This window comes from Sapajus apella, unplaced genomic scaffold, assembly GCF_009761245.1.
Source record: "Sapajus apella isolate SASKATOON/1434 unplaced genomic scaffold, GSC_monkey_1.0 scaffold12, whole genome shotgun sequence".
Taxonomy (NCBI): Eukaryota; Metazoa; Chordata; class Mammalia; order Primates; family Cebidae; genus Sapajus; species Sapajus apella.
This window is the reverse complement of record NW_022436952.1, coordinates 8,493,520-8,561,167: the sequence shown is the minus strand read 5'-3', so window position 1 is coordinate 8,561,167 and position 67,648 is coordinate 8,493,520. Positions and strand designations below refer to the sequence as shown.

At 49.8% G+C, this 67,648-nt stretch overlaps 5 protein-coding genes across 9 annotated transcripts; 2 read left to right on the top strand and 3 right to left on the bottom strand.

Moving 5' to 3' along the window:
* Positions 1-12,098: 12,098 nt before the first annotated feature.
* LRRC59 (leucine rich repeat containing 59) lies at positions 12,099-28,432 on the top strand. The gene is made up of 7 exons (XM_032279985.1): positions 12,099-12,460; positions 14,367-14,426; positions 16,480-16,638; positions 16,876-16,980; positions 21,785-21,857; positions 24,660-24,833; positions 26,397-28,432. The coding sequence occupies exons 1-7, from the start codon at positions 12,356-12,358 to the stop codon at positions 26,642-26,644; spliced, it is 924 nt and encodes a 307-aa protein (XP_032135876.1). The 5' UTR covers positions 12,099-12,355; the 3' UTR covers positions 26,645-28,432.
* EME1 (essential meiotic structure-specific endonuclease 1) lies at positions 28,221-35,847 on the bottom strand. Of its 2 annotated transcripts, none has more exons than XM_032279983.1 (9): positions 35,723-35,847; positions 33,049-33,847; positions 32,839-32,966; positions 30,935-31,021; positions 30,721-30,842; positions 30,406-30,565; positions 30,061-30,176; positions 29,137-29,326; positions 28,221-28,875 (listed from the first exon to the last, which is right to left on the bottom strand). In XM_032279983.1, the coding sequence occupies exons 2-9, from the start codon at positions 33,821-33,823 to the stop codon at positions 28,699-28,701; spliced, it is 1,755 nt and encodes a 584-aa protein (XP_032135874.1). In that variant the 5' UTR covers positions 33,824-33,847; positions 35,723-35,847; the 3' UTR covers positions 28,221-28,698. The 2 variants fall into 2 exon arrangements, with proteins under 2 accessions (XP_032135874.1, XP_032135873.1); XM_032279982.1 differs by having other exon boundaries at positions 30,406-30,523.
* MRPL27 (mitochondrial ribosomal protein L27) lies at positions 35,221-41,110 on the top strand. 3 transcript variants are annotated; one of them, XM_032279987.1, is made up of 4 exons: positions 35,789-35,869; positions 38,395-38,526; positions 38,882-38,949; positions 40,676-41,108. In XM_032279987.1, the coding sequence occupies exons 1-4, from the start codon at positions 35,830-35,832 to the stop codon at positions 40,880-40,882; spliced, it is 447 nt and encodes a 148-aa protein (XP_032135878.1). In that variant the 5' UTR covers positions 35,789-35,829; the 3' UTR covers positions 40,883-41,108. The 3 variants fall into 3 exon arrangements, with proteins under 3 accessions (XP_032135880.1, XP_032135878.1, XP_032135879.1); XM_032279988.1 differs by having other exon boundaries at positions 35,800-35,882; positions 40,676-41,110; XM_032279989.1 differs by lacking the exons at positions 38,882-38,949; positions 40,676-41,108 and having other exon boundaries at positions 35,221-35,882; positions 38,395-38,483.
* A 522-nt stretch (positions 41,111-41,632) lies between these two features.
* On the bottom strand, positions 41,633-45,883 carry LOC116552982. The gene is made up of 5 exons (XM_032279986.1): positions 44,627-45,883; positions 43,921-44,033; positions 43,101-43,187; positions 42,659-42,829; positions 41,633-42,325 (listed from the first exon to the last, which is right to left on the bottom strand). The coding sequence occupies exons 1-5, from the start codon at positions 45,021-45,023 to the stop codon at positions 42,206-42,208; spliced, it is 888 nt and encodes a 295-aa protein (XP_032135877.1). The 5' UTR covers positions 45,024-45,883; the 3' UTR covers positions 41,633-42,205.
* A 1,927-nt stretch (positions 45,884-47,810) lies between these two features.
* XYLT2 (xylosyltransferase 2) lies at positions 47,811-62,589 on the bottom strand. Of its 2 annotated transcripts, none has more exons than XM_032279980.1 (11): positions 62,345-62,589; positions 54,460-54,952; positions 54,030-54,205; positions 53,556-53,758; positions 53,074-53,154; positions 52,659-52,875; positions 52,395-52,571; positions 51,882-52,144; positions 51,394-51,589; positions 50,389-50,722; positions 47,811-48,969 (listed from the first exon to the last, which is right to left on the bottom strand). In XM_032279980.1, the coding sequence occupies exons 1-11, from the start codon at positions 62,477-62,479 to the stop codon at positions 48,647-48,649; spliced, it is 2,598 nt and encodes an 865-aa protein (XP_032135871.1). In that variant the 5' UTR covers positions 62,480-62,589; the 3' UTR covers positions 47,811-48,646. The 2 variants fall into 2 exon arrangements, with proteins under 2 accessions (XP_032135871.1, XP_032135872.1); XM_032279981.1 differs by having other exon boundaries at positions 50,449-50,722; positions 62,345-62,541.
* Positions 62,590-67,648: the final 5,059 nt, after the last annotated feature.

The following is a 67,648-nucleotide window of genomic DNA, read 5'->3' as shown; positions in this document are numbered from 1 at the left end:
GGGGAGTATAAAATAAAAATAAAGGAGTATATCATTATGTATAAAAATAATAATAAAACTATACCAGCAGGACTTGGGGAGGAGGGATGGGCGATAATCCCTACTTATCAAACAGAAAATCTAGAAATGGCAAAATAAATATGTTATTTAGAGGCAAGTAGCAGAAGATAAAACAAAAATAGTTACATTAGTTCAAATGATTCTCTTTTGACTTAAATGGATATTTCACCATATATATGCCATATATATATATATATATGTATGTGTATATATATATATATGTGTGTGTGTGTGTATATATATATATATATGTATGTATATTCCCCAAAGAAATATACCTCCAAAGAGGATACACAGATAAGCAATTGCTCAGCATCACCAGAAATTAGGGAAATGCAGATCAAAACCATCCTCACACCCATTAGGATGGCTATTAATTAAAAACAATAACAGGCCAGGCACGGTGCCTCACGCCTATAATCCCAGCACTTTGGGAGGCCAAGGTGGGCACATCACCTGAGGTTGGGAGTTCAAGACCAGCCTGACCAACAAAGAGAGACCTCGTCTTTACTAAAAATACAAAATTAGCCGGGCATAGTGGCCCATACCTGTAATCCCAGCTACTCAGGAGAATCACTTGAACCTAGGAGATCGAGACTGCAGTGCACCCAGATCACGCCATTGCACTCCCGCCTGGGCGACAAGAGCAAAGCTCCATCTCAGAACAGCAACAACAGGCCGGGTGGAGGTGCTCATGCTTGTAATCTCGGCACTTTTGGAGGCCAAGGGGGGCAGATCACTTGAGTCCAGGATTTTAAGACAGGCCTGGGTAATGAAGTGAGAAACTGTCTTTACAAAAAAACAAAAAAACAAAAATTATCCGAGCGTGGTGGTGTGTGGCTGAGGTGGAAGGATCGCTTGACTCTGAGAGGCCGAGGCTGCTTTGAGCTGAGGTCACACCACGGCACGCCTGCCTGGGTGACGCAGCAAGACCCTGTCTCAAAAAAAAAAAAAAAAAAGGCCGGGCAAAAAAGCCCAGAAAATAACAAGTATTAGTGAGGATGTGGAGAGATTGAACGTGTGTGCATTGGTGTGGGAATGTGAAATGAGGCCACCACAATGGAAGACCGTAAATTAAAAATGAGTTATATGATCCAGCAATTCTACTTCTGGGCATATACCCGAAATAATTCAAAGTAAGGACTCCAACAAACACGTGTGTACCAGTGTTCACAACAGAATTACTCCCAACAGCCAAAAGGCAGACACAACCCAAACATTCATCAAGGAGTGAATGGATAAACAACTGTGGTATATTCATACAATGGAATACTATTCAGCCTTCAAAAAAGGAAGGAAATTCTGATACACGCTACAATCCACACGAACCTTCAACACATTGTGCTAAGTGAAATCAGCCAAACACAAAAGAATCAATACTGTAGGATTCCATTCATGTAAGACACTTAGAGTAGTCAAATTCATAGAGACAAAGTGGATGGGTGGTTGCCAGGGGTTGGGGTGTGGTGGGGGACTGGGGAGTTATTGTTTGTTTAATGAGTATAGTTTCAGTTTAGGAAAATTAAAGGGTTTTGGGGATGGATGGTGGTGATGGCTATATAACAATATAAACGTACTGAATACCACTGAGCTGTACTCCTAAAAATGGCTAAAATTATACATTTTATTTATGTCTATTTCCCCACAGCTTTTAAAAAAGCTTCTCTTCGGGGCATGGCAGTGGGAGGAAGAGTGAGGACACAGAACAGGCTTTTGTTAAAAAAAAAAAAAAAAAAAAAAGCTGTTTTCTTATTTTCTTTTCTAAGATAGTGTATGTGATTTCTCTTAATAAAATGTTTTATTAGCATGCCTGAGAGAGGCTTCCTGATTAGCACTATCAATCATTACAGGAACAAATATGTTTGATGAGGTGTTCACTGTAAACAAATGAATGCCAAGGGCTTGGAGTCAGCTTCAGTGTCAGATCTGGAAAGATTCCAACCGTAGTGATTTTCCTGCCAATGAACTTGAGCAAATCTCTTTTCTCTGGTGTAATTTTTTATAGCTCGCTGTTGTAATTGAGTGTCTCCAAGTAACAGGTGAAAAATGGCCCTTTTAAAGAATTTCCTTCACTGTGTGTTTGAGAACTGAGCTGTCTAATAAGAAATACAAGCCGGGCGCGGTGGCTCACGCCTGTAATCCCAGCACTTTGGGAGGCCGAGGCGGGTGGATCACGAGGTCAAGAGATCGAGACCATCCTGGTCAACATGGTGAAACCCGGTCTCTACTAAAAATACAAAAAAATTAGCTGGGCATGGTGGCACGTGCCTGTAATCCCAGCTACTCAGGAGGCTGAGGCAGGAGAATTGCCTGAACCCAGGAGGCGGAGGTTGCGGTGAGCCGAGATCGCGCCATTGCACTCCAGCCTGGGGAAAAAGAAAAAAACCCCGTCCAAAAAAAAAAAAAAAAAAAAAAAGAAATACAGTCATCATGAAGGAGAGATGGAAAAAAAAGAGAGACCACAGACAGCCACAGAAAAAAGAGGGGCGAGGAAGATAAGGAAGGAAGTTTCAATTTTCAAAGAGATTGATATGACTTGGAACACAATGCGTATATTCTGCTAGTCAAGCCAATTAGACTCTGTAGCCAATACCAAAAAAAAAAAAAAAAAAAAATGCGGGGCTAAGGGTGATGGCTTACACCTGTAATCCCAGCACTCTCAAAGGCTGAGGTGGGCAGATCACAAGGTCAGGGGTTCAAGACCAGTCTGACCAACATGGTGAAACCCCATCTCTACTAAAAATACAAAAATTAGCTGGGCGTGGTTGCACGTGCCTGTTATCTTAGCTACTCGGGAGGCTGAGGCAGGAGAATTGCTTGAACCCCCAGAGGTAGAGGTTGCAGTGAGCTGAGATCGCGCCATTGCACTCTAGCCTGGGTGACAGGGCGAGACTCAGTCTCAAAAAATTGTTCTAAAAATGGATGTTTCTCATTCTCAAACTGAAAGTAAAAATAAGGAGCTTGCTCTGAACTACTGTGTAGAGTCAAGTTATCTTTTTGTTTGTTTGTTTTCTTAGAGACAGAGTCTCGCCCTCACCTGGGATGGAGCTGGAGTGGTGCAGTAAGGCAATCATAGCTCACTGCAGCCTTGAATTCCTGGGCTCAAGTGATCCTCCCACCTCAGCCTCCTGAGCAGCTGGGATTACAGGTGCATACCACCATGCTGTGCTATTTTTTCTTTTTTTGTAGAGATGAGGATCTCACTGTGTTGCCCAGGCTGATTTTGAACTCCTGGGCCCAAGTGATCCTCCTGCTTCAGCCTTTCAAAGAGCTAGGATTCACAAGCAGGAGCCACCACACCAGCTGAGTAAAATTATCTTGATCGCACAGGCAGATGTATTTTCAAATGATCAGTATTTTCTTGCTGATATCCCCAAATTGAAAACCTAAATAAGCCATAATCCCGGCAACTGCCAAAAACTTGTGAAAGTCTTGCTTTTTGTAAGAGGATACGATAAAAATATTTCTTTTTTTTTTTATCTTTAGAAAAAAATCTCATTTTTTTATTGCATTTTAGGTTTGGGGGTACATGTGAAGAACATGCAAGATTGTTGCATAGGTACACACGTGGCAGTGTGATTTGCTGCCTTCCTCCCCATCACCTATATCTGGCATTTCTCCCTATGCTATCTCTCCCCAGCTCCCCACCCCCTGCTGCCCCTCCCCTATTTCCCCCCAACAGACTCCAGTGCTCTCATTGTTCAACACCCGCCTATGAGTGAGAACATGAGGTGTTTGATTTTCTGCTCTTGTGTCAGTTTGCTGAGAATGATGGTTTCCAGGTTCATCCATGTCCCTACAAAGGACACGAACTCATCGTTTTTTATGGCTGCATAATATTCCATGGTGTATATGTGCCACATTTTCCTTGTCCAGTCTATCATTGATGGGCATTTGGGTTGGTTCCAGGTCTTTGCTATTGTAAACAGTGCTGCAATGAATGTTTGTGTGCATGTGTCCTTATAGTAGAACAATTTATAATCCTTTGGATATATGGATTAAAGACTTAAACATAAGACCTAACACCATAAAAATATTTCTTTGATGGTGTAATATTTTATTTTTCATGGGTCAAAGTCAAGAACTAAAGTCAACTGTGAAGTCTTGGATAAATACCCAGTGTTAAACCAAATCTAATTTAACTTCCTTTATTTATTCAATGTTTCAACATTCATTCATTGAGTGACTACCGGTTGACAAGCATGATACGAATGAGACATGGCGTCTGCCCTCAATGAGCTCACTGTCCCAGGGAAAACACCAACCCTGAGACTGACAGTGGCCTGCAGTGCGGCCAGTGTTGTGTGAGGGAGGCTGGGGGAGAGGCACCTACCCGAGGTGTGTTACAGAAGGTCTCTTGGAGGTTTGCACCCAGACCTGAGAAAGAAGCAATGTGTCAGTTTCCTAGGAGGCCGGAAGTCTGAAGTGAGTCTTATAGGATTAAAATTAATCTCAGTGGGTTAATTTGGCTGGGTGCTGTGGCTCACACCTGTAGTCCCAACACTTTGCGAGGCTGAGGCAGGTGGATCAGCAGAGGTCAGCAGTTCGAGACCAGCCTGATCAACATGGTGATGCCCCGTCACTATTAAAAATACAAAAATTAGTCAGGCATATTGGTGCACACCTGTAATCTCAGCTACTCGGGAAGCTAAGGCACAAGAATTGCTTGAAGCAGGGAGGCAGAGGTTGCAGTGAGTGGCGATCACATCACTGTACTCCAGCCTGGGCGACGAAGTGAGACTCTGTCTCAAAAAAAATTAAACAAACAAATAAAATAAAGGTGTTGGCAGGGCTGGTTCCTTCGAGAGGCCCCAGAGAAGAATCCACTCCTTGTCTCTTCCAGCGGCTGGTGGCTGCAGTTGTTCTTTAGCTTATGGCCACATCACTCTAATCTCTGCCTCTGTGCTCGCATTGCCTCCTCCTTTATTGGATCTCCCTCTGCCTTCCTTGTTTTATGTTTTTTGGAACAGGTAGTGCCTTCCCTCATGGTCTTAAGATGGCAGTTCCAGGCACCACATCCAGGCACAACCAGCAAAGACGCTTGTCAGCCTTTGATGAGCTAGGAAAGCCTTTCTCTGGAAATCCCCAGCAGACTCCCCTCGGGCTCCACTGCTATCACTACTACCCATGCCAACAACTAATGCAAACTGGGACATAGTGCTGTGGGCCATGGTGTGGCCAAAAACACCACAGGGCATCAGCAGGACAGCTCACTTTTGGTCAGCGTGATCAGGTAAGACTTCTTAGAGGAGGTGGCATTTGGACTGGACCTTGAAGGATGAAAAGGAGGGTGACCATGGAAAGGGAGGAGAGGGCATGCCAAGCCAAATGGAATGAACAGAGGAGAGAAGGTGGGAATAAAGAAGAGATGAGTTGAACAGTCTTACAGAAATGATTTTTTGAGTGCCTTTTATGGACTAAGAACTCATTTAATCCTTATGAAAAAATAGCTTCTAGCCAGGCATGGTGGTGCATGTCTGTAGTCCCGGCTACTCAGGAGGCCGAAGTGGGAGAATCCCTCAAGCACAGGAGTTTGAAGTTACAGTAAGCTGGCTGGGTGCCATGGCTCAGGCCTATAATCCCAGCATTTTGGGAGGCTGACGTGAGCAGATCACATGAGTCCAAGAGTTCAAGACCAGCATGGTTGCTATGGTGAAATTCCATCTCTGTTTAAAAAAAAAAAAAGTTACAGTGACCTGATCACGCCACCACTGCACTTTAGCCTGGGCAGCTGAGCGAATCCGTGTTTCAAAACATGCAAAGAAACAAAAATAACAGGCTATGCTCAGTGGCTCACATCTGTAATCTCAGCACTTTGGAAGATCACTTCAGGTCAGGAGTTTGAGACCAGCCATGCCACATGGTGAAACCTCATCTCTACCAAAAATACAAAAATTTGCTGGGCATGGTGGCATGCATCTGTAATCCCAGCTACTCAGTAAGCTGAGGCAGGAGAATCGCTTGAACTTGGGTGACAGAGGTTGCAGTGAGCTGAGCCTGGGTGACAGAGTGAGACTCCGTCTCTAAAAAAAAATTTTTAAATAAGCAAAGAAACAAAATAGCTTCTTCTATAGGTGGAGATTTATGACTGAGGAATCCAGGATTGCAGAGATTAGGTAATGTGTCCAAAGTTGGTAGAACCAGATTTGATCTCAGTTCCATCTCAACATATGATGATTTTATTTATTCATTCATTCATTTCTTATTTATTTGAAATTAACTTTTCTAAATTGTAATTTATTAGAAAAGTAATAAGCTCATTTTAGCAAATCTTCAAGGCGAACAAGGTTCAAAATGTGGATATTCATCTACACATTTTCCTAGGCCCATACAAACATGTTTATCTCTTTTATGTATTATATATTAATATATCATACTGTTAATATCATATATATATATATAATTTTTATTTTGTCTTTTAAGAGAGGAAGCCTTGCTATGCTGCCCAGGCTGAACTTGAACTCCTGGCTCAAACCATTCTCCTCCTCAGCTTCTCAAGTAGCTGGGACTACAGGCGTAAGCCATTAAGTCTGGCTATTCTTTTTTTTTTTTTTTTTTTTTTTTGAAGCGTATTTCTCCTCTTATTGCCCAGGCTGGAGTGCAATGGCACAATCCGGCTCACTGCAACCTCTGCCTCCCAGGTTCAAGTGATTCTCCTGCCTGAGCCTCCTGAGTAGCTGGGATTACAGGCATGTACCACCAAGCTTGGCTATTTTTTTGTATTTTTTAGTAGAGATGGGGTTTCACCATGTTGGTCAGGCTGGTTTTGAATTCCTGACCTCAGGTGATCCACCTGCCTCGGCCTCCCAAAGTGCTGGGATTACAGGCGTAAGCCACCTCGCTCAGCCTTAAATCTAGCTATTTTTATTTAAAAAAAAAAGATCATGCTGGACAATTAATGGAATCAGAATAAAGTCTATAGATTAAACAGTAGTATTAATCAGTGTGAATTTGTTGATTTTTACAATTGTCCTGTGGTTATGTATTTCCTTGTACTTAGGAAAAATCCACTGATATATTTAGAGATAAAAGGGCATCATATCTGCAGCATACTCAAACAGTTTAGAAAGTGTGTGTGTGTGTGTGTGTGTGTGTGTGTGTGTGTGTGTGTGTGTAGACAGAGAGAGAGAGAGAGAAGGATAAAGCAACTGTAGTAAAATGGTAAAATGGGAGATCTGGGTAAAGAGTGCACAGACATTCTTTTGTTTTCTTTTTATAATAGAGATGGGTCTTGCCATGTTGCCCAGGTTGATCTCAAGCTCCCGGCCTCAAGTAATTCTCCTGCCTTGGCCTCCCATAGTGCTGGAATTACAGGCATGAGCCAGTAATTCCAGCTTCATGGCAATTCTTGCACATTTATTTTGCCATATGAACTTGACTTTTCCCTCTATGTGCCTTCTTTTGTTAAAAATATTTATTTAAAAAGTACTATTATTGTCATATCCCTCTATATGCATTTTAAGATAATATTAGGCCAGGTGCAGTGGCCTGCCTATAATTCCACCGCTTTTGCTAGGTGGCAGTGAAAGGATCTCTTGAGCCCAGGAGTTCAAGACCAGCCTGGGCAACACAGGGAGACCCTGTCTCCACATAAAATTAAAAAATAGCCGAGTACACTGGCCCGTGCCTGTAGGCCCGGCTACTAGGGAGGCTGAGGTGGAAAGGATCACTTGAGCACTGGGAGGCTGAGACTCCAATGAGCTGTGATCACACCACTGCATTCCAGCTGAGAAACAGAACAAGACCCTATCTCAAACAAACAGACAAAAAGATAATATTTACTTAGTTCTAAAAACAAAAACAAAACAAAAATCTTGGGATTTCTGACTGCAATTGGCTTCAATTCGAGGGTTACCTTGGGAAGAGCTTACTTACAGGAACATGGTGTATCTCTCTACATGTGGAAGTATTTAAGGCGAATTTATGGCCAGGTGTGGTGGCTCATGTCTGTAATCCCAGCACTTTGGAAGGCTGAGGTGGGCAGATCACCTATGGCCAGGAGTTCAAGACCAGCCTGATCAACATGGCAAAACTCCATCTCTACTAAAAATACAAAAATTAGTGCATACCTGTGATCCCAACTACTCAGGAGGCTGAGGTGGGAGAATCACTTGAACCCGGGAGGTGGAGGCCTCAGTGAGCCGAGATCATGCCACTGCACTCCAGCCTGGAGACAGAGAGAGGCTCTGTCTCGAAAAAAGCAAATTTACGTTAGTAAGTAAATTGTATAAACACAGATCAATATTAAAATATACTTTCGGGGTTCACATCCTCAAGCCATGAGACTGCCTTTTCTTGTTGAGATGGAGTCATGTTCCTTTGCCCAAGCTGTATGGAGTATGGGTGGTGTGATCTCGGCTCACTGCGGCCTCCTGGGTTCAAGCAATTCTTCTGCCTCAGCTTCCCGTATAAAGTAGCTGGCACTACAGGTGCATGCCACTATACCCAGCTAATTTATGTTTTGTTTTTTAATAGCGATAGGGTTTGCCATGTTGGCTGGGCTGATCTTGAACTCCTGACCTCAGGTGATCTGCCTGCCTTGACCTCCCAAAGTGCTGGGATTACAGACATAAGCCACCATGCCTGGCCTGCCTTTTTTTTTGAGATGGAGTTTCGCTCCTGTTGCCCAGGCTGGAGTGTAATGGCCTGCTCTCGGCTCACTGCAATGTCTGCCTCCCAGGTTCAAGCGATTCTGCCTCAGCCTCTAGAGTAGCTGGGATTACAGGCACCCACCACCATGCCCTGCTAATTTTTTGTATTTTTAGTAGAGATGGAGTTTCATCATGATGGCCCGGCTGGTCTTGAACTCCTGACCTCAGGTGGTCCACCCACCTCAGCTTCCCAAAGAGCTGGGATTACAAGCGAGAGCCACCGTGCCCGGCCGCCTTTTTCTTTTCTTTTAAACTCACCTCCCACCATGAGGACAAACCGTGAAGGAACTCAGCTGCCCTCAGGTTGATTCCTGCCGCATGGTGCTGTTGGCTCTTTCTCACCTGTCTCTCCGTGGATCTTTGACGTACTACTTCATATTATTATGCTCATTTTTTCAATGTTTAAACATTTATTTATTTAGAGTGATGGGGTGCAGTGCACTCACTATGTTGCCCAGGTTGGCCTCACACTCCTAGGCTCAGAGGATCCTCACGCCTCAGCCTCCCAAGTAGCTGGGATTACAGGCAGAGGCTGCTGCATCCGGCTATTATGCCCATTTTGCAGGAGAAACCGAAGCTGGGAGTGTGACATGCTTGCCAAGAGTGCCCCAGAGTTAGCAGTGGTTGCACTGGCCTGACGCCCAAGAGTTTTCAGGCAGCTGATGACTCCTGTCCTGGTCTTGATCTTGGGCTTCTCAGTGGCTGCTGGTACTTGTGTTCTGTTTGGCAGCTCCCCAAACTTCAGACATCCAAGCACAAAGTGGCATTTGGTTTGAGGGGCTTCAGCCCCAAAACCTCCCCATAGGACCAGCCGGTTGTTTCCAAGAAAAAGGCTGCCAACAGATGACAGGCTTCACTTTCTCACAAGGCTGTGGGCCTCTAGCCTTAGAGAGTTCAATCTTCCCCAGAGTCAATACCTGTGGTGGGTTCCTCACTCTGCCTCTCTGCTTCCCTGGGCTGCGTCTCTCCCTGTCTGGATCTGACCAATCCTTCAAAGCCCAACCTAAATGCCACCTTCTCCATGGAGCCTTTTCTCTCTTCCATATAGGGTCCTTCTCCCCAGCATGCTGGGTTTGCACCCACTTTTCTTGGAATGCATTCACTTTTCTGCTGTGATTGTCATTAAATAGTTGACCGTTTTGATTTTTTTTTTTCGTTTTTTTGAGACGGAGTTTTGTTCTTGTTGCCCAGGCTGGAGTGCAATGGCACGATCTCAGCTCACCGCCACCCCCGCCTCCTGGGTTCAAGCGATTCTCCTGCCTCAGCCTCCCAAGTAGCTGGGATTACAGGCATGTGCCACCATGCCTGGCTAATTTTTTTTTTGTGTGTGTGTTTTTAGTAGAGATGGGGTTTCTCCATGTCGGTCAAGCTGGTCCTGAACTCCCAGCCTCAGGTGATCCACCTGCCTCGGCCTCCCAAAGTGCTGGGATTACAGGCGTGAGCCACTGTGCCCAGCTGATAGTTGACCTTTTTGAACCTCAATCACTTCACCTGTAAAACTGATATAATGTCTGCCTTAGAAGTCTGTTGTGAAGGCCGAGTTAAAGCACAGTCTGAGGCATGAAGAATGTTCTTGCACCCGTCAGCCTGATGTTATCACATCACACACACAGCGCTACACATTCATGAACAGATTTCCTCTCTCTGTGTTCAGGCACTTGTCCTTTTACCTTGTATAATAATTATTTGCATGGACTGTAGGCTCCTTTGTGGTAGGAAAAATAGGGTGTAGTGAAAAGAAAAAGGACTTGGAATTAAAAAGTCTGCCCCTCAACCAATGGTGTGAACAAGTGACTTCTCTCTGAGCTTTGGTTTCTTCCTTCCTAACAGAGGGAGTACAATAAAATGTGCCTCACTGTGTCCTCATGTGCATTATCAAAATAAGATAATGGATGCTCAAGGATTTAGAGACTGCCAAATGCTAATCTATGTCTTATCCAATTGTCCTTGCCTGTTTCCCAGAAGCCCAGCACAGCATCTTGCTGGGGACGGGTTGGGGCGTGCGCAGCAAGGATTTGTTAAATGATTAGTGGGCCATTGCATTTACTTCATTTGGTCTTCATAGTTTCCCTCTGAGACAAGGTTTTTTAGTTTTAATTTTTTTTTTTTTTGTAGAGTTGGGGTCTTGCTGTGTTGCCCAGACTGGTTTTGAACTCCTGGCCTCAAATAATCTTCCCGTGTTGGCCTCCCAAGTATTGAGATTACAGGTGTGTGCTATCCTGCCCTGCCCCTCTGAGGTAAGCTTTAATGTCCCCATTTCAAAATGGGCAAACTGAGGTTTGAAGTGGGTAAAGTGCTTCATTTATTCATTTATTCAACAGGTATCTGAATCAGCAGCTACCCTGCATCGATAGGCAGACTCTGGGCATACCAAGATGATTAAGACAATAATCGCTGTCTTCACAGTCCAGAATGAAGGACAGACACATAAAGATAAGTATACTACAAGGTGGATTACGAATTGTAGATAATATTTATTGGGTACTTACTAAGTGCCAGTGAGTGCTGTAAGCTCCTGGTGTGTTTAACAGTCCTCCCCAACCTCTGTTAGCTACATTTCTCGTAGGTTGATTCATAGATAAGACTGAAGCCGGGTGAATGTCTACGGTTTTATAAGTGGCAAGTGGCAGATCCAGGATGAATACCCAGTTGATGGGTATTAGTGCCAGAGGTCCCACTTGGCCATCAGGTTCTACCCAAGGTAGCACGTGGGGCCCTAAGAGGGAGGGCCCTAACTCAGTCTGGCATTCACAGTGTTGCCTGAAGAACTGAAGAATCAGCTAGGCAGGGAAGGTGAGTGGGGGAAGGCAGGGCCATCGCAGGGGAGGGCCAGACGTGGGAGCCGCCTCCCGGAAATCTACACAGCATCCAGGCCACACAGGGCCTGGAGCGTGTGAGGAAGCTGCGGAAGCAGGCAGGACCCAGCCTCAAAAGGAAAGTGGTTCGGATTCCAGAGGCAGCTGGAAGTTTGAAGGGTTTTACGCAGAGGAGAGACTTGGCCAGATTTTTAGAAAGACCGCTGGGGAGCTGGGTGAAAGCGGATGGAAGGACAGAGACAAGCGCTGAGGCAGTGAGTGGGGAGGATCCCGATGACGGTAATTCGGAGGTTAAGTAAAGGGCAGGGAGCAATTTTGGAGGACACCTAGTTTCTGCTCCTAATCAGGGGTGCTGGGGTGATCTGATGAGGTCAGTTTTGGATGCCAACTCAAACCTAGTCCGTGCCCTTTTGCCTCTGGCGCTGCCAGTGATGACGCCCGCGGGTCACCGGGGAACTGAGCACGCAGCCTCCAACCCCACCCCTCCGGCGGCGGCGACGTGCAGTGCACCACCCTGGACACCAGGGGACGTTCCCGCACAGGCTCGGGGCGCTCTGGCCCAGCCCATCTCAGTGGTCGCGGAAGGTGACGTGGACACGGAAGTGGTCGTCGTCGCGGCACCGGTGAGAGCCAGGCGCGGGGCTCGGAGTGCGGTCGGCGGGCGGACAGGTGGAGGTGGTCTCCCGGAGGCGGTCCCGCACCGGCGGCGACGGAGGGCTCAGGCGTTGTCGTTTGGGTGGGGGCCGGCTGAACTGACAAGCGGCATTTCAGCTCCTTTCCCCTGCCAATCGGAACCCCGGAGCCGGGGCCCGCTCAGCCAGCATCACCATGACCAAGGCTGGTAGCAAGGGCGGGAACCTCCGCGACAAGCTGGACGGTAACGAACTGGACCTGAGCCTCAGCGACCTGAATGAAGTCCCGGTGAAGGAACTGGTTAGTATCGTCCCGCGAGGCCTAGGCGCCCACCTTCGCCAAGCGCTGGCCCCTCCGTGGGCCGCCCACTTTCCCAAGCATCAGTTTCCTCTTCTTTAAAAAGAAGCGGGGTGGTGGGACTAAGTCCCCTGGGAGGCCGTGTCCAGCCCAAGGTTCTTCCCAGGATGTACACGTGTCACTTTGGCGCAGTTCCAGAGGATAGGGAAGATCTGCTTCTCTGGCCCTAGGCTTTTTACAGGCCAAGAAGCGAATCTGTCACCTTTTGGGGGCTTTCACAGCGCCCAACTCATGCCCGACCCAGAGTAGGAGCCCACGGAGCAGTTACTGGATAGATTCAAGAATGAATGAGTGACTCGTTCGGAGAGAGTAGGCCTCCTGGTAGACATGGGTGTGGCCCAGAACCTGGCTTTTCTAGGAAGCTGGCAGTTCCAGCTGGCTGCCCAATCCCTGAGGCTGCCTACCTCGAAGAAAGTGAACTCTCCCTGCTTGGCTGGTAAAGTCTCATCCCAATTCCGCTGAAACTGGTGGGAGTCCCCATCGCTCCCCTCCCACATCCTTCTCCTGTAAACTGAGGCTTAAGGCCCCAGGGAGATTAGGCATCTAGTTTTGTCAACGTGGAGCTAGTTCCCACATCCCTGCTTTTCCTACTCCCGCCAACGCCCTGCTAGCCTCTCTTTGGGTGACCCACACTTTGCTTTTTGCCGTTGATAAATTACATTTGCCTTGGGCGCTGGGCCCAGTCTTTCTTCCACTGTGGACTGGTATTATGGTGGTTAGAACCGGGTTCCCAGCCCCCCCCCATCTCCATTGCTTAATAGCTAAGTGCCCTTGGCAAGCGAGTTAGCCTTTATACCTAGATCTCCTCATTTATACAATGGTAATAATAGTTTCTATCTCATGCTTATTGTGAGATTAAATACCATTGTAATGAAAAATGCTCGGAAGGTAGCAAATACTGATACTTGTAGCTGTTATTGTGTTGTTTTTCCCACTGTAGTATTCAAAACTTTTGTAGGTGGTCACACTTGACTCTTAGGACTTTGTGACAGAAAGTGCAGGTTGCCAGAGGACCCTTAATTGAATATTTGCCTCCTTTTCTGCCCCAGGAAGATGCCCATCCTTATTTCACCCAGCCCTAGGCCTGCTCTCTGAAACCATTTACTCCAGGCATCTGAACAGTGCAGCATTAACCTCAGGGAGAAAGTTTTGCTGAGCCTGTCAAGCCTGGACACCATGGGAAAATAAAGATGGGCTGTGAGGGCCTTGTTTTTTTTAACTTCGTTATTCACTCCGCTACTTACTTGATCAGTCAGGATTCAGGGAACATTATGGGTATTGAGTACCTGCTCTTAGGAAGGCCCTGAACTGGGGAATATGGAAATTGAGAAGCTTTATTAGACACATTCCGTGCCCTGAAACCTGATAAGAGGGACACAGGGTAATATTTATTTTTAAAATGCTAGGAATAATGTCTAAGAATCTAAATTTTGCTTTTCTTTTTTTTTTCTTTTTTAACTATGTTTGATTTCGCTGTGAAGGATTCTAGAGACAGGGTCTCAGTGTGTTGCCCAAGCTGGCCTCAAACTCCTGGGCTCAAATGATCCTTCTGTCTCAGCTTTCTGAGTAGCTGAGACTATGAAACTACAGGTGTGAGTCCCTGTGCCTCGCCTGAGGTTTCCTTTCTTGGATGTTCTACAGCTACATCCCTTCTCTTTGTATTCTTCCTTAGATCAGAGTTGACTGGCTCATTTTTCCTCTTATTCCCAGCCATGTTATTCTTTACTGCAGTTTTAAAAAGGCCTTTCCTAATTGTGGGAACTTTCTCTGGAAAATGCTTCATTAACAGATGTCACTGAATCGTTCCAGGTGTTGGTCTGACAGGTTTTTCTCATTCTCTTTTTCCTAGGCTGCCCTTCCAAAGGCCACCATCCTGGATCTGTCTTGTAATAAACTGACGACTCTACCGGTAAGATTGGCAAGCAGCCATGACTCCTTCTGGTATCTTGGATGCATCTCCTTCCTGTTTTGGGGGTGGACGGGGGTTGTGAGGGTGTCATCAGGCATAATTTCAGGATAGGCCTGCAGGTAGGCTATAGCTAAATCTGAGTGTGTAGGGGAAGCACAGTGAAGTGGGGTGGTTAGTCTCAGTGGGAACAGAATTGAGGTGGAGGCCTCACTCTTCAGAACAGTGGTAAAGTCAGGCCACAGAAAACTAAAGTCAACAGGATGCTGAGTAACTTACTGGGCTCATCTTTTTTCTACATTATTGTATTCCTCCAAATAATAGTTTACCTCCCTACTGCACAGAGGGTGCTAGAGGCTGTTCTGTAACTTGCTCTGCATTCCAGGGAGAAAGCTGTGGACAGCCTCCTTGTGCTTCTTTTGATGGGGAGCAAGAGAGAATGTGATCTTATGGGACTACCTTATCATTATTCTCCCAGAGGACTTGAATTACTCGAGATTTGCTTAGTCTGGCTAGCACATTCAATCGATGAGCAAATCCTTTTGATTCTTCTTGCACAGTGTCTGCTAGTTCTCTTTCTGCTTCACCTGTAGACAGTGGATTCATTCAGCCCCTCAGCCTCTCCTCTGTAGCACTGCTCCTGCACGGTCAGGCCTCAGTGTGTCGTCGTTGCCTCTTCCACCCATCACTCTGGCCGTGCCACTCCTTGCTGTACTTCAGGGTAACTTTCTATTTGGCCCTAGCTCTGGCTCAGCGATCAAGTTCAGAAGTTGGCAATGCCTTCATTGGATCATTAGTCCATTCACCTCTCAGTATTGTGCTAGGCCTTGCTCATTGTCTATAGTATCTTTCCACAGCTCATCAAAAACTGTTTCTAACAATCAAAAAACGTCTGAGATCCCACTTCTTCCAGTGGAAGATCCCCATACTTCCAGGAAGTATTTTATGTTGAATGAAAGAATATATTGGGAGCTCTGCTTCATGTCTATAACCTCAGCAACTCCGGGTGCTGAGGTGGGAGAATCACTTAGCCCAGGAGTTCGAGACCAGCTTGGGCAACATAGCAAAACCCCACCTCTAAAAAAATAAAAGCAGGGTGGCAGTTCCTTGCAGCCCCACTCCTTCTGTACACTTTGCTAGATGGTCATTCAGCCAAGTGCACTTTGCAATCTGAGTTTGTTCTGTTCTCTGTACTGACCACTTGGCATTTCACCCTGCATTGCAGATCCGCTGGCATTTCCAAGTCCCTAGAAAGCATGAATAGTGCCTCATTAGCTGAAGCTGTACCGTCAGTTTCAGATGAGTGCTTCCCAAAGGTTTAATATCAGGCGGATGTTTTGACCTGTGCTGAGAAAGAGCCAGGACATGGGTAGGATGGGCCCCAGCCAGTTCAGTTAGTCACAGAATGTCCATTGAGCACCTATGTTAAGTACTATGCTAGGCGCTGCAAGTAACAAGAATCAGACTGAGTACTCCAGGAGTGCCTAATCTTTTTAAGAAAATGGACAGGCATGCTGTTTGGACAGATCTTTTGAAAGGTGAGCATAGGGTGCTGTGGAAGGACAGAAGGGGTCCCACACCACTCCAGGAGCAGTATGGAGGGTGGGCTGGAGCAAGAACTGAGGATGAAGGGATAGGATGAAGGAATAGTGTTTTGTGCCTACTTTGTGCTAAACCTTTTTCCATACTCTTCTTGGCAATTATCACCAGGAGTGGCGGGTGTTCTCTCCTAGTTTTATTTGAGGAAGAACAGCTACTAACAGTAGAATCTGGATCTTTTCAGGGATACCTCTGACTTGAAGGCTTCCAGACTGTTAGGCCAAAGTGTGTGAGCCCAAGGCTTAGATGAGGGTGTCCAATGCTATGGCTTCCCTGGGCTACATGGGAAGAAGAAGCATTGTCTTGGGTCCCACATAAAATACACTGATGAGCTGAAAAAAGAAAAAAAACATAATGTTTTAAGAAAGGTTACAAATTTGTGTTGGGCCACATTCAAAGCTGTCATGGCCCACGTGTTGGACAAGCTTAGCTTAGATGTTCTCTCTTTGGATCCTAGTCGGATTTCTGTGGCCTCACACACCTGGTGAAGCTAGACCTGAGTAAGAACAAGCTGCAGCAGCTGCCAGCAGACTTCGGCCGCCTGGTCAACCTCCAGCACCTGGATCTCCTCAACAACAGGCTGGTCACCTTGCCTGTCAGCTTTGCTCGGCTCAAGGTAACAGTTCATGAACCAGTGTTTCATGGCCAGGTGTGGCAGAGAACTCAGGGACTCTGGTGCACGGCCCTGAGAAAGGCCGGCAGAAATACCCCCTTGTTGGTCCTGCCTCAGATGGCTCTTCCTATAGGTGGAACACAGAGGGGCATTCTTCCTGCTCATTTTGTTCCACCCTGAGGGACTGTGTGTGTGAACTTGGGCTTAACGAGCCTCTTTGTCCATTGCCCATCTCTCTAGAACCTGAAGTGGCTGGACTTGAAGGATAACCCCCTGGATCCTGTCCTGGCCAAGGTGGCAGGTGACTGCCTGGATGAGAAGCAGTGTAAGCAGTGTGCAAACAAGGTGAGCACAAAGCTCGTGGGGGCTCCTCACGCTCTCCCCTGGGACTTCTCTGCCTGTTTTTCCCTCCTAGGGCACCTGGAGCTTTGTGTAGAGTTAAGCACTCAGGTCCCAGTGAAATATGTCCACTATGATTCTGTCAAGCAGAGACCTTGTTTCTGCGTTTACTTTAATTTTTTGTTTTTTATTTGTTTTGAGAGAGAGTTGTTCTGTTGCCCTGTTGGAGTGCAGTGGCACAATCTCAGCTCACTGCAGTCTCTGTCTCCTGGGTTCAAGCAGTTCTCCTGCTTCAGCCTCCCGAGTAACTGGGATTACAGACGCCTGCTACCATGTCCAGCTAATTTTTGTGTTTTTTAGTAGAGACGGGATTTCGCCATGTTGGCCAGGCTGGTCTTGAACTCCCAACCTCAAATGATCCGTCCACCTTGGCCTTCCAAAGTGCTGAGATTACAGGCATGAGCCACGCCCAGCCTGCATTTACTTTACAAGTAGCAGAACAAGATTGCCTTCTGTTTTACTGTAGTACTTCCTCTCTCAAGAAGCCAGGACCTTGCATGATGCAACATGACACTGTGTGGACAGTTGTTTTGTTTGTTTAATTTTTTTTACCACATCATTGTACTCAGGACAGTTGTTTTAACAGTACCAGAGGGTTAGGGGCTGTGGCCTTTCTGAGGCACAGTCACAGGAATGTTGATCATAAAAGTGCTAATAAAGGTGTTACAGCTGGAAGTTTCTATTTGTAAGCAGACACATTCTGGGCAGACCTGGTGTTGGGTTCCAGTTGAGTCATCTGACATAGGGGTGAGGAGCTGAAGGCAGCATGCAAGGCAGCCATTGTCTGTGGCCACTAACCTTGAAGGTGCCAGACCCTGCCTATTAAAAACACCATTATACCCATTTCTTAATAACTCCAGCTATAGACATTTTTTCCCTCCAGCTTTGGAACAGATTGCTGCTGCTTCGGCTGTGCACCAGATGAATGACTTGGCTATATTTAAGGTGCATATTGAACAAAAAACACTTAACTTTAAATACTAGAATTAATGTAAGTTACATGTGTGAATGATGAGTCTCTACTGTTTCAAGTAGAGAGTAAGATGCTTCTTATCATTAGCTCAGGGCTTCTTATATAATCTCATCATCTGTATTATCTCTTGCTACAAGAAATCAAGCAGAAAGTTAACACAACCAAGTAGCTAAGGCAAGAGTTTTCCCTTAGATGAGAACAGTGTAAGTGAGCAATGAAATCCCCTTTTGAAAGCTGGGTGCTGGCTGGGCACAGTGGCTCACGCCTATAATCCCAACACTGGGAGGCCAAGGAGGGCCGATCACGAGGTCAGGAGTTCGAGACTAGCCTGGCCACCATGGTGAAACCCCGTCTCTACTACAAATACGAGAATTAGCTGGGCATGCTGGTGGGTGCCTGTAATCATAGCTACTTGGGAGGCTGAGGCAGAATCGCTTGAACCCAGGAGGTGCAGGTTGTGGTCAGCCGAGACTGCACTGTTGCACTCCAGCCTAAGTGACAGAGCAAGACTCCATCTCAAAAAAAAAAAAAAAAAGAAAGAAAGGAAGAAAGCTGGATGTTGTAGGAGTGATGTCCGCCCTGAAGGCCAACAGTAGCTACCATTGAGGACTCTTCCCTTGTCCTGGATGCTTTCCATGCACTATCTCACAATCCTCAGAGCCCCAAGGAGTTGGCATTACTTTCATTTCTCTGACACAAGAAACCCTCAGTATATACACACCTTTCATCCATCCATCCATCCATTCATCCATGCATTCAGTAGATAATATGTGGAACCATAGGAAATTGATGATATTCTACAGTTTTTGACATACAAAAATCATTTTTATCGAGCACAAAGGCCTTCTGTATTTGCATATGTCGTTCACACAAAGCTCCAGGCTATGCAGTGGATGTGCTAACTAAAGCCATGGTCCCTGGCACTGCTGTCCTAGAGCTGCAGCACACCTTTAGGCTTTGTAGGGAAATGGCCTGGGTCAGTCAGAATCAGGTCACTTGTCTGCAGGAATTAGTTTAGGTCTTATCAGCACTGACCAGGTATGACTTAAACCCTGGTGGGTCTATGGGTTAGTCTTAATCAGCTTGGTACATAATAAAGCACCTTTTAAAAATGATTTGTTCAATGTATTCATTGAGTGCTTACTGTATGCTGTGAGCTCAGATTAGCTAGACAAAAATTTACCCTCCAGGAGCTCACAGACTCTAGACTAGGAGACTGTGTCCCATTTCTGCATTGCTTGTATTTTCAGATAATTAACTTTTCTTTTCTTTTGAGATGTGGTCTTGCTCTTGTCATCCAAGCTGGAGAGCATGGCGCCATCTCAGTTCACTGCAACCTCCACCTCCTGGGTTCAAGCAATTCTCCCACTTCAGCTTTCCGAGTAGCTGGGATTGCAGGGGCGTGCCACCAGGCCTGGCTAATTTTTGCACTTTTAGTAGAGACAGGGTTTCACCATGTTGGTCAGGCTGGTCGCAAACTCCTGACCTCAGGTGATCCACCCACCTTAATCCTCTTCCTCAGCCAACACCCTAGATTCTCACTTTTCACACTCTCCTTGCATCATGGCAACAGGACCCTTGACTTCCCTACTTCCTGAGTGCCCTGAGCGCTAACACTTGTTCCAGACCTGATTTCTTTCTTATTTTTTTTCTTTGAGACAGAATCTTACTCTATTGTTCAAGAGATTCTCCTTCCTCAGCCTCCTGAGTAGCTGGGATTATAGGTGCATACCACCATGCCCAGCTAATTTTTGTATTTTTTTTTTTTTTTTGAGAGGGAGTTTCGCTCTTTTTACCCAGGCTGGAGTGCAATGGCGCGATCTCGGCTCACCGCAACCTCCGCCTCCTGGGTTCAGGCAATTCTCCTGCCTCAGCCTCCTGAGTAGCTGGGATTACAGGCACGCGCCACCATGCCCAGCTAATGTTTTGTATTTTTAATAGAGACGGGGTTTCACCATGCTGACCAGGATGGTCTCGATCTCTTGACCTCGTGATTCACCCGCCTCGGCCTCCCAAAGTGCTGGGATTACAGGCTTGAGCCACCGCGCCCGGCCTGTATTTTTTTTTAGTAAAGATGGGGTTTCACCATATTGGCCAGGCTAGTCTCGAACTAGTGATCCGCCCCCCTTGGCCTCCCAAAGTGCTGGGATTACAGGCATGAGCTACTGCGCCTGGCCCAAACCAGGCTCTTGAAAGATCCTTTAGCTGGTTTGCTCCTTAACACTTCTTATGATGGGTGTGTGCTTGTCTGGGGGTATGCGTGTCTGGAGTTTCCTAGCATATTCAGATGTAATTATTAAGTGCAGTAGTGAAACAAGGCCCTTTTGCTAATAGTCTAGGTTTTCTTCTTTTTTCTTACTGTGTGGTAAAGAAAATAAGCAGCAGTACTTATTGAGCACATACAGTGCCAGGGATTATACAAGGCAGCCAATACAAGTTACGTGATTTATTCTCCACAGCACTTGCTAGAAGTATATCTTATCTCTGTTTTCCAGAGCAGAAAATCGGCTCAGAAAGGTTAAGTCACTTGCCAAGGTTATACAATAAAGGGTAGTCAGGATTGCGTTGGACCCCAAGCTTATACTCTGTCCCCTACAGCCAAAGAATCCCAGCTTCAAAAAAAGATAAAAAAGGTCCTTAACCTCTTCCACCCACCATAGCGAGAATCTTTGTGGCTGTATGGTCAGAGGTCATCCGTGAACAAGTTGATGCAGATCTGGGGACCTCAGAGTGCTGAGTACAAGTGTGCTGTGTGTAGGCCTCTCTCTCTTGGACCTTTCCTCTGCATGCAGTGAGAGTGCGTGGAACAAGCTCTGCCCTAGGAATGCAGGGGACTGTGCTCAGGTCTTAGTTGTGCTGCTTTTTGGCCGTGTGCGGTGGACAAATCACCATATGAGTCTTGGTTTTCTTCCTTTTCAAATGGGAATTCAATCAGCCATTCATCATATATGTGTTGAATGCCTGCGATTAGCTAAACTCTGTGCTAGCCATGCTCCTGTGGGTTACCTACCAACCAGACAGCCTTTCCTGCCATTAAGGAATCTGCCATCTTATGACCAAGACAGATAGGTAGCAAGTGGTTACAGTGTCCTGTGTTGAATTCCAAAGGAGTAGGTGGAGGGGGATTTGGTGGGGGCAGTCAGGAAAGCATGTTGGGGGAAATGCTGACCCCACGTTGTTGCTGAGGATCCTGTGGAATCATGCGTGTGAGACTGAGTGTAAGTGGCAGAACTTCTTACAGATCCGAGCTGGCGTTGTGTTTCCCGTTTTTCTGACAGTTAATGACCTGGGCTCATATCACTCTTCTGCGACTAAGGTGGGCACAGCAATTTTAGGATACAAAGGTAGAATTAACTCCAGTAGTTTGGTGGTGGTGGTGGTTTTGAGACAGGGTCTCATTCTTCACCCAGGCTGGAGTGCCGTGACGTGACCACAGCTCACTGCAGCCTTGATCTTCTGGGTTCAAGTGATCCTCCCTCCTCAGCCTCCTAAGTAGCTCAGGCTACAGGCATGTGCCACTGTGCCTGGCAAATTTTTTATATTTTTCTGTAGAGATGGGATTTCATTACATTGCCCAGGCTGGTCTTGAATTCCTGAGCTCAAGCAGTCCTCCCACCTTAGCCTCCCAAAGTGCTGGAGTAACAGGCATGAGCCACCACGTCCAGCCTAACGACATTGCTGCCATGATAATCTGGGAGCTTGAAAATGGTCTATTTTTTGAGACTTCCCTATGCAAATGTGACTGAAAAGTACTACTTTCCTCCTTTCCCTTTGCAGGTGTTACAGCACATGAAGGCTGTGCAGGCGGATCAGGAGCGGGAGAGGCAGCGGCGGCTAGAAGTAGAACGTGGTAAGTGGCTGTCCCTCTTGTAGTTACCTTCCAGGTCCTCATCCCTGCCAGTGGATTCTCATGCTTCTGGAGCTGGAATCCAGTAGAAGAGTCATGAAGAACAGTTGCTGGGCGGTGGGGGGACAGCATTGTGGTAGATGGTATCGTCTTTATATGATGAATCTCTCTCCAGTCCTGGCTTCTCTGCTGAGCTTTAGGGCCAGTCAGCTGCGCATATTTCATCTCTGCTTGGAGGGCTGATAGGCATTCCGGTGAAACGTGGCTAAAGCAGATTCCTGATTGCGCTTCAGTCCCTCCCAGTGTTGCCTGTAGTAGGAGATCACTTTTCCTGTAGTTACTCAAGCCAGAAGTAGGAAAAGATGTTAAGACTCCATTTTTTTTCTGTGATTCCCATATCCAGTCTGTCAGCAAGTCCCATATGGGACTGTTTCTCCACCTCCAGTGCCATCTCTAACCAGCCACCATTCTGGGACCACCACAGCACCTTCCAAAATGTCTCCATGACGGTGCCGTCTCCTTCAACTCATTGTCTTCACAACAGTCTGGGAGACCTTTTTAAAACATAAATAATTATGCTGCTACTTTCTTAAAACAAGTGGCATCCCACTGAACTTAGAATAAAATCATACTCACTGACAAGGCCAGTAAACCCACCCTGGCCCTAGCTTGTTTGCCTGCTCTCCGCCAGCCTTGTTTCACACACGAGTGAGTCGTGCCGTCAACTTCAGTTTGAGTACACCAGCTGCAGTCTCAGGGGCTTTGCTGGGTTTCATTGTCCCTTAGTCCCTACCTGCTGGCCTCATAACCCCACGTCTGCTCAAGCGTTGCCTTAGGTTAACTGTAATGCTTTTAGACCACCGGACGAGAGTAACCGTCCTGCTGTCACTCTCATACCCTCTGCTAGTTACTTTCTTTCTTTTTTTTAGTTATTGTTTGAGATGGAGTCTCACTCTGTCGCCCCAGCTGGAGTGCGGTGGTGCAGTCTCAGGTCACTGCAACCTCTACCTCCTGCGTTTAAGCCATTGTCCTGCCTCAGCCTCCTGAGTAGCTGGGACGGCAGGTGCCCCTCTGCTAGTTTCTTTATGGCACAGATCACTGTCATCTTTACATTCACTTGTTTATTGTGTGTCTCCTCTAGAAAGTAAATGAGAGAGACACTGGAACGTGGCCTGTTTTCTCCACTGCTGCATCTCAAACACTTAGAATAACCCCTGCACATAGTAGGTGCTCTGTTGACTGGCTGGCTGATTTCTGAGCCCCTCACTGGAGGACTACTGTGGTTCAAGAAGGGATGTGTACAGTACTGATTACAGGCAGTCCCTGAGGTCATGATGCCCAGATCCCTTATGTGGCATGGCCACTGTGGCAAGACATGGCTGTGTTTCCTCTGACCCCTGCTGCCTTCACCTCCCAGTGGCCCATCTTCCCTAGAGGCTGGGTGGTGTGTGTTCTTGGCATTCCTGGTGCCCAGCTGGAACTTGGAGCTTGTTTCTACATGGAGAAGCAGTGGAAAGCTACAGTCTTACAGTACTGCTATTCAGCAACATTATGGCTGAGATAGGCTATTAAACCCTAAAAGGACATTTAACCATCATTTGTGGCATTCTGGCTTTAGAAAAATATACTTCAGACTTCCAAATAGCTAATTTGGAAATGCATTTTTAGAACCCAATAATTTGGAGGTTGTAATTTGGAAGTTTGTAAACATGCTTGAACTGCTGAGTAAATCTGAATGTGTACCTGTGTTCAGTTCTTAGATTCATGAGTTCAAGTCTAGAGGCTACTCTGACAAACTGTTAGGCTTATTTGTTTTTTAAGAATAGTCAAGTGCAGGCTGGTCCGAGTGCAGTGGTGTTTACAACTAATTGATCACAACCAGTTAGAGATTTCCTTCTTCCTTCTCCACTCCTACTCCTTCAGTTGACTAGCCTTAAAAAAACACAGCAAAACAAACCAGTCTGTGCAATAGTAAGAAAGTAGACTCACTTTTTTAGAACAACGTTGCCATTGTTACTTTTTTTTTTCTTTTCTATTTTTTGAGGCAGTCTCACTCTGTCACCCAGGCTGGAGTGCAATGGCACAATTACCATTCATTGCAACTTCCACCTCCTGAGTTCAGTCAGTCCTCCCACCTCAGCCTCCCAGGTAGCTGGGACTATAGGCATGTTCCAGCACATCTGGCTAATTGTTTCATTTTTTGTAGAGACAGTCTTGCTATGTTGCCCAGGCTAGTCTGGAACTCCTGACCTCAAGTGATACTCCCAACTTCACCTCCCAAAGTGTTAGGGTTATAGGCATGAGCTACTGCTTCTGACCTCATTGTTTCTAACCCTAAACTGGAGTGTTCATTTTCTCTTCTCATTGTCCCCCCATGCCACATTTATTTCTGAAGCTTGGGAAGATAGGAGACCTATAGAAAACTGCCATGTTTTTTCTCTTCATAGCTGAGTTCTAGAAGGCTATCAGTTGCTATCTGAGTTCTGAGTTGGTACCTAATTCTAGAGGAGCACCACTTATCCTCTATGCCTTGCTTAGGTCCTCCTTGTTATTTTACCCTAATTTCTCTGCTGCTTGAGGATAGGAACCTCGTAATCAGAATCCATTCAGCAAACCCTGAGAGCAGCTTCTTTTAGGGAGGGCTACTTCCAGGAGCAGAAGGATGGCTGTTTCCTTTGAATATTTCTTATGTGATCCATGGCACCAGGGTAAAGGTGGCAGAATCTATACTTTTAATCACTTGGGAAAGCAAACTGCTGGAGTGTTTGTGGGAGAGAAGTCAAGTGTTGGTGTGTTTTGTTGCAGAGGCAGAGAAGAAGCGTGAGGCCAAGCAGCGAGCTAAGGAAGCCCAGGAGCGGGAACTGCGGAAGCGGGAGAAGGCAGAAGAGAAGGAGCGCCGGAGAAAGGAGTACGACGCCCTCAAAGCAGCCAAGCGGGAGCAGGAGAAGAAACCTAAGAAGGAAGCGAATCAGGCCCCAAGTAAGTTTGCTGCCTGTCGTAAGGTTCCAGCAGGGGTGCAGTGGAAACGCTCATGTTTCCCGGCATAGACGACTGAGTGAGCAGCCCTGCACACCTTAGTGAGATAAATTACACTAAAGCCTGGGAGTGGATGGGAGGGTTTGGTTACAGGGAATGGGGGACTCTCCTATAGGGAGCTAGTGTCCAGCTGGTTTGTTTCCCTAGCGCCCACATACTTCTGTTCTGGTTAGATGTGTCTTGCAGCATTCCTGGAATAGAGTCTTACTTTTTGTAGAGGTGAGGTTCTAAAACCATTGAGATATGCAAAGATCAGAAATGGTCAAGTTTACTCTTAAAAGGCCCTCACAGCCAGGTTCCGTGGCTCAGGCCTTTAATCCCAGTGTTTTGGGAGGCTAAGGTGGGAAGAGGTCACTTGCACCCAAGACCAGCCTGGGCAACATAGAGAGACCCTGTCTCTACATAAGTTTTTTAAAAATTAGCCAAGTGTAGTGGCACACAGCTGTGGTTCCAGTTACTTGGGAGGCTGAAGCAGGAGGATCATTCAAGACTAGCCTGGGCAACAGTGAGACCCCTCTCTGATTGAACACTGAAGAAATCATTTGGCCTGCATTCAGGGAGCCACATTGTACAGAAAACGCATTTCTGTGTTTCACCTGAATATGTGTAGTTGAATTTCATTAGTGACGTGGCTCCGTGTGCTGCGGAGGATCGGATGCCCACTGGGTTAAAAGGGACCCCTAAGGGAGAGGCAGGTGAGGGAAGGGGCTCAGCACAGAAAGCGGAGGCCTGTGGCCATGCCCCTGCTCACCCTTGTCTGGAGCAGGACAGGGCCACAGGCCTCCATCCTCCTGATCGAACTGGTTTTTAATTTCCTTGTTGAAAATGAAGATCATACCTACTTACAGGGTAGTAATAAGGATTAAATGAGGAAACAGGATCATGCAGTTCCTGGCATTGTGGATGTTCAGTTGAGTTTTTAAAAATTTTGTCTAAAAATCTCAAAACCGATTTTTTTCTAATTAAAAATGTATGTTCATTGCAAAGAATTTAGAAAAGATATCTATATAGATACATATATCAGAAAATGGCAGTCACCTGTACTCTCCCATTCCTGTCAGTCATCACTGCTTACAATATGGCGTATTACCTTTTGGGCTTTTTTATATACACATTATATCATAATAATGACAATAATGATAAATCCTGACCCTTTTTCCTCAAGTGGACAGTACTCTGTCAGCGCTGGATGCCTCCTGATAAGCCCCTCTCTCTGTGATCCCAAGGAGCATGGATCACCGTGTTACCAAGAACTTAGGACCCTGGGGGCTGTGAGCGACATGAGACATGCAGAATGAGTCCCAGTTTCAAATGTACCCCCTTGAGAGCCAAGGGAAAAGGTGTTTCTGTTTTGGTCTCTGGAGACAGTTTTTCTCTTCAGGGCCTGGGGAGTTTTTGCTTGAGAAAGGGGTGTAGGTGGATCTGCATGGAGGAGACTAGCAGAGATTGGCATAGAGCGGGTCTAACTGACAGAACTTGTTTTGTCTACTGTGACTGTTCCTCCAGAATCTAAGTCCGGCTCCCGACCTCGCAAGCCACCACCCCGGAAGCACACTCGTTCCTGGGCTGTGCTGAAGCTGCTGCTGCTGCTGTTGCTATTTTGTGTGGCAGGAGGGCTGGTTGCTTGTCGGGTGACAGAGCTGCAGCAGCAGCCCCTCTGCACCAGTGTGAACACCATCTATGACAATGCGGTCCAGGGTCTACGCCGCCACGAGATCCTCCAGTGGGTCCTCCAGACCGACTCTCAGCAGTGAGCTTGTCCCCAGCACCTGCTGCCTCCCAACCTTGGAGCTTGGATTCCTATGGAATTGGGTTCTGCTGGACACAACCTCTTTTTAGCATCAGACCTACCTGCCATCATCAAATGGCTGCAGATTGGTACATGAGACCTCCTCTTTGTAGGACTTCTTCATTCCTTAGTCAGGGTTCCCTGGTGGAATGAGGAGAAATGGGAGGTGGTGGGGGGGGCAGTTACCTGCATGCCTAAAGGAGTAGGCTTGGGGGTGGGGAGAGAGAAAACATAGCCTTTTCTAGTTGTTTTACAAAGCTGTGTAAAGGCAAGGCTCGTTTCTACTAAATGGTCAGCTGTCACTACATTTATACTTTTGTATGTCACAAACCCTTTCTTTCATTCCTCCCTGGGCAATCAGGGCAGATCAGAAGTTTTTGGGGACTAGGACACCACACTCAGTAAATCCAATCTAAATGGTGGGGAGGGGTATTCCTGTTTTCTTTAGGACCTCAGAGATGTAAGCATTTTAGCCATACAAAATATCTGGCTGTGAAAGGGACTTCATGGCCATCCAGTCCAATATAACACACTTGCAGGCAGAGAAACTGAGGCCTTCCATGACTTGCCTAGTCTCCCAGCTAGTTTGAGGTAAAACTGGATTCCCACTCTGACATTCTTTCTTTCCATCATTTTCCGTCCTTTGTAATGTCCTGAGAGACTAGAACTCACACCAGAATTATTTCTCAGGTGGAGCATAGCATCTTTCATAGTAGACAGATTTCATGACTCAGACATAGAAATCTCTTGCCATCATCAGGTCTTAGGCAGCTCCTGTGGAGTCCTGCCCAACTTATGTGGCTTCCATAAAATGGCAACAGTCCAGGCTCCTTGCCTCAATTTTAGAGCATTAACTCCCTAATTGCCAGTAAGCAAGGAGGTGGATCTCTGCACATCTACACTGTCTGTGACAGCTCTAGTTGTACTTGGTGTGACTAAATACCTCAAAGGCATCCTGCTTTTGCAGGTTTTGAAGTATCAGCTTCATAGGACACTGAGGTTTAGAATTGTTTGATTCTAGACCATAAATGAAGGGAATAAATGGAAACAGAGGAAATGTTTGATTCTAGACCATAAATGAAGTGAGTAAATGGAAACAGAGGAAATGAAGGGAAACAAGGAGCATCATGGAGCTGAAACGTGGTGCATCACCCAGTGACTAGCACAAACAAGGATCGCACTGTCCATTCTCTTGTCTGCTAGATTAAGTATTTTCTTGCCTCCTTTGCTTCATCTTTTCACAACAGCCAGATGGAGGGATCAGAAATGACTGTGTCATGGTGCTCATTCACTGAAGACTCCCAGTTGCAAGCTCCTTGCCTCCCCCGGAGGGAGCAAGAAGCCGTCATAGTTCAGAGACAGAGAGGGCAGGGTCCAGCCTTCTAGCCCTAGTGACCTGTTCGGATGGGACTGCCACTCATGACCATCCTGGTACTGGAAGAAAGGACTTTGTTAATCTTCTCCCCCATAGCTCTGCTGCGTAGGTCTACATCATACTCAGAATCACTACACATTCCCTTAGTCTTCCTTCGAGCTCCAGAGCCGTTGGTACAAATGCTTTATTGAAACTAAATACGTAATACATACAATGAGATAAGACAACATAGAAGTCCGCATAGTTATATCCTGTTCCTTGGCCGGTTGAGGCAGCTCAGTGGCTGAGCCCCGTCAAGCCAATCCGCAGCTTCACTCACGACTTCGAGATTTGATGCTAATTCTTTTGGATTTCTTATTAAATACGTGTCTGAGTGGACTGTCTTTGTTCCTTTGTGTTTTGAGGGCTGGCTGGGTAGGAGTGGGGGTGGTTTGTCTGTGGCAGTTAATTTTTGCCAGCAGAGGAACATAAAATGCCGAAGGTAGGTGGCAGTATTTCAGTCTCTGCCCCAGTTGATGGGCAGAGAGACTGGGCCTCACCTAGGCTTGTGCTCCAGGTGCTGCCAGTCTCTTCACTGCAGTCAGACTCTGAGGTTGGGGAGGTGGAAGTCTCCAGCTTTTCATCCTCATCCCTGAAGGCTAGAATTAGTCAGCACTATCTAAAGAGAGATCTGGCTGTAAAGCAGTCATCTGAAGGTAGATACGCCTGGATAGCTCTGGTCCAACACGGCGAGAGGTGGATGTCACACCTTCTCCACGGCGCACCTGTATGTCTGCAAGCAGATTCTGGCGTTCTTGCTCCGAAAAACACTGCCGATAAGCCTGGAAGTGGTAGATGACCTCTTAATATGGTATCGTCCATGGTGATCCCTTCTCCACGAGCATGGAGGGTGCTACACTTGGCTTGGGGCATGAGAACCTGTCCTTCCTCCCTGAGTCAGTGTTAACAACTCTGATCTTAGCAGACCTGCGCTGCTGACCTGTGAGGCTTTCATGGGCCCTCAACACTTGTCCAAGGACATCAGGGGGCCCACAGACCCCACCAGTAATGGGCAGTGACCCCAGAGCCCTGGAGCAGCATACCTGTACCAGAAGCTGTGGGGAGGGATAGGCATCCACAACTGCGCTGGCCATTTCCAGGCTGACTCGGTTCAGCTGCTGAATCTGTCTCCTCCAGACCAGTGAGAGTCCCCTGCCAGCACGGTCCACCTTCACCCCTCCAGCCCAGTCACTCTCCACACAGAAGGAGAACGTAGTTTCATCTCGGAGCTTCCTGCAACAGCACAGTTAGAGAGCTGTAAGTTGCTCCTTACTCTACTATACCTGTTCCCTCAAGTGGAACTGAAAAATTGACCTTGGAAGAGGTGGGCGCCATGTTACAGCCGGCCTATTGTGCCTTTGACAATTTGCTCACTTTGTTCCCAGGTATAGTGCCAGTTGCTGATTTCCTTTAAAAACTATATCTAGTTCATTTTAGTAGAAGAAGAGGTGCCAGATTCTTTTAATATTTGGCAGTCTGGAGTCTTATTTCTGGTTCTTCTAACTGCTAGGAGCTTAGACAAGTCAATCTCTTCAGGCCTCAGTTCCCTCAAGTATAAAATAAGGGACATGGATGGGATTGCCTCTGAGGTCATTTACTCATTTTAAATTCTGACAATGAACACTCCTTGAACTAAGAAAGCTAAATATTTGCTTTCCTAGTGCTTATAACATTGTGATCTGACCTGTAATTAATCCTGGTTACTTGGCCTATGGTAACCTGGCCTATGATATCAACCTGCAGAACAGAACGCTTACACATAAGCAAAAGGAGAATATCTGAAAAGGGGCTGAGCTTGGGGATTCCTCCCAAGAATCCCCAGCATGAGGTTAGCTCCTTCTGCCTCAAGCTTGAGAGAGAATGGGCTGACTGCAGAGATGAGGAGAAAGGGACATTTGCTTTGACTGCAAGAACCATGGTAAAGGACAAGGCCCGGCATGGAGGTTGGACTTGCTGGGGGTGCTCACTTGAAGGGCGTCTCAGCCACAGCCTTTGTGAATGCACATGCGAAGTCAGCCAACTCTTTCCAGCTCCGCACAATTTGAGCCTGGGCTTCCGTGTGTAGCTGCAGATCCACCAATGCCTAGAAACCCAAAAGCAACGATGGACTGGAAGGGTGGAGGGATTAGCTGTAAGTCACTATCCACTGAAGCTATACCCTAGCCCCTTGGCTCCCTGTTTGGCACCTTCTCTCCTACTCAGTGCCTGGGCAGAAAGCAGTATGCAGCAGGCATTTTATTCTCTATCGGTAGCAAATCTCCTTAGGTGACCAGTGAGTACCCAGCCCGGTTCAGGCAACAGGATGTTCTTACCTCTTCCACGTCTACCCTGGATACCATGGACCCTGTGCTGGCCTCTGGGTGTCTCTGCTGCTTCTCCTTCGTCTGTTTATTTGTTCCCTGTTTCCCTCTTCTTGGAGGATTCTGAGCACTGGTGCAGGGGAGGAAATCAAAGAAGGACAGCAGCTCCAGGCTGAACTCAGGCAGATGTGCAAGAAGACTAGCCCAGAGCATCCTGCTGGGCTTGTTAGATATGGGCTACCTTGCAGAATCTGTGATGAATAAACTCACCCCTCTTGGCCCAAGAGCTGCCCCTTTGAACATGTAATTATCAGGGCAAATCCAAACCTGAAGCATTTGTCTTGATCCACAATCACCAGTGACAAAGTTTTCCCTGCTGTCCTTGCTGTGATATCAGTTACAAAGCCCTGAAATGTTTTCTTCTCTTTCCTAGTGCTGTCCAGCCTTCCCTGCATGAAGGGGCAGAAACTGCATTAATTCTTGCTTCCTAGTAAGAGTCGGCCCTCTGTTCCATGTCCTCCCACCCTCTGGCTCTGCCCACCTGCTTTCCGTTGTAGATCATGGACACAAATGCCTCTGCCCGGAGCAACACCAGGACTATTGGCTCCTCCACCCAGTCCTCTCCGTCCTGCCCCAGGAGCACAGCACAGGGAGGGAGGTCAGCAGGTATTGAGCACCTGTGAGAGTGGCCCAGGGCTTCCAGGTGAATGAACTAACTCCCACACCTGTGCATTATCCCTTTCTTCTGGATTGAAGTCACTGTGGCAAGAAACAATGATGCAGTCCCTCCCACCCCTCAATTGTTCAGTCCTGGTGCCCTGCCTCTCAGAGACAGCGAATAAAAAAGGGACATAGCAAGTTGAAAGGGGCTGGGAAGTAATTGCCAATTTGTTCTGTACATTTTGAATGGGGGGGTGGAGAGAACGGAAACTCTTCCAAAGGATTTAGTACAGGTAAATGACTCTGGCTTTGAAGGTAGATGCTATGAGCTGAGTGGCCCTTACAATCACATAGTTTTTTTTTTTTTTGGGGGGGGGGTTTTGTGTGTGTGACAAAGACAAGAATCATAAGGGAGACATCAGTCTATGAGAGCAATTCCTCTTTATCACAGGGCATAATCAAAGTCAAGACTGCCTCAAGGCCAACAATCCTCCAGCAGTACAGTATTATAGAGTAATTGGGGAGCGGGACTTTTATAGAAAGTTTCCTGACTGGGTCCCTCATAAGCAAAAGCAAGACCCATACTACAGCAAAGTGTAGATGGGAGGAGCTCTGGGTTCTCGATCCCATTGTGGTCCTCAACAAGGCGTTTAACTTTTCTGAGCTCCAGTTTCCCCACCTGTGATGTGGGGTGAAGTCCTACCTTATAGGATGACTGACGGAAACACAAGAGAGAATGTGGGAGTGCCTTGACTGGGTAAGCTGCTCTATGAATATAAAGGCTTGCTAATACTACCCCAGAGTAAAAAGTGTGGGTAACTGTCCTATGTTACTGAGGAAGTTATCCAAAAAAGAAATCAAAGAGAGGAAAACAAAATCTTTTCTTTTTTTATACCAGATGCTTCTGGTGAGATAAAAAAGAATCTTAGCACCAGGCACAGTGGCTCACACCTGTAATCCCAGCACTTTGGAAGGCCGAGGCAGGCAGATCGCTTGAGCTCAGGAGTTCAAGAACAGCCTGGGCAACATGGCAAAACCCCACCTCTACCAAAAATACGAGCTCCACTCTGCTCTGTGATCTCTACAAAAATCATAGGGCCCACGTCTTCTGGCTCCCAGCTGGGTGTCACCAGCGGGGAACCCTAAAAGAGGACTAGTAGGAAGGAAGAAAGCGAAGTCAGGGTATTTTTCCCTGGCTTCCTCCCAGTGGGGTCACCTAAGGTTTGCTGCCCCCTCTATGGCAGCTCATAGCTTCTCTCAAGGTGGCCCTCTCTCCATTTCTCTCTCCTGGATTTTGTTAACCACTCCCACCCCTCATCCCTTCAGGCATAGGAATATTAACAGCTGTGCCAGCGGTTCTCAAACAGGAGTGATCTTTCCCCACAAACGACCCCTGATATGTCTGCAGAATTTGTTATTGTCATGACTGAGAGGGGTATATTGGTGGCCAGTGGCCAGGGATGCTGCTCAACATTTTGCACATCACAGGACAGCCCTCAAAACAGAGTTCTCCAATCTAAAATGCCAATACTGAGGTCGAAAAGCCCTGAGTTGTGCTGTTACCCTGAGGTACCATGCTGTCCCTGGTAGCTTCCTTGTACCCTGCCCATGCCTTGGGCAAACAGTCCCTTTATTCAATCTTTCTTCAATTACCCTGAGTTGAATGTGCCATCTGTTTTCCTGCTGGGGCCCTGACTGATAAGTATCATTTTTTAAAAAAAAGCATATTTATCCTGTAACTGTAAGGGGAGGAGGGGGAAGAAATGTCAGCCGGAAAACCCCTACCTCAGATGTTTCAGCCCTTCTCCTCCAAGTGACACTGCAAGGCACGGCCTGCGCCTCAATCACACAGCGGCACTCCATGGACTGCAGTGCTCCCAGGAGCTGCCCCCCACCTTCCATCTGTAAAAGCACTGCAACAGATGGAAAAGGGACTGTCAGTGGGTGGTCCAGAAAGCAGATAACTCAGCAAAGGACAAAGACACATGCAAGGACCTGGATCCAGCACCACAGTGATGTGTTTTAAGCATTCCTCTGGCCTCTGGGCTTTCATCCTGGTTACCGGTGCTGCCTTCTGTCTTTCCCGTCGTCTCAGGGTGCTTTCCTTCTGCCTTGCTTGTCTCTGCTGCTGGCATCCCTGTGAGCCTCTTCCCTGGACCTTCTGACTCTGCTTAGTTTTCTTTTGGGGTGGGAGGATTTCAGAATTTGTTTTGGTTACTGCCAAGCTGCTGCTCTGGCCAGGGCAGGTAGACTGGTAGGCTGGAAGCTGACGGCATGGATCTAAGATTGGGTCCTTGTTATCTAATGCACTCCTCTCTGGAGTATCGTGGAGGGGAACTTGAGGGATCTTTGAAAAGGGCTGCTTTTTCCAGTCACATGACACACCTTCATTATTTTGATGATCCAAAACACTTTTAATTAGGGAGCTAGAGTCCTCAGGGCTCAGTTGCCTGTGGGTCAGAAACTTACATATAAGCCTCTGAGCTAGAGGAACAGATTCTTCATCCTCACTTCCACTGCTTAGCAAACTGACTGGCTGTGTTTCTGTGACAGTTTCAGCTGTGTCTGGGGCAGGTGGTGAATCTTTCAAGCCTGGTGATGGAGGACAGGAGGCCTCAGAATCTGAGATGTCAACCACTACAATCTTCTCTTCCCTTTCAGGCTGTCTCCTCTTTGTTGAAGGTTCCTTCTTCAGAAAGGCAAATGTTGGCAACTCCTCAGAGTCACTATCACCAGAATCCAGTGAGGGTGATGACTTCTTCAGAGCCATCAGTATGTGCCATCAAATCATTCCCTGAAAGGAAAAGAGATATACGACACAGACTGGAGTATTCAATTCAGTCCGCTAGCTGTCTTCCATAGCCAAGCTTTATGAAGAAAAATATAAGATCTAGATAATACAGAAACAGAGAAATATGACATGGCCCCAACACATTCTATCTGGAACTCTAACTCCTGGTAGTCTAACAGGAATCCTCCTCAAATTCTTTCCAGTTGACAACAAAGTAGAGTTACCATTACAAAATTTGAATGGGGGCTAGTAACAAGATTTAACACCTCCACCCTCTTGTTGATCTCCACATTTGAAATGGAGATGTCAAAAATTACCCTTTTTTTTTTTTCTTTTGAGATGGAATCTCACTCTGCCGCCCAGGTTGGAGCGCAGTGGCATAATCTCAGCTACTGCAACCTCTGCCTCCCAGGTTCAAGTGATTCTCCTGCCTCGGTCTCCTGAGTAGCTGGGATTACAGGCATGTGCCACCACACCTGGATAATTTTTGTATTTTTAGTAGGGACAGGGTTTCACCATGTTGGCCAGGCTGGTCTTGAACTTCTGACCTCAGGTGATCTGCGAGCCTTGACCTCCCAAAGTGCTGAGATTACAGGTGTGAACCACCACACATGGTCAAAAGTTGTTTTTGTTTTTTTAAACTGAGATAAAGGCTGGGCATGGTAGCTCATGCCTATAATCTCAGCACTTTAGGAGACCAAGGCAGAAGGATCACTTAGGCCCAGGAGTTGGAGATCAGCCTAGGCAACATAGTGAGAACTCAACTCTACAAAAAAAAAAAATACAGCTGGATGTGGTGGCTCACATCTATAGTCTCAGACACTCAGGAGGATGAGGTGGGAGTATTGCTTGAGCCTGGGAGGTCAAGCCTGCAGTGAGCTGTGATTGTACCACTGTACTCCAGCTTGGGTGACAGAGTGAGACCCTGCTTCAAAAGGAAAATAAAATAAAAAGACATATAATTCGCACATCATAATATCCTTTGAAAAGTGTACATTCAGAAGTTTTTTAGTATATTCACAATGTTGTGCAACCAGCATCATTTATTTTCATCACCTCAAAAAGAATTCCTGCAGCCATTAAGCAGTCACTGTCCATTTCCTCCCTCTCCCCAGCTCCTGGCAACCATAAATCTCTCTATGCATTTGCCTATCCTGGATATTTCATATAAATAGAATCACACAATATGTGGCCTTTCATGACTGGCTTTTTTCACTTAGCATAATGTTTTCAAGGTTTATTTATGATGTAGCCTGTATCAGTACTTATTGCTTTTTATAACTAATATTCCATTGTATGGATATGCTACATTTTGTTTATCCATTAATCACTTGGGACATTTGTTTCCTCTTTTTTTTTTTTTTTTTTTTTGGCTATTTTAGTGGGGGTATGTTTTCAAATCCCTTGCGTGTATATACCTAGGAGTAGAATTGCTGGGTCATGTGCAAAGCTAATCATTCCTTGAATATTTACTAACGCTGTAGGTATGACCCAAGAGGAGACATGTAACCTGCCTAGGTCTCAGTTTCTTTCTTAGTAAAACAGGGACAATAACAGCACCCATTTTATAAGGTGGTGAAAATTAAATGAAATAATGCATCCACCGCGCTAAGTACAGTATCTGGCACACAGCTGGCTGGGTAAAGTAAGCTGAATGACTAAGCAGGGGGCCTCATCTCTTCCCCTTCGCTTGGGCTCTGCTGACATCTCAAATGAGGGGAGTGGGACAAGCGGGCCCCTGCCCGATAAGCTCTGCGCCTCTCAGGCTGGCGGTCCGCTGCAGAGACTCCTGGACGCCCTGGCCACCAAGACGCTGCAGACTAGTCCTCAGGAGGCAAGCCCTGCCCAACCCCCTGGCCCGCGACCGGGGATACTCACCGGCAACTTCTCCCGCCTCTCTTTCAACTGCCACGCAGGACCCGGAAGTAGAGCTGCTGATATCGGAAGTAGAACCTTTTGGGAATCGGAAGTTGGTGAACGCAAGCATGGCGTCGGCGGTGCTGGCGCTGAGGATCCGGACAGCCGGTAATGGGACGCGGTAGTCAGAGCAGGGCGAGCAGGGGAGGCAGAGTAGAGATCCAGCAGGGAGGGAAGGAGGTGACATTAATTTCTGCAGAGGACCCCGAATGCAAGGGGAAGTCTGTGGGGCACTCCAGGTTTGAGGGCCGGCTGTCGCTGGTCACGTGACACACCCTGAGTGAAGCCGTGGGTGGGGGAGTTTGAGGAGCACTTGTCCTTCCCCTCCCTCAGGAGCACGGACGGCGTCCTTGTCGGTTGGGGGTTTGGGTGGATCCTTCCTTTCTGTGTAGAAGCATTAGTAACATTGGCACACTGGGGCTGAAAAAGTTCATCTTAATCATTCCACAGATTAAGGTCTTACTTTGTGCTAGACACAGAGGTAGGTGTTTGGATAATATGCAGAAAACGTGAAGACAGTAGGCCTCTAACTCCCGAACGGTTCCTTCTGGTGCATAAGCCAATAAATGAACACATAAAATAGTTGTAAACTGGCAAGTGCTGTGAAGAAAGAGTGTGTGTGTGTGTGTCTTTTTTTAGATTGGATGGTGAAGGAAGTCCTCTGAGGTCCTCTGAGGAGATAATATTTAAGACCCAAAGAATGACAGAAGGCGTGCAGTGGCTCATGGCTGTAATTCCAGCACTTTGGGAGGCTGAGGCGGGCAGATGACTTGAGCCCAGGAGTTCAAGACCAGCCTGAGCAACGTGTCAAAACCCCGTCTCTACAAAAAATACAAAAATTAGCTGGGTGTGGTGGTGCGTGCCTGTGGTCTCAGACACTTAGGAGGCTGAGGCGGGAGGTCGAGGCTGCAGTGAGCTGTGTTCATACCACTGCACTCCAGCCTGAGTGACAGAATGGAGCCTTGTCTCAAAAAATAAAAAAAGAATTACAGGACAGTTAGCCCTGTGTAGAGTGAGGGACAGGAGAGTGACTTGAGCCAGTTTTATGTTTTGAGATGCGAACTATTGCTCTTATGTAAATTTAAAGGGGATAGGAGTAGAAATGAGGAAATCAGATGGAAAGCTATAATAGCAGTTATGAGGAGAGATGATTTAGCCAAAGTGTTTGTGGTGGCAGTGAACTGGGAGGAAAATGGATGAATTTGAGATCTGTTTTGGAGTTAGTAGCATCCACAGAGCTTGCTGGTGAACTGGGTATGTGAAGTCAGTAAAGAGAAGGGATCTGCAGTGACTGTGGTTTCTGCCTAAGCAACTGGTTGGATGGTGACATCATTTGCTTTGAGGAGGAGAATGGGGAGTAGGATGAAAGATTTGTGAATGAGATAATGTAAGTAAAGTAAAAGCCTAGTTCCTGAGCTTAGTAAGTACATGAATGAATGATTAGATGTTTAGAGGTAGGTATATCCTGGTCCTGGGCATTTAACCTGTTGTCTTTCAAAGTCCTTATCACTGGTCCTTTGCCCCAACTAGTCTCTTTGTCATGGAAATGTCAGAAACTCAGGCTTCAGGAACCTCTGAACTTACAGGCTTCAGAGACACACAAGGCTTCTCTAATGACACTGACATGGGCCTTAAATCATGGCTGTGTCTGGAGACCTCTGCAGGCAAGGACTTCCACCCCTAGGCTTGTCGTACAGCAAGGGACTACGATCTTAGTTGAATTTTAGTTCATTTTACTTTTTCAAATGAATGGCATTGAGCTCTTTGGAATGAGTATGAAGAGGTCAGATTAACAAGGGCATGTGTGCGTCATGGTTGGACCTCTGCTTGATGGACTTTGGGAAGAAAGGGCCTAGCCTTCTGAAATGGCCAGGACCCTGTGGGAGCCACCCTTAGACCAGCTGCCCTTTTGGTTTTCTAGTGTTTGATGTGCAGTGGATGAGTGGGTAGCTAAGAAAGTTGTGGGTGAGGCCAGGCACAGTGGCTCATGCCTGTAATCCCAGCACTTTGGGATCACCTGAGGTCAGGAGTTCGAAACCAGCCTGACTAACATGGTGAAACCCCATTTCTACTAAAAATACAAAAAATTAGCCAGATGTGTTGGCACGCGCCTGTAATCCCAGCTGCTTCGGAGGCTGAGGCAGAAGACTCGCTTGAACCCAGGAGGCGGAGGTTGTAGTGAGCTGAGATCGCGCCATTGCACTCCAGCTTGGGCAACAAGAGCGAAACTCTAACAAAAAAAAAGTCATGGGTAAGGCTGAAGCAGAAGTCTCTCTGGATGTGCTGGGCTCCCCAGGTCTGTTCTGGCCCCTCCAGGGTGCATGAGGATGAGCGAGCTTCTGAAGCAGGCAGCTCTGTGGTGTCCATTTCTCCTTAGCACATTCAGACTGAATGTGTCAGGACCCAGAACACCTAATGTTTATTTTTTTCCATTTATATTTCACTGCTCCCCTCACCTCCCCCAAAAGGAGAAGGCCAAGGACTTACATTCCTTAACACACTCAGTGACACTTCTGCTCCCCTGACACATCTTTCTCATCTCCCCACTGCCTCTCACCTCTCAGCAAGTGGCCCATTGAGGCAGAAAGAGTTTGAGCCTGTCTGTCTGAACAGTGTTTCTGTTTTCTCTGCAGTTACATCCTTGCTGAGCCCCCCTCCGGCTACAGCTCTTGCCGTCAGATATGCTTCCAAGAAGACGGGTGGTAGCTCCAAAAACCTCGGTGGAAAGTCATCAGGCAGACGCCTGGGCATTAAGAAAATGGAAGGTGAGGATGTGCCTTGGCTTCCCCTTCCCAGCTGCACCTTGTCCTGGTGTTCCTTGCGAGAGCAGAAAAACCCTGAATGTGCCTGGCCCTGTTCTTTCTCACCATCGTAACTGGCTCCAGATTAAAGGAACAGATAAGATCGGAGGAAAGGTCATCAGGTGGGTGGCTGTGAGCCACAGCCATGTGATTAGAGATAAGAGCTGCTGGGTGGCAGATCCTGTACTTCCTGTGTTGGACTGTCTGGGAGTTGCTTTTGGCCAGGGGCAGGCTTGGAGGTTGGTGTGCAGCCTTTAGGCCATTGTGTTTTGTTGGTAGTTTGCTACACTGCCCCAATCACTGTGGGTTTCTCTTCTAGGACACTATGTTCATGCTGGGAACATCCTTGGAACACAGCGCCAGTTCCGCTGGCACCCAGGTGCCCATGTGAGTTGCTCTGTTGCTGCCCCCCTTTTTCTTTTTCGAGGATGACCTCTCCGTGCCCCTAAGCATGGTAATAACAGTTGAATGCACTGGATGCTTACCAAATGGCAGGCATTGTGCAGATACCCATGCCTGCATGATCTCATTTCTTCCTTACCACATTCCTGTGAGGCGGGTATTGTCCCCATGTTACAGGTGAAATGCCAGAGGCTTAGCAGAGGTGGGAGGAGCAAGTGGCTGCTGGGATTTGCACCAGGTCTGCCTAACTCCCAGATCTCCGTGTTTTGCCTTGGTATCGCATTGGCCTGGTATTCTTGATTCTCCTTCTAACCCTCAGTTCTTGGAGGACAAGATACCTGGTGATTTTAAATATTTTTTTAGTCTTGGGAAACTAATTTCAATTTATTAGTTTTTCATTATGTCTAAGAATTCTTCCTTTGCATAAACTTACTTGTTGAAAGTTGAAAGATAGCTTGAATTTAATGAAATAGAATTCGGTGTGCCAGAAATTAGGTCCATACCAGGTAGGGGTTTCAGTTTCAGCAAGTTGGCATGATTTTTATGGGGCAGGACAGTTCTTTGTTACAAAGACAGAACGATACTGAACTTTTCACATTGATTTAAATATTAGTTTCTTTTGTAAACAGTTTCCCCTCCCCTGCTCCTTTTCGGATAACATTAGTAGGTACAAAAAGTCTGATAATAACCTGTATTTATTTCAGAGATGCTAATTTATATATGTGAATCGATTATAGATGTAGTAGCTTTGCCTTTTAAAACTTAAGACATTAGATTTGTAGCTATGTCAACAACAATCAAAGCTAACATATTTTGAACTAGACACTATTCTAAGCCCTTTATGATTGTTGACCACTAATCCTCAAAATGACCCTGTAAAGTAATAAATATTATCCCCATTTGACATATGAAACAATAAAGGCACAGTGAAGTAACTTACCTAAGACCACACAGGAGTAAGTGGCAGTGCTGGGATTTGAACCAGGCATTCTGGCTCCAGAGCCCATTCTTTTAATCAGAGAGACAGACAGTAGTGCTGGACTACCTGGGTAAAATTTGCTACACATCCAGCCTGAAGTTCTAAAGGAAAAGCTAAAAGATACAGTTAAAAACTGTATATACAACACAGTTTAACTTCTCTGCTTCATATTTCTCATCTGAAAAATGATGTTGGAAATAATACCTCTTTCACAAGGTGAGGATTAAATGACTTCATTGCATGGGAATTAGCTGATGGAATAGTATGATTATTAGCATATGCATTAACCATATATAGCTTTGGTCTGTATTTTCCATAGAGCCTAAACTTGATAGATCACTATCTAGATGAAAATTTACATCAAACTACTGTTTTAATATGACAGTTCTAGTGTTTTTTAAGTCTAAATGAAGATATAGGGCATCTTCCTGGGTTTTAGGATTTGTCCAGTGTGGCTTCTGACCAGCTGCATAGACGTGGCTCCAGGTGACAGCTCCCCTGGGACTGAGCAGTGACCCGTGTTGGCTGTTGGAGCTTTCTTTTCCCTCCTTTGTTATGAGTCAGTAAAGAAGCAGAAGGTGTGAAAGTGCCAGCCAGTGGGAAAGGGAACCTGAGATGGAGCTCTCTGATCCCTCTCTTTGGCACCAGGGCTTGACTCTGTGTGAGAACTATGTCCCAAAAACCTGGGACAGACCACCTTGCTGACCAGCTGACCAGCTCTGTGTGTTGCAGGTGGGTCTTGGGAAGAATAAATGTCTATATGCCCTGGAAGAGGGGATAGTCCACTACACTAAGGAGGTCTACGTGCCTCATCCCAGAAACATGGAGGCTATGGATCTCATCACCAGGCTGCCCAAGGGTGCTGTGCTCTACAAGACTTTTGTCCACGTGGTTCCTACCAAGCCTGAGGGCACCTTCAAACTGGTAGCTATGCTTTGAAGTCCTGTTTGAGGTCATTGGACAGAGACCGGAGCCCAGGTGACAGGAGATGGTGATACCAGAAGTCAAGGATTGGGGCAATGACACAGCCTCCCGAGGAAGATGTCTGCTTGATGGTGACTCTGCAGGAGACTCTGAAGTGACTGCTGGGAAACCCTTTGGGAGACCTGACCTGAGACCAAAAATAAAGTGAACCAGAGTCATGAACGTATGCTATTCAGGGACACACCTAGATGGAACTGCCTGGTGTTGGTCCTTACCCGGGTTCTCTAGTGTACACCAGTGGGGATCCTCAAAGCAGGAAAGCGCATATCTGAGTGAGGAAATTAGAAGGGGGCACTTTGCAGGAGGGGGCTTGCTTTGGCACAGTCCTCCAGTGGGGAAGGAGGGGAGCTTGTGCTTGAGGGTGTCATTGCTGCTTCCCCTCCTAGATCCCAGAAAAGACCAGGGGCTGGCCCTGGGAAGAGGGGTGGGGGCAGCCAGTAAAGGAAGCTACACAGTCAAGTTCTTCTCCTGTAGCCACATGCAAAGGGAGTTGGGGCTGTAACCCCAGAGATGGCCACAGGGAAGACTCTGCCTCTCCAGGTCCAGGGCAGAGAGAGAGCTTGTGGGATAGCAGGAGATGCTTCTGAGAGGCTCAGTCAGGCCTCATCTGCCCTGGACTACCAAGGTCCTTCCAGTGGCAGGACAGAGTAGGTAACAAATGGCTTCTTCCCGCTCACCTGAAGAGCTAGGCTTACCAAGCCCACGTTCTTTTCTAGTTCTTGGTTTATCTCAAACGATAAAGAATCTGGCTTCAGGAATACTTGGTGAGGGCTTAGAGTGGGCTGGGGCCAGGCCTTCATTGTCATCCCAGCCAAGAGCTTTAGAGGCTTGGCTTTGAGTGGAGGGCCAGGAAGAAAATCAAGTTTTTAGATGGTCATTCCTGGCTGTTGGAGGTAGGTGGTATTGGCTACAGCCCCAGAGAGGGGCTTGTGGGTCCAGTGGCTTCCTTTCAGGGACTCTATTCTGCCCTGAAGGCAGACACTCCAGGGCTGGAGGTCAGAGAAGCCTCCCAGTTCTGGAGGTCTGTCTTGAACATGTCATCTTGTTTTCCCAGGACACGACCCTGGATTCCCCACCTCCTGCAGATCCTTGGCAGAGGAGACCTGGGATTTGTGGGGTTTACTTTGGCACCCTGTGTGGGGACATCATGTACTAAGGCCCAGCTGGGGTAGTCTTTAGGCAGGGGAGATCGATGAGGGCTGTCTCCACAGGCTCAGTGCTCTCCCTTCCAGTCCCCTGGAGAAAGGGCAAGAGCAGGACAGAGGTGGTTGCTCCCTCCTACACTGTGGTGCTTCTCTGAGCAGGGCAGGTGGCTGCTTCCTGGGATGGCCAAGTAGAGCCACAGCGGGGCGCTGGTGCAGGCAGTGACCTTATGGCTTCCTCATAGCTTGGTGGCAGCTGGAGAGATGGGAGAGCAAAGGCATTAGCCACTTGCTTGCCCTCCCCGCATATATGCAACACCCTTTCTTTGGACTGTTGCTTTCTGCATCTCCCGGTGGGTGCTGGAGATGTTGGCTCCATGGAAACCCCTCTCGTTAGGCCTCCCAGGGCTGGGGCCTGTACCATCTACACAAAGGTGAACTGGGGCCTCCAGCCATATCCTTGGGTTCTCCACTAGCGGCCCTTTTCTTGACCCCAGGGCCTCTAATTGGGTATTGTGTGTTAAAATGCAGTAAGTGAAAAGCTCAGTTCACCCAGGGCACTCCAGGGCTGAGAAGGCTGGACATTCACCTCTCTGCAGGCCCAGAGCCCGAAGCGCTGTGCAATCAGCTGGTGAATATGCTGTTGCCGGTCCTTCTTTCGAACACTCTCATAGCTGGGCAGACGAGCTGGCTGCCACAGGGGCAGCTGGTGGCTCCTGGGCAGCCCCACACAGAATACCTCACCCCCGTGGGCGTGGCCCTATGACCAAGAAAAGTCAAGGGAGCCAGGGAGGCATGCACCAGTGTTACCCAGCTTCGATCTGGATCCTCTTCCCCAGAGCAAGCTCAAGTTCAGGCGCATTACACTCCTCCCTTTCCTCCAAGAAGCCTCTCCAGTCTTCATCCCATCCTTCCCTCCCCTGCATTCTTCTTAGTCCCCTCAACCACACTAGGTCCCTTGCCTGGCTTCAGAACCCCAGCACACACTTCTTCCCCCATCCTGGGTGGCAGGCCCAGGGCTCCTCCCTCACCTGTATCCCCTGGAACTCTTGGCTCCTTTCCGCTGGCTGGACCTCAGCATGATGTCCCATGGTGCTGAAGTAGGGAGGCGGGCAGTCCTGGGATCATGAAGCACAACTCAGGGTGAAGCTCATGATCAGTGTGCAAGACAGCAGATTCCAAACCCTTTCTTTTCCTCCATGCCCCTTTCTCCATCCCCTTAATCCTGTCCACCTGGGCCAAGGCACAAAGCTCAGACCTTGAGCATTTCTGAAATGCACTGGGGTGTAGAGGTTCCACTCCTTTCTGGGCACTAGCTCATTCTGTCACTGTCTTGTAGCCAGCTCTGATGACCTTTGGCAGGAGAGTCAGAGAAAACCTCTTCCTGTCCCTACCCTTCCTGCCTGGTGCCCAAAGTGGGGGGATGGTGTCAGAGCCTGGGGGGCTACAGCTCAGAAGATTTTGTTTCCTTTCTATACAGGATGCCATATGGCACCCTGTCCCTGGGGAGAGGACTGACAGTGCCGTGGTTGCCATTTACTCCCTCCCACAGAAGCCGTGGCTCTGCACTTTCCCTTGGGAGCTGGGAAAAGACCTTGTCTCACGGAGGAGCTCCTTGCACTGAGTCACGGTTTAACAATGGTCAGGGAGGGGCCTGGATCTTAGTAACCCTTTCCACACTGCTCCCTGACTCAGAGGGAACTCAGGCTGGCTGCAGAGAAGGGATTCCAAAGGCCCTTTCCATGCTGAATAATTGTTTCTCCTTGGCCAGAGCACAGGTGCTCTTTTGTCAGGATTTGGGTCGGGGATGGGGGGCACGAAGGCAAGGGGTTGGTGGGTCAGGGTGCTTACCTGTTGGCTGGGACTCCGGAAGAAGTGGCAGGTGCAGAGGACCTGGCAGCACTGGGGCTCGCGCTGGTGCAGTAGCAGCAGCAGGATGGCCATGATGAACACTGCGGATGAGGCTGCCCTCCCCCAAGAGGCACCGTCAGGGGGCAGCCCGGACCCCGCACACGTGGGCCCATCTCCTCACCAGATTGGAATTCGCTCCAGAAGCTGGTGTAGGAATGACCTGGCTGACTGATACCAGCTTGACAAGCAAGGCAAACTGTGGTGCGGGCAGCTCCCTGTTTGCTATAGCATCAAGTCCTTGGGGCAGATTTGTGAGGGGGAGCAGAGTAGCCCTGTCCCTTCTCTGTCTTCAGCCCAGTGGGTGATGTGTGTAAGGGAACATTTACAGAGAGAGAAAGGGAGGGGATGGAGCAAATACCCTGAGAAACAGTGGATGTGAGGAGGCAGGAGAGGACCCAAGAGCCCAGCTCAACAGCCCCTGGTGCCCAGCCCCTCTCATATCAAAGACTGTGGCATCATAGGACCTGGCACAGGGAAGGGACCGGACCAGCCATGCACAGCATATTTCAAGTCTTGCCTGGGCAGGGCTGTTGCTTGAGGTGACCCTACAGAGGAAGAAGCTGGGCTATCTGGGCTTTGCCTATGGTGAGGGGCCAAGGGTGCCTCTGCCCCACCCTTAGGACTCGGAATGGCAGCAGGTACTCACCGGTGGCCACAACTATGGCTAGGAGGCTGTTGTCCATGGTGATTTCTGCACACGGAGAAGCAGTGACAGGGGATGCCAAGAAAGGGCATTGGCCTTGAGGGCAGCCAGCAGGGCCACAGGGCTGGCCCTCCCCAAGGTGCCACACCCCTCCCTGGGAACCCTGGTCCGGAGGAACTCCATTCAGAGCAGATGCATCTGTGATCAGCTTTCCAGGCTCTCCTGCCTCTGCAGACCTGGCAGCTATGAGGGTCCTGCTACAACCTTCTGAGCAGGAGTTGCGGGGAACAGGTCCTGCTTCTGCTGAACCTGACAGCCAGTGGGACTCCAACTCGCCCAGATCTCTGCACTTCTCAGTCTCAGATCCCTCCCAGCCCCACTGCCCACCTCCACTTCCCATTGGCCCAGGTAGCTGGGCTCTGGATGTCAATTGGCTGTCCTCTGGTCTTGGCTTCCACCTCTAACAGAACCTTGGTGTCCATGGTTGCCCTGGAAACCGGGTACGCCAGGCCATGAAATACAAAAGCCTCTCTGCCCAGGCTCTCCTCCTCCCTCCAAAGCAGTTATTGTGCAGCTCTGGGGGCCCAGCCTGCCTGCGCCCGTTCCCCACCCCCACTCCGTGTCCTGCCTGGCCCAAATCCTGATCTTGACCCCAGGGGCCCAGCCAGGAGAGGATTTCAAAGAAACCTCAAAAAACCCAAACCTCCAGGGTGAGCTCACCCTACAGAAAGGTGGTGGGTAGAGAACACTCTGCCAGGATCTCAAGCAGTGAAGCTTGCCTCAGTGACCTGAACAGGAGAGAATGGGAGAGGAGCGCCTCCACCCCCAAACCTGCCCTCTGAACCTGTCAGGAGGAGTCCTGGAGCCTGGTCCTGGGTCCTGCAGTGCTTCAAACTCAGTGGAGCCAAGACAGGCCTGCCAGAGCAGTGAGGGTGGGGCTACGCTTCCCTAGTTCTGCCTGCCTGCTCTTTAGAAAGGCCTAGGAGCTTTAAAAGCATACCATAGTGGGTTGCCACCTGAGACCCATTAAATCAGAATCCTCTTTCAGGATTGTGACTCACTGAGTTGAATGTAAACTCAAAATGTTTACAGCAGGTGACAATAATGGTAACTAAGACCTGATCTAATATGATGGAGAAGGACGAAGATGCAGCAAGTTCATGTCTTACCTAAGGCTTTTTACACTTGATCTTAGACAAAAGGCTGAGAAGTGATCTATGTAAGTTTTTTTTTTGTATGTTTGTTTTTTTTAATGGTACTTTGAGGCTAGGTGTAGTGGCTGATGCCTGTAATCCCAACGCTTTGGAGGTTGGAGCAGGAGGATTGCTTGAGGCCAGGAGTTTGAGACCAGCCTGGGCAACGTGGAGAGAGATCCCTGGTTCTACCAAAAAAAAAAAAAAAAAAAAAAAAAAAAAAGGCCAGGCATGGTGGCGCACACCTGTGGTCTTAGCTACTTGGGAGGATTGCTTGAGCCAGGAGGTCAAGGCTGCAGTGAGTAATGATCTTCATTGTGCCTGGACAACAGAGCCAGACCCTGTCTCTAAAACAAAAAGTGATCATAATACTTTGAAAACTTTTGTTCTGGTCTAACACAGCACACCCATAGCCCAGGTTAAACCCACAGGCTAGTTTGTGAGTTCTTGGGCAGCAGAGTCTAAATGTTCTAATATTTACTGCCTGTGCCTAATATGCTAAATCTAGTTGTTAATTTTTCTCTTTATTGACCTGAGAGTTGATATTGGGAAACAAAAACCCCAACATTCTAGAGAACCAGGGTATAGCTTCCGATGTTCACTAACATAGGAGCCAGAAAAAATGAATCATCTTAGCCTCTGAGCCTAAGCACCCTTTCCTTCTAATTCTTACCGTTAGCTCCTTTCTGCTTACCTGCCCAGCCAGGCTGTTTTTCGAGCAGGAGAGTGGAGGGACTGAGTGGCTCTGGAGGCTTCCTGCCTCTTTCTGAAGCCTGCTGCCACCATCTAATAGCTGTGACTTTGGGCTCATCATTTCACAGCTCTAAGCCTCAGTTTTTTGATCTGCTAAAGGACAATAATAAAAATGCCTCCCTCCACGAGCTGTAAGGTTGAGATACTGCAGGCGTGGCCAGCACCATGGCAGCTGACAAAAACCCCAACGCTGTTCTCGGTTGTCAGGAGCGCCCCCTCCTGGCAACTAGAACTTGACATGTGGCAGCCTGGGCAGGAGTTTGTTCCCCAAGCTGAGCTGAGGTCAGGGTGGCTGACCGATAGGGTGACTTTAGGGGTCTAGAAACCTTCACTGTTGCTCCCACATTAAGATGTGAAGGACTGATGCTGAGCCCTGGCTGACGACGGTAGGAGAGTGGGAGGGGGAGAGGTGGCTTGGGAAAGGGAGGGAGGATGGACAACCCTTTTCAACATGGGTCCTAGGACAGTGACCAGGGACCTAGGCTGCTGCTGCTCCTGCCCCTAAAGGAAAAAGCTCCAATCATAGCCAGGCCATGGCTGGATTGCCTCTGTTGAAGGTGTCCCATGTGGCAGGGCCAGGCTTCTAGGATGGGCCCTGGTAACACCAGGGACAGAGAAGCCAGCATCTACTGCAGCCTGGCCTGGTAATGGGGGTGGGAGTGCTGGGTCAGGGCTCTCAAACTAAGCTCAAGTTCTGCTAGTCCCCTAGCCTGCTGGGTGGCAATGAAGATGTCTTCAAGCCTCTCTGAGCCTGTTTATCCCTCAGAAAAAGAAAGAACTGGATTCGATTTTTTTTTTTTTTTTTAAATACAGGGTCTCACTGTGTCACCCAGCCTGGAGTGCAGTGGTGCAATCTTGGCTCACTGCAGCTTCAACCTCCTGCTTCAGCCTCCTGAGTAGCTGGGACTACAGGTGTGCGCCACCACACCTGGCTAATTAAAAAAATTTTTTTTTGTAGAGATGAGGTCTCACCATGTTGCCCAGGCTGGTCCCAAACTCCTGGCCTGAAGCAATCTTCCTGCCTTAGCCTCCCAGTTTGGGATTACAGGCGTGAGACCCTGCACCCAGGCTAGATGGGTTCTTGAGTCCCTTTTGAGTGGAGGATTCTAAACTCCCCAATCTGGGTGAATGAGATCTTCACCTTCTCAAGGCTACCAAAGTACCAGCTAAGACTTCTAGAGAAGGCCCAGTGAATAGTGATAGCTTCCCGACACCCAGGAGGAAAAACACAGAGCCCAGAGTAGAGAGATAGAGATATATTTCTTCTGTTGCATATTTCAGAATTCACGCTGAGCTTCAGGCACAATGCTACTCCAGGTTCTTCTGAGAGCCTCGACAGTCTTCTTCCACACTGCTTGTGCAACCTCGCCCTTCCAGCGTGCACCTGGGAAATTCTGCATTGGTCTCAGTAGGCCCTGATGCCCTGCCTTTCCCATCCAGGGGCAGGGTATGCTGGAAAGCCCTGGAGCCAGCCCCACCCCCTCCAGGGTCCCCTGGCTACAAGAGAACTGTCCTGCTAGAGCCAGCTCTGCAGTGCCCCCCAAATCACCTGTTCTTCAGGCCTCAGAGCCTGGCAGGGCACCTGCACCCCTGCAGAGACTCAGCCACAGCACCACAGGCCCAGGCTGGGGGACGAGGCCCTGGAGAGTGAGGGAGGCCCAGCCTCATCCAGAACAGGAGGTGGGCTCAGCAGGCCACTGGTCCCCACAGACATGGCCCTCTTCCTGGGGCTGCTCCGAGCCCTATTGCACATCTTCTGTTCCAGTTTCTCCCCCCACCACCCATGTTCCTTTTTAAATTAAAAAAAATACGAACTAGAGAGGAAGGCGAGGAAGAGCTGGGTGTGGAATGCTGCAGGCGCCCTTCTCACATTCCCGCCAGCCCTCTGATCCCCAGCAAAGACATCAGCAGTAGTTCACACTTCCTGTCCACCTTCCCTGCCGTCTGTGTGGGTTCTCCATGGCTGAAATGGGTGTGTGGCCTGGGCCTCTGGTTCTTGCCTGTGAGAGGGGACAGCCCTCCATTGTCTGTAAGTTGCAACTCCCCGGGTCCTCCACGGGTGCTGGCTGGGGCCCTGCTACCTGAGTCGCCCGTCTGCTTTGACAGGCCCCAGCTCTGATTTGGGGTCAGGGGACAGAGAGCTCCAGCTGGTCAGTCTGCAGGGCTCCAGGGAGGGGCAGGCAGAGGGGCCTATGGCACACAGTCCGGCCACGGACCAGAAGCTGCTCAGTTCCCCATCTGTCCAGGCCTCAAGTGCAGGGCCTGTGAGCTGTGTGTGTTGCCGGGCGGCCTCCTCTGCAAGCTCTGGCGGAGGCAGGTTCAGGATGCTACTCAGGCCCTGGAAACTCTGCTCCATGTACTCGTTGTGGGGTGGCCCCGCGTGCAGCCAGCTGGCATCATCTAGGGGTGCAGAGCAGGCAGTAAGTACATCCCACCCGACAGACTCCGTGGAGGCCAGACCTGGGAGTTCGGTCTGGGTACCCCAGTTCCTGTCACAGCTTGCTGAGTCACAGCTTGCTGAGTGACCTTGGGCTAATCCAAGGGACTTTCTGTGCCTGTAAAACTGGGTTTTATAAAATCAAGGCAGTAAGCCCTAGATTCCCAACTGTAGGATACAGTAAAGGAGTGGGTTCAAGGCACTTTAGAAAAGAAGGGAACAGTCTGGTTTGTGTCCCACACCCTTTCTTGACCGTCATCGGTAGCTCCTGGAGCCCTCAGAAGCCTGTACTCAGGCCCTTCAGCCCTTCCTGCGCAGACACTGGCCAGCTTCATCCCCTCGGCTTAGAGCACCTTCTCTGACTTTGTCCTTGACGCGCAGCCCCTGTCCCCACCTGCTGTGCATTGTCACCATTCTTCTCTTGACTGGGAGGTCCAGGTGTGCGGGGGACACAGCTTGCCTGCCCTGGATTTGCTGCAGCCCCACCAGCACCCCCTCCTCCTCTAGGGCACCCCTCCTCTTACCCACTTCTTGTGATAGGATGTGGTGGGGGAAGGAGACACCTACCGATTATCACCTCCTGCATACCAGCCACCTTCCCTCCAGAGGCTCATCCCTCTCACCTCCCAGGGGAAGTTGCTTATATCAGGCCCTCCCTTGCAGGAAATTTGCCTGGCCTGTGTCTCTGTTCAGAGCCTGTTCCCTTAGCCTCAGCCAAGTGGGCAGAGAGCCACATGAGCCTGCCCACCTGGCCAGACAGTGGACTGGGATGGCCAATCAGATTTGCTGTCCCAAGAATGTAGAACCTGGGGACTAAAAGTCCCTGGTCAGTGTCTGTTGCACTGAGAGGCCATGGATAGGGAGCCAGAGCCTGAGACAACGCATACAGACAGGACAGGATGAGGAACAAGATGGTCCCAGAGAGATGGAGAGAATGCCTCTGGTTCACAGTGAGGCCTGAGACATTTCCTGGGCTCTGTGAAGGAGAGCTCTGCATTCTTCCAGTCTTCTTCCCTTTTCAGCTAGGTTGAGTGCATTTGTGTCACACGCACCAGGAGGTCCCTGATAGGTATACTGTTCCTGGTTCACGTGCTGAGACTGAGGCCCAGGAAGGCCAGGTAACTTCCAAGGACAAAAGGCCAATGAAACCATCAGAGTTATGTTCCACACCAAGTCTGCCTGACTAGAAAGCTCCCCTTTCCACCACACTGCAGCACAGGACCCTGCATACTACAGGAAAGAAGACCAAGGCCCCAGCCCTTCCATGCTTCCCATACTCCAGGGATGGGAGTCAGCTCTGATAGCTGGCTTCTCAGGGTCACCTCTCTGGCAAGTCCTATTCTGTCTGGCTTCTGGGCCTCATTTGAGAACTGCACCCTTACCTTTCCTGAGAGGTAGTTTGCGGTTGAAGGTCAAGGGCAGCACAAGGAAGCGGGTCTCACCCAGCGGTTCCCAGAACTGAAGGAGTCGAACAGTCCAGGGCCCTGGCCGCAGGGGCCGGCTCAGTGGGGGCTTGTACTGTGTGACCTCGGTCTCCGTATCTACTGTGATGTCGTAAGATGTGGCCACCACATAGGTTGGGTCGATCCAGACCACTGTGGCTGTGAGGTTGGGGCCCCGGGCCCAGCGCTGCATGGCCACAGGCTCGTCCAGCGGCCCCAGTAACCCCCCAAAGTTCCGGAAAAGACGCTCTTTGGGGTCCCAGTCAGTGCCAACCTGTAGAGAGAGAGGCAGCTGGGCAGGAGTGTGGGAGAAAGGTCCTTCTCTCTCCTCTGAGGCTGCTTCTCACTGTGTAATCTCAGGCCAGTCACTGTCTCTTTCTGGGCCTCAGTTTCCCCATCTGCAAAATGAAGGGGTCAGACTAGGAAATCTTATATCCCAGCTCTGAGACTCATTCTAGGCTTCCATTCTGACTGCTAGGCAGTGGAGGTCAGTCCTCCTTATGGGGGACAATATGTCCTCCTAATTGGGGACAATATGGCAGGGATGAGGTTCAAAGCCCTGCCCAGAGACCACTTCCACATGAAGCCAAAGCCTCTAAGAAAGAGACCATGAGGAGCCACTCAGAAGCTCAGTTTCATAGCCTAACTCGAATGTCCATGCCCCTCTAGGAGAATCTCTGTAGTCTGGGAGACTGGGCTTGTGTCATAGTAGAACTGAAAATTCCTTCCCTGCTCCCTTCATGTCCTGTGCATGCCCCAACCAGGAGGTGCTCCTCAGTGTGCACAGGTGGGGGAGTGACACAGGATATCTATATGGGGGCACCGCCATGGCTGCCATTATTGGGAAAAGAACCTTACCCCTCCCTTGGTGTCTGTCCCTCTCTTCCCACTACCCCGAGTCTTGCTGGGGGTTGGGAGAAAGCAAGTCGGGGGAACCTGTCCCACCTCCAGACTCTGGAGCCGGCTGGCCTGGTCACTGTGCCCCAACAGCTTCAGCGACCCCTGGGGCATCAGCCACATCTCAAGCGTCTCTGCCGGCCCCTGGGCTGAGGGCTGCACCACCTGCGTCACCAGGTAGCCCTGGAAATGGTCGTCATAGAAATACAGGTGCACGCTGGACGGCAAGCCCCGGGGCTCAAACCTAAGGTGCCAGCAGGGAGAAAGGGAGACGCCATCAGCATACCTGACTTGGCCTGGAGTCCCAGGGAGGGGGTTCTGGGGAGTCCCATCCCTAGGCCCTTCCTTTCCCAGATCTCACACGTGGGTGCTGTGGCGCCTACATGTAGCCTGGCTGTTGCCTTCTTTTGGCCATTTGCATTTTTCCCTGCCTCGGACCGGGGCCTTGTTGTGGGCAGGGGACATCACTCGCTGGTTGGCCTCCCCCTAGGGCACCGCACCCCGAGGGCCTGCTGTATGTCAGAAGGGGGACTCACCTGCAGAGTGGGGTGGCCAGTGGGGGCGCAGCGGTGGCGGCATGGCGCAGGCTGAGGCGGGCGAAGGCTGTGTAAGCGGTGAGCATGACATCACTGAGCCCGCTGGGGCCGTCGGCCGCGTCGTAGGTGTTCTCCCAGTAGGCCTTGAGGGCCGGTGTGCCTGGGGGGTAGCTGCCGTACAGGTGGAAGTCCAGGATTTCCAGTACCTCCTGGTTCACAGTCGACTCGAACTTCCGGGCGAAGAAGGTGGGTCTGGAGACTTGCTGGAGCGGGAGAGGCAAGGCGGGTGAAGGGCTCTGGGCCCCAGAGGGCATGGCGGGGCTGGCCCCTCAGCACTGCCTAGGGCTCAGCCTCCTGCGGCTTTTCCTGCTTCTGTTGTAGCCCCAGGCCTCTGAGGGCTGCTCCAGGCCAAGGCCCCCCAGATTCTCTGACTGGCCCACCCTGCCGTTCTCCTGTGAAAAGCCGAGTGGGGAAGACCTAGCAAGGGGCAGCCTTGGGGCTTCGGGCGAGCACCTGCAGCCGGAGGAAGTCCTGCGGCTTGAAGTCGTTGGGGGAGCAGCCGCACCAGTCCACGATGTGCTTGTACTGGCACTTGCAGCCCAGCTTGCGGTTCCAGTTGGTGACTCGCAGGTTGTTGTCCACGAGGGTCTCGCAGGCCAGGCTGTTCTCCAGCACCGTGTGGAAGAAGGACTGCAGGCAGCAAGGGAGGGTGCAAGGTGAGCTGCAGGCAGCCCAGCCCACGCCCTCCCGGGCCTTCACGCCTGCCAGGCCACCCACCTCAGCTGGGAGCAGTGTGTATGTGTAGAACCGGCGTAGCTGGGCCACAAGCGGGTCATCTGTGTACACCACATACTCCACAAAGCTGCGCGTCAGCACGAACCAGTCAGAGCCGCCGTCCACCACGATGCCCGCCGGGATCTGCCGCTCGCCCAGGCGCCACATGTGCGAGTCGCACTCATGGAAAAGCCGGTCCAAGCCCTGTTTCTTGATGAACCTGCGGGGGTCAGAGAGGCCACGGCTGGGGATGCTGCAGGGTGGGGTCCAAGCTCTTTCACTGCCCAGCAGCCAACACTCCTCAACCTGTGATTGGTGTGGTGGCTTTGAAACCCACGGCTGGGGCCACCGAGCCCCACTGTGTGGGAGGGGCTGGGACAAGACACTGGGGCCAGGGCCTCCTCCTCCACCCTCTCACCTGGAGTTGTCCCGGCCATGTGACTTGAGGAAATTCTTGTTTCGGTTCTTGGAGAGGAATGCCACCAGCTCCTCGTTGGTCCTGGTGAAGGAGTGGGCGCAGCCAGCCATGTGAGATAGCTGCTCAGTCCCCTGGCTTTTCTTCTCACCCTGAGAGCTGTCTGGCCACGTGCCCTACCCCTGGCTGACGCTCTGGGGTGGTGAGTACCAGGGGCCCCTGAGGAAGACCACCCCCTCCTTCCTCAGCACACCAGGTACAGACCTCTGCCTCCTCCTCCCCTCCACTGCCTATCACGTTCAATTCTCAGGTCATCTTGCACCAACTCCTCCTCTAAAACATGGCTGGGGCCCTGGGGCCCATCTCTGAGTAGGGCAGATCCCAGAGTGAGGCTTGGGGGCGAAGGTCCACCAGAGCCCTCCAACCCCAGGTACCCAGACAGGGGTCCCCTCCCATCCAGAGGACTCCGAGCCCAATCCCCACACCTGGTTGGGTAGTCGGTGGCACTGAGGTTGATGAAGAAGTCCCAAGCCCAGCCAGACACCTCTAGCAGGTCCCGCATGCTCCGCAGGTACATCCTCAGGAGGCTGGCCCCACCCCAGATGGTGACCATGCGCCAGGGTGTCACCCGCACATTATCATAGCTCTGGGCCAGCTCCGCCACCTCCCGGTGCAGGTAGTTGGAACGCTGGTGGGGAGGAGACACTCAGCCAGCCCCCAGTGTTATCGCCACCCCCAATACCACCCCAGGACAGAGTGCAAAGGACACAAGACGGGGAAAGCACAGAGCAGGGCTCCAGCCCCTAAGCGGCTAAGCTGGCTCGTGTGGCTGCCCCGGTTCCAGGCCTCAGTTTCCCTCTCTAAGATACCTGCGCCAGGTCAGAGACTCCATCTGTCTGCAACCTTCTGTCTCTGCTGTGCTCACCCCAGACCCCCTTGGCCTTTCCCCACCACAGTACCTTGTCCACATGGATGTAAAAGAAGTGCTGCTCGTGATAGACGGCCTTGAGGAGACGCTTCAGCTGGCGGATGGCACGGCCATGAACCACCAGCATGTAAGCGATTCGCACCGGGGGGCCAGCCACGGGCTGCTGGGCCCGGCTCTCATCCCACTGGATGCCGGGGCTCATCTTCCCTGAGGGCAGAGAACAGGGCGGGGGTGAGATGGGAAGAGGGGCTGCCTGTCTTCCAAAGAAGCCTAGACTTGGAGCCTCATGCTCCTGGGTCCCCACTCTGCCTCTGCCACTTAGTAAATACACCGGGGAAAGACTTAGGCCGGAAGGGAGGCCCCCTCAGCTCTTTCTTCCTCTGAGAGATGGGGGTAAGGATCTGGGCCATGCCACCTCCCTGCCCCGGCCTGGAAAGGGCTGGAGCACCCCTGTCCCTCACCAGTCAGCTGACAGTGCCGGGGCACAGCCTTGGGCATGAGGCTCCCAGCCTGGTGCAGGCACACCACATTGGCGATCTCCTGCTGGCACTGCTTGGTGCTGGCCCGGGCCAGTGCAGACAATGCATCCTTGCCCACGATCTCGCACTTTGGGGTGAAGCCGTTGTCTGTGGGCTGGGGAGCACCCTCCACGCTCCCTGTATCTCCATGCGGTGGGAAGCCAGCTGCCCCTAGGAGCGCCTCCCCGGCTGCTGCCCCGCTCAGGTTCTGGCGGCCTGGGGCCTCCGGGGGTGGGGCAGGTGGGACCCGGCGGCTGGCTCTCTGCCGGCTGGTTACTGCCCGTACCACCTTGGCCACGGGCACTCCTGGGCTCTCAGCACGGCCCCGCCAGCGCCCATGCCTTCTGCCTGCGCTGCCCCGTCGCCCTGCTGAACTGTCTGTGTCCTTGGAACCCTCACCAGGGTCCAGTGGCCGTGGCTTCCTCTGCCTTCCTTTCTGTAAGAGATATGCAGACACGTCATTGGGGCAGCCCCTCAATGCCTCTTGCTCCTTGACCTCCATCTTGGCTGGGGGCAACCTCAGACTTAGATGCTCCTGCCCACCTTTTACCCAGAGAAGCACTTTTCACCTAAGGACTGAATCAGCACCACCACAGGGGTGCCTCCCTGGCCAGCCGCCAAGGGATCACTGGTCCTCCCGCCATCAAACCAACACCCCCGTACCCACTGGTTCTCAGATCACAGTGCTGTGCTTGATTTTCTGCTCCAGACTCAGATACCACTTTCTTTTTCAGCAGATGTTAAAATAAATATTCACGTGTCCCAAGGAAAGGGTACAAAGACCCCACCGAAGATACAAGTGTCCACCTAAGACCCAGCACTCCCACTGAGGGCTGGGAGGAGACAGTGGTCTTCAGAAGACTCTGACTTCCAGATGAATCCAAAGCATTTCCATGTGGGAAGACTGAGCCCACCACACAGTGAAGGAGTGCCCGTGGGGATGAATGGAGGTGAAGCCTGAGACCCCAATACTGCTTGGGTCCTCTAGGAAGCAGATTGAGACAAAGTGAGAGTACAGGAGGGTCATTGCAGGCACCCCGTGAGCGATGGGGCAGGAGCCGGCAGGGAAAGGCTTTGGACCACAAAGGAGATGGCCATGCAAGGAGAGGGGCGCAAAGAGCATGTGCCTCCAGCATAGCCTCGAGGAAGTCCTGGTCAGCTCCCGGGAACACTCCTGCACACGTACTGCCTGAGGCTGGTGAGCCCTGAGTCACCTCCACACTCAGTCCCTGGCTGGAAAGCTGGGGCAGGGCCTGGAGGCTGTCACCTCACTGCACGTGTAGTACGTTCTTCCTTGAAGGGATCCCTGCACCGGGGCACCTCTACCACTGCTGCACCCCTGCTTCCTGGCTCTAAGTGCTCTGGCACCTGCTGTTTCTCCTCAAATCCAGGCCCTTCCCTAGATGGCGTGGTGGTGATGGAAGAGTTTGTCTACCCTCCTCCTCCCCTGTTCCCGCATCCTACCTACCCTCCTGACCAAATCCCATCCATCTTTTCAGATCCAGCTCCGAGGCCCCTGGCGTGCACCCATTCCATTGGCCCTGCAGTGGGATGGGCTGAGCTCCGAGGCCCTGGATGTTCCTCTAGCAGTGAACTCCTTGATGAGAGACATGTCAGCTCCATCTCCCCAGGGCCCAGCAGAGCAGCTGGCATGCAGGGGACACCTAGCTGGTGTCTGGCAGATGAGATGTAGAAAGGACAGAGGAATAGGGGCCACCGTGTGAATGCTCTGGAGTCTCCAGGGCTCTGGGCCCAGCTCTGCCAACTCACCAGCAATCGCCTAACTTCTCTGAGCGTGTTCCCTCAGCTGTAGGGAGGAGTAACAAATGAGATCAAGCATGGGACATTGCCGCTAGGGAGAGTCTCCACCAGTCTCATAAACCCTCTCCCATGGGCCTTCCCCTCCATGCTCACAAGTTCTCCAGGACTGTCCTTTTCTTCCTTTCCTTCTAATTTTTTTTTTTTTTTTTTTTGAGATGGAGTTTCACTCCTGTTGCCCAGGCTGGAGTGCAATGGCACGATTTCGGCTCACTGCAACCTCTGCCTCCTGGGTTCAAGCGATTCTCCTGCCTCAGCCTCCCGAGTAGCTGGGATTACAGGGTCCCACCACCATGCCCACCTACTTTTTGTATTTTTAGTAGAGATGGGGTTTCACCATGTTGTCCATGCTGGTCTCGAACTCCTGACTTCAAGTGATCTGCCCGTCTCGGCCTCCCAAAGTGCTGGGATTACAGGCGTGAGCCACCATGCCCGGCCAGGTCCTCTTCCTTCTTGACCTTTCCGTGGTTGAGTTAACGGACCACTCTGTTTTGCTTGAAGTGCCCTCTGCATCTGGTTTCCAGGACACTCACCTGGCTTTTCTCCTCTCTCACTGCCCCTCCTTACGGTCTTGGTGCTTCCCTGTTTCCCAGGGCACACCCAGGGCCCTTCCTGTCCTAGCACCTTCACTTCCTACGTGATCTTTAGTGTTTGGGTTTCTAAACTCCAACCCCTCCCACAGATTGATCTCTCTGGACTAGATAGCTCCTTTGAACCTTTAGGCATTTAACTACCAGCCTCCTTCACATCTCACGTGGGAGCCCGATCGACCTCTCAAAGCCGCAAGCCCAAAAGTTACCTCCTGCTCTTCATCCCCAACCTGCTCCTACTTCACCTTCCCCATCTCAGTTAATGACAACTTTATCCTTCAAGATGCTCAGGCCAAAAACTTTTGGAAATCTTTTTTTTTTTTTTTTTTTTTGTATTTTTAGTACAGACAGGGTACTAAATTCACCATGTTGGCCAGATTGGTCTCAAAAACTCCTGACCTCGTGATCCACCTGCCTTGGCCTCCCAAATACTGGGATTACAGGTGTGAGCTACCGCGCCCGGCCAGGAGTCATCTCTGACTCCTTCCCTCACACTCCACATCCACTCCATCAGTAAATCCCGTCGAGATCACCTTCAGAATACATCTGGAATCCAATTCCTTCTCAACACCTCCCGCACCATCCCTGCCTAGATTCCCTGGTCTTCCAGCTCCTACTCTTGTTCCCCTAGATTCTTTTCTCATCACAGCAGCTGGTGTTTCTGTTACAACTCTTAAAGCCCCATTTTACCACTCCCCTGCTCCAAACCTCCAGTGGCTTCCTCGCTTAGAATAAAAAGCAAAGCCCTTACAGGAGCCTACAGAGGCTCCTGAGCTGTCTAGCCGCCCCCTTCTCCACTCAGGCCTCTCTGACCTCACCTGGGAATTTGTCATGCTCATTCTCCTGCAGCCACAGTGGCCTTCTCCGCACCCCCTCATCCCCCTGGCACTCCTGGCTCCAGCCCTTGCACCCACTATCCCCTGTGCCTGGCATACCCTCCCCCAGATGGCCGATCATTCCCTGCCTCCTCAATTCTTTGTTCAGATGGCATCTTCTCAGTAGGGTCGCCCCGAACACTGGATTTACAGAGCCAGTCCACCCTCCTCCTCTGCTGTCTTTTTCCCATAGCACAATATTTCCTCTCATCCTACCATTTATTTACATTGTGTTTTTATGTGTCTTTCTCCTCAGAAGATTGTAAGTTCCCCAAGGGCAGGGCTTTTTGCTGTTTTGTTCACTGACATAGTCCTAGCACCTAGGAAAGTGTCTGGCTAGCTCTGTTGCCCAGGCTGGAGTGCAGTGGTATGATCTCAGCTCATTGCAGCCTCTGCCTCCTGGGTTCAAGCAATTTTCGTGCCTCAGCCTCCCAGGAGCTGGAATTATAGGCGGGCACCATCATGCCCAGCTAATTTTTTGTATTTTTACTACACAGCATTTCACCATGTTGGCCATGCTGGTCTTGAACTCCTGACCTCAAGTGATTCACCAACCTTGGCCTCCCAAAGTGCTGAGATTACAGGCCTAAGCCACCGTGCCCAGCCTTAGTATTTGTGGAATGAATGAATGAATGCAAAGCTTTTGCCATAGGCACAGCATTCAATAAATGCTGCCATCTTTTTTTTTTTTTTTTTTTTTGAGATGGAGTCTCTTCACCCAGGCTGGAGTGCAGTGGCATGATCTCAGCTCACTGCAACATTCGCCTCCCGGGTTTAAGTGATTCTTGTGCCTCAGCCTCCCAAGTAGCTGGGCTGGGATTACAGGCATGTGCCATCATGCCTGGCTACTTTTTATATTTTTATTAAAGACCAGGTTACACCATGTTGGCTAGGCTGGTCCTGAACTCCTGACCTCAAGTTATCTGCCCGCCTCGGCCTCCCAAAGTGCTGGGATTACAGGTGTAAGCCACCACACCTGGCCCAATGCTGCCATCTTTATCATTATGTTTACTCAGGTGAGAGGAGGAAATAGTCAAACGTGAAGTCAAGAGAGGCCCAAGATCCTTGACATCTTGCACGTGGCTGGGTTGGGTTCTCTGTGCTCCTCACCTACCCAGGACTTCCCGATTCCTGCACACGCTGTTTGAGCATATCAGGAACCTCATGCTGTCAGGCTGACAGCCACCTTCAGGCCAGAGCCCTATCCCTACACCCATGCCCTTTGTGTCCAGCACCCAGCCAGCCTTTTGATCTTTTTATTTTATTTATTTTAATAAAGATGTGGTCTTGCTATATTGTCCAAGTTGGTCTCGAACTCCTGGGCTCAAGAGCTTCTCCCACCTTGGCCTCCCAAAGTGCTGGGATTACAGATGTGAGCCACAGTGCCTGGTTGCCCTCTGATCTCTTAAAGGTGGCCAGTGGGAGCTGGGGGTGGCCATCCCCATCTAAAAAGAGATACCTGCAAGAGGAGGCAGCAGACCCTATTCTGTACCCACACTGGGGAGGGCACCCCAGGTTGGGGAACCCCTAAGAAAAGTGAACTGCAGCCCCACTGAACTGTGTGCATCAGCCTGTTGACATATGACCTGGCCACACAGCAAGCAGACAAAGACATTCCCAAGCTTAGGTGGGTAGGGATGGCAGAGAGCTGTGGGCTCTCCAGGTGGAAGCCAGTATCAGTGAGTCTGGAAGCTGGTGAGGAGGATAGGACCTGAGGCACGGGGCCAGGTTGTCTGTGGTGGGGGCCGGGATGTGGGAGGAGACGAGCATGTTGGTCCCTGCACTGCAGTGGGAGCTGGCTGACCCTCAGAAGGACAATCCTAGAGGAGGCTGGGGGATGAGGAGGCAGCAGTAAGGGAACAGAGAGGCCCTGGTGGGCAGCCAGCCCCAACCTCTGTCCCTTCCAGGCATGTCCAAGAAGCATTATCACAGCCCCAGCCTCGAGCCCCTTACAGGCTGCCCCCAGCAGCCCCTGAGGTCGGGAGCCCTTCTGATGACTGAGGGTGGGGAATGGTCCTCTGACCTCCCACCTAGATACATTCTGGCTTCAGAGACTCCTTCCTGCCCTCCAAGGAGGCAATTAAAATCCTCTGCCCCTTCCTGGCTCTGTAGCTCCACCTTGGAATCCTTCTTTGAAATGCTCCCCCTATACCGCACCTCCTTTGACTTCTCAGGCTGCATTTAAAACAAGTGGTGAGATGGTGTTTGTGAAAGCTTTGGAAACTGTCGAGCGGCTCCTTGGAGGTTAGCGACCATCCCTGGTATCCACTCTCAGCCTCTCCATAGATGGGCAGAGCGCACATCTTAAATGCACTGAACCTGTGCTGCTTAGACCCCTTCAGTGCTCTCCCGCTGCACTTAGAATAAAACCCTTGCCCCTTGCTGTGGTCCTTTCAGCCATGCAGGATGGAACCTTCTTCCAGGGAAAGCACCTCACCCTCCTGTCCATTCCTCAAGGGTGCCCAGCTAAGCCCATCCTCCTCAGGGCCTTCTGCCCAAACTCTCACCCACCTTTTCCTGTGAGAAGCCTTTCCTGACCCCCTGATCTAACCCAACCCCTTCGTCATTCGATTGAGTTCCTTTTCACTGTCTGTCTCTCCCTGTAGATTACCTACCCATGAGGGCAGAGACCTCATCTATTTTATTTTTTTATCCCCTGTATTAGCACAGTGTCTAGTACTAAGTAGGACTTTATACCTATTTGTTGAAAGAATGATTGAATGAATGAACTATATTCCCAATGCACAGTGCTGAGAAAATAAGAGTTATTTACCGACAGCTTAGCATGTGCCAGGAACTCCTGCAAGTGCTTCACAGGCATCATTCTCACTTAATCTTTACAATCACCCAGCACCAGAGGTGCCGTTAATATCCCCATCTTGGGGAGGGATACTAAGGGATGAGGTGAAGTGATTTGCTGGTGGGCTCCTCAGGGGCAGAGCTGGAAGAGAGTGGTGAAGTGGGTGGTCCAGCTTCAGCACTCACTTTCCCAAGCACCCTGTTATGCTGCCTGGCAACCCCAGAGTCAGGTGAGGGAGCTGCTGAGGGGTCCAAGCAGCCATGGGTGCCTGGACCACACAAGCTTTTTCAAACATTCTGGTCCAGGTTTTCCCTATTCATTCAGCCAGGAAGCTGGAGGAGGATGGGGGAGGGATGGGGGCAGTGTCCCAGAGTGGTCACATATTCCAGGGTCAGAGGGCTCCCTAACTGCCTTCGCAGCCCATCCATCTTGGAATGTCCCATCTGGCCAGTCTTTCTCTACTGGCCCTGGAACACTCTCCTCTTCGTCCTACTTGTAGGTCCACACAGGAGCTAAATCCCCGAGAATGTCACAGAGCCAGCTGCCCCCTGCCCCCACCTCCTTTTGGAGTCATGGTCTCATGTGGCTCTGTTCCAGCCCCCCTCACCATCCCAGCCTCTGGGTTCTCCCAAAAAAAGGGCAAGGGCAGTTCTTCTGTCTCCACACCAGGCCTTCCAGACTGGTGAGACGTGGTAAGGGGTCGTGGGTATCGGGGCTCTCTTGGCCTTCACCCTGTCCCCAAGGACAGCAGCAGGCAGAGCCTCTGACCCGGAGCCCCGGGGGCAGCAGAACAGGGTGCTGGGGGTAGGGAAGCCCTGACTCTGGGCCACAGCTTAGGACTGTCCTCTCCACCTCTGCGGCACGAACTCAGACCCACTGGACCCTTCCCCATCACACCGCTGGGGTGTCAGAGCCTCCAGTTGTAACCATATCAGCCAAGAGGGAGAAAGACCCTGGAGGCAGGGACCTGGGGCTGGGTCGGCTGTTGCCCCTACACTAGGGCCTGGGATTCTGCTGCTGTCCTATTCCCTTAGAGCCAGAGGGCCCCTCCCTAATTTCCTAGGGTCCTGAGGCCAACTCACCAGCTCACTTCCTCCTCCCCCTGCCCTCCAGAGACCCATCCAGGTTCTTCAAGCCCCCGGCTGAGGAAGCCACACCTTGGGAACACTCCAGTTCTCTCCGTCGGGGTCACTCCTGTTCCTTCAGTTCCCGGGTACACACTTTGTCCCAGGCCTGAATTCCACCTCTGAGCTCCACTTCCTCACCGGCCACTGCCCCTCAGGCTCAGCTGGGCAAGGACGCCCTGGGTCCCTTGGCCCCACTCCTCCGCCCACGGCGCGCACATCCCCGCCCCCTCCCAACTTCGGAAAGTTTGGCCTAGGGCTCCCCACCTCCTAGCAGAGCAGGTTCGGGCCCAGCCCCGTCTCCCAGCCCCGCTCGCCGCGCCTGACCTTCATCACTCCCCCGGCCGGAGACCACCCCAGCATGACCTGCTCCTCCCTCCCTGGCCCCCAGTCCACCAGGGCCGGGTCTCCAGGCCACGCACTGACCCCGCGCGCAGCTCCCTAGGCCCGCGGGGGAAGGGAGCACCGGGGGCCGGATGCTCCGCTCCAGGCGACCGTCGGCGCCTCGCACGCACGCACGCGGCCCGTGCCCCACTTCCCCGGCTGGGGCCGCCCGCAGCCCCGCCAGGACCCCGCGCGCCCCCGCGCCCGGCCTGCCCGCCCGCCCAGCCGTCGGAGCACCTCGCCCGCCTCGTCCTCCTCCAGGCCGCTGAAGCTCCACACCACCAGGCCCTGAAGCAGCAGGATGGCCAGCGCCGTGGCAATCGCCAGCTTGTAGCGCCGCACCAGCTTCTGCACTCGCGCGCTCGCCACCATCTTCCTACCCGGGACGCGGGGCGCGCTCCCAGCACTGCAACCCGGCCGCGAGCGCGCGCACGGGCGCGGGGCTGAAGCGCGCCCCCCCCCCGGCACATACGCCCGGTGGAGGCGGGCCGGGCGCGCGCCGGGGCGGGGCCGGGGGCGGGGCCCGTGAGCCCAAAGCGCCGCGCCCCGCAGGCTAGGGGTGGAGCCCCACTCGCAGCACCTCCCGCCCGGGCAGCCGCGGGCGTGGGCCTGAGCACCTGCCTTCCGCGCTCGCGTCTCCGCCGGTGCCCCTGGTTCCCACGTGTGCTCCCCTCCACCTGGACGGCCAGCGCCTGGTGCTAGGGAGTGGAGGGTCTGCGGCACAACCTCTCTTGCCCGGTGCTGGGGGGTCGTGAGCGAGTTCAGTCCCACGCGGGTAAGCTCTCGGCCCGGGGGCCCCGGGAACGCCAGGGCTCCCAGAGACGCCGCCTTGGGAGAGGGCGTGTGAGAGCCACAGGCCTCTGCTTAAAAACCTGGAGGCCGCACCTGCGGAGCAAAGTCTTACACCTTGATAGGCGTCAGAGAGCTTTCAAGAATTTCCTTTCCGCTCGGCGCTCGACCTAAGCATCCTCAGGCCGCTCCCAGAGTAGTGGTTCTCAAACTACTCTAGCGTGCGTCGGAGTCTCCTGGAGGTCTTGATAAAACAGATTTTAGGGCCTCTCCTCCCTCCCACAGAGTTGGAAGTTTTGGTAGGTCCGGAGTGCGGCCTGAGCATTAGTATTTTCAGCAAGTTCCCAGGTGATGCTGATGCCGTTGCTCTGGGACCAAACTTGGAGAACCAGTAGACCTCGACACCTGCTGGTCCCTCTGCCAAGTCCTAGCAACTGTCCCCCACTCCCACCCCCATCCCCTACGCCATCGGTGACACCCTCCCTTGCGTCCCCAGCACTGTGCAGTGAGCACCAATCACACGTCCAGTCGTGACTGCACTGGGATCACGCCCTGTCTTGGACACCCAGCAATGCTCAAGAAATGTTGCGGAAAGCAAGCAGGCGAGGCCCAGCTTCCTATCTAATTGGCTGTCCCTAACATTTTTTTGAGAGCCTGGCGTGTGCAAGCACCGCAATGGACAAGGTCTAAGCTCCTGTGGCCTCACCTGAGCCTGGAAGGCCCATGGAGACAGGGGAGGCGAGAAAAGCAAAACAGTGCCCATCAAAGCTAGGTGAATCCCCAGCTGGAAAAGCCAGACACTGGAGGGAGGAAGTCATAAAAATAGCAAATACAAGTTAGAAGGTTTAAAGAGAAGACTTTAGGAACCATTACAGGGAGGTCTGGAAAGAGAAGTAGTTTACAAAAAAAAAAAAGTTTGAGGCCGGGCGCTGTGGCTTACGCCTGTTATCCCAGCACTTTGGGAGGCCGAAGTGGGCGGATCACCTGACACTGGGAGTTTGAGACCAGCCTGATCAACATGGAGAAACCCTGTCTCTATTAAAAATACAAAAAATTATCCGGGCGTGGTGGCGCGCACCTGTAATCCCAGCTACTCGGAAGGCTGAGGCAGGAGAATTACTTGAACCCGGGAGGCAGAGGTTGCTGTGAATCCGAGATCGCCGCCATTGCACTCCAGCCTGGGCAACAAGAGCAAATCTTCGTCTCAAAAAAAAAAAAAAAAAAAGTTTGAAAAGCTAGAAGGGCATGATAGAGGGGTTTGGGGGTTTGGAAGCTGCCAGAAGGTTGGGTTGGTAAGAGAATTCTAAACTGATGCCTGCAGGATGGCACATAAATAAACCTCCTTTAATCGTCTCCTGCGCTTTAGCATTTGTGATCATTCTGTTCCGCCGCTTTGTTAAATCGGAGAATTGTAAACAATGTTTCTAAGGACAGCTTGGCTACTTAAGAGAACCTACACTTCAAAGATTTTGGAAAACATCAGTTGACATGCCAGCAATTGATATGTTAATTAAATATTGATCTTTCGAGCTCATTAAATCAGGTCCTCTAGGGACTTCTACCTGCCAATAATTCCCCCCACAGCAATGAAAATAGCTTTATTTTTCACTGATTATTTAAGTAATAAATATCGATTATATAATATTTAAACACTGAACAAATAAGAAAAAAGGAAAAGTTACCTACAATCTCACTGCTGAAGATAATTATCACTAACATTTTAGTGGCTATCCTTTTCCCCAACTCTCTCTCTCTCTCTCTCCTCTTTTTTTTTTTGGGGGGGAGGGGTTGAGTCTCAATCTGTTGCTCTGGCTGGAATGCAGTAGCGCCATCTCGGCTCACTGCAACCTCCACCTCCCCGGTTCAAGTGATTCTCCTGCCTCAGCCTCCTGAGTAGTTGGGACTACAGGCACCGACCACAACACCCGGCTAATTTTTGTATTTTTGGTAGAGATGGGGGTTCACCATATTGGCCAGGCTGGTCTCAAACTCCTGACCTCATGATTTGCCTGCCTCAGCTTCCCAAAGTGCTGGGATTACAGGTGTGAACCACCGTCCCTTTCCCCCATTTCTTTATGTGTACATAATTTTTCGTGGATGGGGTCACGTCACACACATGGTTCTTAAATATATAAACTTTTTAAAGAATTTCTCTCTTCTCCTTGATGTTAACAGCCTGGCATGGCTCACTTGGTTTCTTCCTAACTTTCTTCCTTCCACCTTTCTCCATTAGAATTCACACACATAGATTTTCTTTCTAAATTTTTGGAGGGAGTCGTTTTATTTAAATTTTGGGGGTGTTATATTTAAAAAGTTGAATCATATTTCACACATTTCTCTGCTGCTTGCTTTTCTCCCTTAATTGTAAATACATAATAGAAATTCTTCTAAGTTGGATGGGACAGGTCTCACTCAACCTTTTTAATGGCTGCATAATATTCCACTCCTTTCTTGAATGGACATTCACTTGGTTCCTGGGGTTTTACCCCTGCTGCACAGCTGTAATAAACATGCTTCCATGCTTATTCCTATGCACTGATACTTTTATTTCTATGGCAGAGTTTCCCAGGAATAAGGAAAAGGGAATCTTTAATTTTGATATTGTCAGATTGCTTCCCAAAAACAATTCAAGTTTCCAACAACAGTATTTGAGGGTTTTGTTTTCCTGCATCTCTTCCAGCAGCAGATGTTATTCCATTTTTGATTTTTGCTAATCTCATAGGTGAGGAGTGGCCTTCTTGTTTTTTAATTTGCAGTTCTCTACTGGGCAGTGTCTGTTAATTGGTTTATTGACTGCATTTGCTCTCCTGGAATTGCCTCTACACATTCTCCACAAATTAATCTTTTGCTGTTGTATTATTTGTCTTATCAATTTTTAGAGTTTTTGTCTATTCAAAATTTCCCTCCACTTACTGCACTTTGACTTTTTAAGACCATTCTAAAATTTTGAGCTTTTTTGTAATTGCATACGTTCCTCTTCTCTTTCATGGCTTCTCACTTGGGTTTGGTAGATGTCTTCAGCTGTCCATGATGTATATAGTCTGATGTATTCTCTCCTTCAAATTTTATTTTCCATTTTTCACGTTTAAGTTTTTTTTTTTTTTTTTTTTTTTTTTTTTGAGACAGATTCTCACCCTGTCACTCAGGCTGGAGTGCAGTGGCACAATCTTGGCTCACTGCAACCTCTGCCTCCCAAGTTCAAGCAATTCTCCTGCCTCAGCCTTCCTAGTAGTTGTGATTACAGGTGTGCGGCATGAAGCCCAGTTAATTTTTGTATTTTTAGTAGAGACGGGCTTTCTACTAAATGTTGGCCAAGATGGTCTCAATCTCTTGACCTCATGATCCACCACCCTCCACGGCCTCACAAAGTGCTGGGGTTACAGGCATAAGCCACCATGCCTGGCCCACATTTAAGTTTTTAATCCAGCTGTAATTTGTTTTTCTAAATGATATGACATAGGGGCTGAGGAGTCTTCATTTAACATTTATTCTCAGTCATTCTATCAGTATCTACTTAGACTTTTAATTTATTATTATTTTTTGTAAGACAGGCTTCTCTGTCACCAAAGCTGGAGTACAGTGACACAAGGGACTTACTGTAGCCTCAGGGCTCAGGTGATTCTCCTGCCTCATAGCTGGTACTATAAGCACATGCCACCACACCAGTTTTGTTATTTTTGTAGAGACGGTCTCACTGCGTTGCCTAGGCTGGTCTCAATCTCCTTGCCTCAAGCAGTCCTCGCACCTCGGCCTCCCGAAGTGCGTGATTACAAGTGTGAGCCACTGCACCTGGCCTTTATTATTTTTTTGTTTTGTTTTGTGTGGGTCTCACTGTGTTGCCCAGGCTGGAGTGCAGTGACACAATTACAGCTCACTGCAGCCTTGACCTCCTGGGCTCCAGCAATCTGTCCACCTCAGCCTCCTGAGTAGCTGGGACCACCTGGCTAGATTTTTTTCATTTATTTTTTGTAGAGATGGGGTTTTCCTATGTTACCCAGGCTGATCTTGAACTCCTGAGCTCAAGAGATCCTCCTGCCTTGGCCTCCCAAAGTGCTGGGATTAGAGGCATGAGCCACTGGCCCTGGCCTACCTTCACAGTTGTTTTTTTAAACAAATTTGCTATCTGGTTATGGTAGTGCCTGTAATTCTCAGCTACTCAGGAGGCTGAGATGGGAGGATCGCTTGAGCCCCAGGAATTTGAGACCAGCCTGGGCAACATGGCAAGATGTCACTAAAAAATAAATGAAAATAAAACCCCAAATTTGTTACTGAGATATAGCATGCATAGACTCGTTTAGATTTGACCGTATAAAATGCAGGAATCACTGTTCCCCTCTGTCTCCTCTTCAGGTTCTCTGATCAATTCCATTGTGCTTTTTTATTTTACTTTAAAAAGTCTTGAAAATACAAAATGGTTCAGAAAAGCAGACTAGGAAAGCATTCTTTAGTTATAATTGGGTTGCCTTCATGATATATTCTTTCTCATGTGAAAGAATGATCCTTCCAGTCTTCATTTTTAGAGCTATTTTATGTTTTCAAATGCATTTGCAGCAGCTAGAGTCTGAAATTGGCCCGACACCAGTGGGCATGGAGATCCCTGCAGGAAAACCTCCAGGCTGTGCCTACAAGCATCTCCCTGGGTTCTGTCCCATGGCCTTTATCTGCTTTCTGCTTATCCATCCAGTTCCTTCTGATTGACACTTTACTAGGCTGTCTGCTGTTGCCCTGATCCTGGCTTTCCCTCTGGATGCT

Bases quoted from the DNA above. Each gene is read 5' to 3' on its own strand.
- EME1 (XM_032279983.1), bottom strand. From the start codon at position 33,823: ATGGCTCTGAAGAAGTCATCACCCTCACTGGATTCTGGTGATAGTGAC. The intron at 31,022-32,838 runs GTAGGGGTTTTC...CTCCTGGGGCAG, and splicing joins GAAGGGCTGAAACATCTGAG to GACGGAGAGGACTGGGTGGA. The intron at 28,876-29,136 runs GTATGCTGCTCC...TACCACTTCCAG, and splicing joins CCCCACAGCTTCTGGTACAG to GCTTATCGGCAGTGTTTTTC.
- MRPL27 (XM_032279987.1), top strand. From the start codon at position 35,830: ATGGCGTCGGCGGTGCTGGCGCTGAGGATCCGGACAGCCG. The intron at 35,870-38,394 runs GTAATGGGACGC...TTTTCTCTGCAG, and splicing joins GCTGAGGATCCGGACAGCCG to TTACATCCTTGCTGAGCCCC. The intron at 38,527-38,881 runs GTGAGGATGTGC...TTTCTCTTCTAG, and splicing joins GGGCATTAAGAAAATGGAAG to GACACTATGTTCATGCTGGG.
- XYLT2 (XM_032279980.1), bottom strand. From the start codon at position 62,479: ATGGTGGCGAGCGCGCGAGTGCAGAAGCTGGTGCGGCGCTACAAGCTG. The intron at 54,206-54,459 runs GTGAGGGACAGG...CTCTGCCCTCAG, and splicing joins CCGGCACTGTCAGCTGACTG to GGAAGATGAGCCCCGGCATC. The intron at 53,155-53,555 runs GTGTGGGGATTG...CTCCTTCACCAG, and splicing joins GCCACCGACTACCCAACCAG to GACCAACGAGGAGCTGGTGG.
- LRRC59 (XM_032279985.1), top strand. From the start codon at position 12,356: ATGACCAAGGCTGGTAGCAAGGGCGGGAACCTCCGCGACAAGCTGGAC. The intron at 12,461-14,366 runs GTTAGTATCGTC...TCTTTTTCCTAG, and splicing joins AAGTCCCGGTGAAGGAACTG to GCTGCCCTTCCAAAGGCCAC. The intron at 24,834-26,396 runs GTAAGTTTGCTG...CTGTTCCTCCAG, and splicing joins GGAAGCGAATCAGGCCCCAA to AATCTAAGTCCGGCTCCCGA.
- LOC116552982 (XM_032279986.1), bottom strand. From the start codon at position 45,023: ATGGGAAGTGGAGGTGGGCAGTGGGGCTGGGAGGGATCTGAGACTGAG. The intron at 43,188-43,920 runs GTAAGCACCCTG...TCATGATCCCAG, and splicing joins TCCGGAGTCCCAGCCAACAG to GACTGCCCGCCTCCCTACTT. The intron at 42,326-42,658 runs GTGAATGTCCAG...CCATCTCTCCAG, and splicing joins GGCTCTGGGCCTGCAGAGAG to CTGCCACCAAGCTATGAGGA.